Consider the following 72,089-nt stretch of genomic DNA (forward strand, 5'->3'; position numbering starts at 1 on the left):
GACACAGTCGAATGCCTTCTCCAGGTCCACAAAACACATGTGAACCGGTTGGGCAAACTCCCATGAACCCTCGAGCACCCTGTAGAGGGTATAGAGCTGGTCCAGTGTTCCACGGCTGGGACGAAAACCACACTGTTCCTCCTGAAGCCGAGGTTCGACTATCGGTCGGACTCTCCTCTCCAATACCCTGGCGTAGGCCTTACCAGGGAGGCTGAGGAGTGTGATCCCCCTGTAGTTGGAACACACCCTCCGGTCCCACTTCTTATAAAGGGGGACCACCACCCCAGTCTGCCAGTCCAGAGGCACTGTCCCCGACCGCCACGCAATGTTGAAGAGGCGTGTCAACCATGACAGCCCTGCAACATCCAGACACTTGAGGTACTCAGGGCGGATCTCATCCACCCCTGAAGCCTTGCCACCGCGGAGCTTTTTAACCACCTCGGTGACTTCAGCCTGGGTGATGAAAGAATCCAACCCCGAGTCCCCGGCCTCTGTTTCCACCACGGAATGCGTGATGGCAGGATTGAGGAGATCCTCGAAGTACTCCTTCCACCGCCCGATAATGTCCTCAGTCGAGGTCAGCAGTCTCCCGCCCCCATTATAAACAGTGTTGGCAAAGCACTGCTTCCCCCTCCTGAGGCGCCGGACGGTTTGCCAGAATCGCTTCGAGGCCAACTGGTAGTCCTTCTCCATGGCCTCACCGAACTCTTCCCAGGCCCGAGTTTTTGCCTCTGCCACAGCCCGGGCCGCAGCACGCTTGGCCTCACGGTACCCGTCAGCCGCCTCAGGAGTCCCACAAGCCAACCACAGCTGATAGGACTCCTTCTTCAGCTTAACAGCATCCCTTACTGCCGGTGTCCACCACCGGGTTCTGGAATTGCCGCCACGACAGGCACCGCAGACCTTACGGCCGCAGCTATGGGCAGCAGCATTGACAATAGATGCAGAGAACATGGTCCACTCGGACTCTATGTCTCCAACATCCCCCGGGATCTGGTCGAAGCTCTCCCGGAGGTGGGAGTTGAATACATCCCTGGCCGAGGGCTCCGCCAGGCGTTCCCAGCAGACCCTCACTATGCGCTTGGGCCTGCCGAGTCTGTCCGGCTTTCTCCCCCTCCAGCGGATCCAACTCACCACCAGGTGATGATCAGTGGACAGCTCAGCCCCTCTCTTCACCCGAGTGTCCAAAACATGTGGCCGAAGGTCTGATGATACGACAACAAAGTCGATCATCGACCTCCTGCCTAGGGTGTCCTGGTGCCAAGTGCACTGATGGACACCCTTATGTTTGAACATGTTGTTCGTTATGGACAATCCGTGACTAGCACAGAAGTCCAATAACAAAACACCACTCGGATTCAGATCGGGGAGGCCATTCCTCCCGATCACGCCTCTCCAGGTGTCACTGTCGTTCCCCACGTGGGCGTTGAAGTCCCCCAGCAGAATAATGGAGTCCCCGGGAGGGGCACTATCCAGCACCCCCGACAGGGACGCCAAGAAGGCAGGGTACTCTGTTAAATTTTCATCATTACATTATAGAAAATAATGAACTTTATCACAATATGCTAATTTTTTGAGAAGGACCTGTATATGGAATGTGTAATGTGTTGGCAACAAAAGGATGCAATATCGTTTGACAGAAACGTAAATGATCAACCCACAGAGGGTTTAATCTTGATGTCACCGGAAATTTTAAACTGAAAACTGAAGCGGCAGGCTATTTGCTGAAATGCAGCAGCTCAAAATGATACTCAGTAGTTTGTTTTGCCCTCACATGCTTGTATACATGCCTGACGACGTCGAGGCATGCTTCTTATGAGATGACACATGGTTTCTAGGGGCATCTCCTCCCAGATCCCGACCAGGGCATCACTGAGCTCCTGGACAGCATGAGGTGCAACCTGGTGGTGTTGGGTGGACGTCAACATGATGTCCCAGAAATGTTCTTTTGGATTGAGGTCAGGGGAGCGTGGAGGCCAATCATTGGTATCAATTCCTTCATCCTCCATGAACTTGCCGGGCATTTTAATGCACCAGGAGGAGCCCAGGTCCCATTGCACCAACAAACCGTCTAGCATAACCTAATGGCAGTCTGTGCCATGGATTATCCTGTACAGCTCTGGGGGTTCCTTCATTGATATGCCTCCTCAGACCAAAGCTGACCCACCACCAAACCAATTAGGCTGAAAAATTTTGCAGGCAGCATAGAGTTCACCGCAGTTTCTCCAGACCCTTTCACGTGAGCTCAGAGCGAACCTGCTCTTATCTATGAAAACAACAGGGTGCCAGTGCTGAACCTCCTAATTCCGGTTTTCTCTGGCAAGTGCTCCATGGTGCCGGGCAGTGAGCACAGGGCCTACTAGTGGAGGTTGTGCCCTCGGGCCACCTTCAGGAAGTCTGTTTCTAATGGTTTGGTCAAAGACATTCAGGCCAGTAGCCCACTGAAGATCACTTTGTAGGGTTATGGCAGTACTCATCCCGTCCCTCCTGGTACAGTGGAGCAGATACCGGTCCTGATGATGGGTTAAGGTCCTTCGACGGCCCTGTCCAGCTCTCCTAGAGTAACTGCCTGTCTTCTGGAATGTCTTCCATGCTCCTGAGACTGGAGACACAGCAAACCTTCAGGCAATGGCTTGTATTAATGTGCTTTCCTTGGAATAGTTGGGGTGCCCGTGCAACTTCTGTAGGGTCAAGGCATCGCCTCATGCTACTGGTGGTGGGGCTGACCCTGGTCAAATACAAAACTCCTGAAAAGCAGTTAACAAAGGAAAAAAAAAAAAAACTAGGAAAAAAAATGTCTGTGGGCTCCACCTGCAGAACCATTCCTGGTTTTGGGGTTGTCTCATTGTTGCACCTTTACAGAGCAGCTGTTGACTTAATTAACAGCAACACAGCTACTGAACTGACTAGGTCAATATTCCAGAGGTTTTACAGATTTGATATTATACTGATTAAAAAGTGTACCTTTACATTTTCTGGCAGTGTATATTGACGGAATCCATTCTAAGAACACTTCACCACAGCCATTTTTCCAATACATTCAAATGATAATGCCTCTATGAAGAGCCTTGTAGGCAACAATAGACAGTAGAGCTTTATCTAAAGCTTCCTTCCCACCATAGATGACATTGAGTATCTTTCTAACCTTGCAAAATCATTGGCGCCTTAGGAAAACAGTTTTGATCCCTGAGAAGTACATTTGGCAATCCCTCTTGTAACTGCTGCTTTGTGAGAATTTTACACAAAACTAAGACCTGAATTTAATTAACTTACCTGCCTCATGTTTTCACGTCTGTTGCTGGGCTTTCCTGACTTGAGTAGCAAGATAATCAATGTCTCTCCCATTGACTTGGGAAGACTCCCCCCTGTGACTTCAAAAAACATTTTTAAAATGACTTTTAAATTTGTTTATACAGATCAACTGGAAATACATCTGGTCCTTCCCTTTCCCAGACTTCATGTTATCAGTTGCCAAACCCAAATCTTCCTGTGTAAGCTCTACTTCTAGCTTTTGTCCATACTCAGCTGGGAAAGTTGGTATTCTCAATTTATTCAGAAACTCATTTTCATGTCATTGGTCAAGTATGTTCTTAGCATGTTCTGTAATGTGGAACTCCTATTCTTAAATACTTGCAATTCAAAATGTTTAATTCTGGATTCCAACAGATTCCTTTACCTACAAAGCTCTCTTGACTTGGATGAATTTGTGTCCCCTAAAGTAGGCGTTGAAGGCATTACAGTTGATAAAATATTTCTTCCTCTGTAAATTATTTACAGAAATAATTCTTGGTTGAATGACAATTTTAAGTCTAAATCTGCAAAAATATAAATTTCTAGGTTAATTGTCAATGTTTAAACAAGCATCCGATCATAGCTTTGCATTGTGATTTTAAAAATATAGCTTTAAGAAAATACACATTTTTTTGCCACATATTTTTATTTTTAACAAACCATTATGCATCTTAGAAGATATAGAAAACAACTCTGTTGTATCTGCCCAGAAAAAAATGCAAAAACAAAAAGACAGCTATCCACAACCTTGTCTTTTATTATTTATTATTTAAAAAAAAGAAGAAAGAACTGCAACTCCATTGTGGGCATACTGTGCCTGTTGTGTAGCTGTTGTGGTCCTAACCAAAATGGCTTTTATCAAAGAAATTCTAAACAGAACATTTGGAACTTGCTCCAAAAGAACAAATTCATAGTTGTTTTTTACATCATTTGTTTAAAGCAACAAGTATATCACCACATTTACTGACAGCAAACACAAAAAGATAAATGAAACGAAAAGGTACCCCGGTTTCGGGCCATTGTATCAATATGCTTTGTTTGGGCTGCTTTCAGACTGATGCAGATCCAATCTCTCACATTTAGCTGTTTACTTTGTTTTACTGGAAAAGGCATAAAGCTTCTGGCATCTAAGCCAGGTAAAAGTGTACTTAAAAAATGTACAATTCTTATTTCCTTCGTCACATGCCACAAGAAAGCTGGTTTCTGGCAGCAGAATTCATTATTTCCATCAGTTCCAATCCTGCTAAAACACACTGACTGATCTTTTTAAAAAATATAATACACATCAAAATGCCACATTGTACTACACAGATGACAATGTCCAAATACCCGGCTGTAGCATTTCAGTTTCTGCAGTGTTAGTGTTGGATTTGCTAAAACATCACCTGCAGCGATGGACTGAATGAATGGAAAACTGACAGGTACTTTTCAATCACAAGCTTACACAGACTGCTTCAGATTGTTTTACATTGTTACATGAAAGCAGGTTTTACTGCAGGACCTGGATTCTTCCAACATCATCTTCATACTGTTTATCTTTCAGTCTAGACTGAAAGATAAGTGAACTAGGGCAAGATGACTAAATCAATCACAGAACTGAAACTTGACTTGGTCTCTGTCAAACACAGTGAAGTAGCTGTTGTGAGAACTCCAAACAAGTTTTAAAAGGGCAAACAGAGGGAAGAAAAGACTAATCAAAATGGGAAACTATCAGATGTGTTAGAAATGATTGCTTGCTTTAAGAGTCACCGTTTTTCTTTAGATCTTCTGTTGTCCAGCATGTTGTTTGCTCTTCTTGTCCTTCTGATTTTAGTCCCTCTGTGTTGTTGGGATCCGGGCGAGTTAGGGGTGCAAGGTCACAGGGTGAGCTTGCAGTGGCACAGTTCTTTGTACATTTGCCTCCTTAGACGGGGCATATCCTGCTGCCCAAAGTTAAATGGCTGTCCTAGTGCCAAACACTTGCAGTACTATAGAATGGTGCAGGAAAAATGAGATATAAAGTTACTGAGTTGTACAGAGAATGACACTGTAACAATCATCAAGGTAAAAGCCAGCTACATAACAGCTCTGCTACAGTGATACAACCTTGACAGGCTGTAACAGAACAATGACTGGCTTTAAGATATCCACTGAAACAGACTAGGAAATAATAACTAGATATGACCAGAACATAGTGATGGTAATCATTTAGAAAATGCTTAACCTGTAGTTCTATGTACAGTTTCATTCATGTGCTGGAAAACTATGTGTCACAGTTTTACCCCTAATGGATCTGGAAAAAAGGAATCAAACCTGTAACACTGCTTTCATTACCAGGTCTTTTTATATTGTTATTTGCTTGAATGTATTTCCATAAAACACCTAAAGGTTATGCCTAATTTAAAATAAATGCAAGAGCTACCCCAAACTCAGCTGTTTTGGACAAATAGCTGATTATTCAGAACAGGCCATCTTTAACCAATTTGTTTTAGGCTTTAAAAGCTGCTGCAACAATGTCAACAAGGAGGCAACTTCGGTCCGCAATCAAAGAGTGGTCAAGAATCCATTTAAAGAGGGCGGGCCATTGTCTGCCTTAGAATAAACAGTTTTCTCATGTGTTATTTCAACTCTTCAGACATACTGACACACCAAAGCTGATTCTAGACTTCAGTTATGTTTCTATAAAATTTGTAGCTGCTGATCATTATGGTGTGGTAGGATCAGACTTTGCATGCAGGACATTTTGTTTTGTTCGTGTAACACTAGTACATTGTGACTGTAAAAATGCAAACGTTGACATATCTCCAACTGAGTCTAACAAGCAACTGTAGTTAAACAATCGATTCTGAAGTTTCACTAGCAACAAAAGTTGCCCTGTAAACGGTGGTCTGGATCCAAATGTATTAATGGGAAGTCTGGTTTGATACAAAATGTTAGTATGAACAGCAAACCAAACTAAACCAGGACCAAAACTGAGATCTGTTTGCCTTGGAGGTTGGAACTCAACGCACCTTACCTGTGCTCCAGTTGGAAGTGGAAACACCAGGGAGTTTTGTTCATTGCTGTGCTTAATTATTATTATTGTATTTATCTGCATCAAAGGTGTTTAAACATAGAGGGATCATGATCACAAATAAACTTTGTATAATGCTTTGTGACAGATTTGATTAACTAAAAGCCATCAGAAGGACAAATAACTTCTGCAACTAACACAACATTGTATAAGCAAGTCATGAGTCTGTTTTTAAGATCCATGTTTGGGAGGAAGCTAAAACATCCCAAGTTAGAATTTGCCCTTCATGGGTTCCTGCTGATTTATTCAATTTGGAAGTCTGTAATTCTGACTTCCGAGTAGAAATCGAATGTACCATTCTTTCTGCTTTTGGCTGGCTGATAACATTCACTAAGAAAACTTTACAGATTTATCACCAAACTCCAGCTATTAATAAACAGGAGCACTCCGACAGCAGTTAAATAACAGTCCAAGTTCCAGACTTGAAGCTGAAGGAAGAGTTGCCAATAATTTGGAAATGTAAGAACCACAACACGAGAAACGTACCTGCAGTACAAAAGCGCCACAGTCACTGTCATTGTTCTGACGACCCACGTTCTGTAACATAGGAAACACATTATTAATGTTAGCCAGTCACATCCCATTGAAACCAAACAAAATATGTCGCCACAACTGCTGATTGACCTCCATAGTAACACTCCTTAATGCATCACTCAGTATCACATCCCCTGCTTGGGCGTTCTGCTTTCAAACTGAGAATGATCAGTTTTATATATTTATTGCCAAGTGAAGCCTTCCTCAGGTCAGCTTCAGTGGTGGGTGTAAATACAGCATTCTAAATCAATGTCTAAACAGCACGAAAAACATTTCCTCAGTTTCTTTCCCAACACATCAATGGTTTTTTGGCGTGTATGCTCTGTCCTCCCAAACCCCCAATCGGTCAATGCAGATGGACCCCACATTGGGCCAGGTTCTGCTGGAGGCCTCTTCCTGCTAGAAGGGGAGTTTCCTCTATGCTTGTATCACATGCATGTTTAGTATGAAGGATTGCTGCTAAGATACTGATAACATGCAATCTACTGACCGCTGTGGCTACGTGCTCATTCAGGAGCTTGCTGGGAAGGGGCTCGATGCAACTCTACCAATTTGAATATTAACCTGAACAGCATTGTTTTATAACTAAGATTAAATTGGAATGCATGTATTTGACATTAAATCGGTCCGTATGATTGAACCAACTACATATTTCTGAGCATAAATTATATTTTGGTTTTTTGTAAAGTGCCTTGAGCGTTGTTGTGAAATGGCAACAACTGTAATCTATTAATATTTATATTGATAGATATTTATAAGAATACTTGAACTTAGTAGCAACAGTAAAAGTAATTACATGTCTCAGAACACCGCCACCCTTGGGCAAGACATTGATGAAGAATGTACAGAAAGAATGAAAACAAAAGCACATATTTACCATTTTAAAAAAGCCTTTCCAGTCTGTCAAAAAGTCTCGTTGGTCTTTTTTTATGGCCTCAGCCTGAAGATACTTGAAAATATGCTGGAATAATAAAAGGAGAGACACCAAGAAAAGGACAAGGGTTTATATTTAAAAACCCAACACATTCAACAACACTCTACCTGCAGCGTTTTATTGACCATGATGCCATCTGGCAATAAATCTTCATTTAAAACAGCTGTGTAACATCTGTGCTGTGATCCTGCAAATACCTCAGTCATAAAGTGCTCCTCGGTTTAGCATTGATGTTTCTCTTTAGGAAGGAACTAGAATGGCTTAACAGAGAAAATCCTGTATCCCAATTTTACAAAATCATAACTAATTTATTTTTTATGATTTGTTTATTTTTATCATTGGATATTTTACTCAGAAAATAAAATCTGGATAGGAAAAGGCAGAAGTTAGTTTTGAACAGAATAATGGACGCATTCTTCTGCATAACAAACAAGGAATTTCCAAGTTGAGATGCCCTAAAAGGCTCCTCTGAGTCATTTCTACACTGACCCTGGTTTCTGGGTCAGAACTGAAGCCAGAAGTGTAGCAAGATAAGCAATATATTAATACCTGGATAATAAGGTATTAAAACTAAATAACAGATTATTTCTAAAGGGAACACTTGATAGAAATGTCAGAAATTATTCAATTTTACGTCCTTAACCAGTTCTTTAGATTATTAGAAAAAACAAACTGATGTACAGCGAGGTACAAGAGATGTTTACACCACTGAAATCCTTTTCCAGCTGATAAAATGGTCATTTGTTAAACTTCCAATACTGATATCAGATTTATGTCATATTTATTAGTTTACAGTTTATAGCTATGGATTATGTCCCAGTAAAGAGGATCTGCAGACCTCATGTGGAGGGCTTGTCTTACCTTCGGGCAGCGCCTGTTGAGAGTCCGCTGGGAGTCAAAGTAGGTGATGGTACGGCGTGGAATGTCAACACTGACGAGTGACCAGTGGACCTCCAGGTGGATAGGAATCAACAACAGATCTTTCTGAAAGATGTCCACCTGACAAGAGAGGAAGGAACAAAGTAGCACCCAGAGAGCTGTTAAAAACAAAGAAAATGATGAAAGTGATTTGTAAGCCTAGGATTGACCATAACTGACTTAAGCAGCACTAATATGAACTGAACAGATAAGTTAGATCAGCAGGGGGCATGGAGCTGCCTTATTATGTGGAGAGCACAGCTGTGTTGGCTGTTGTCTGCCTGTGTCTCAATAAGCAGCTCAGTTTGTTGCTGTTCAAAGTACTAATAAAGTTTTCTAAATGAAACAAGCTTCGGTGCCATGATTTTTATATCCACAATTAAATGTGTTTGACAGACCCTCAAACAATAACAAAATAATTAGAAAGAGGAACAGCATCTACTTACATTTTTTGTCCACCGTTTAACTCCTTCATATCCTTTTGTCCTTAGTTTATCATAAAAGAAGCTGTTGAAAAAGTGGACCTGAGAACGACAAAACATTTGAAAGTATATAACAATGGACTCCTGCTGTTACCTTTCTAGTAGTGGAACAAACAACTTGTTCTACATAGTGCTTGTCAGTGTTTAATCACCTATATAGATTACAAAATTCTTTACATGTTCAAAAAGAGCTGACATTTTCTATTACTTTACTACTACTTGGCCTAGATGGTTTTAATGTATTGCCACTTTCAGAATCAGAATAAGAATCACTTTGTTGAGACAGTTAAAAAACAAAACAGAACCGGACCAGGGGCCTCATGTATGAAACGTACTCGTGCACGCACAAAAATGAACGTTTGGTGAAAGTGTGCGTAAATCCACGCAAACTTTTTTAAAACTCAGCTAAATCCACTGAAATATGACTTCATTCAGTTTTATGTAATTCATGACCCATCAAACCTGATGTTTCTTCATAAGTTTGAGCTTTCATGGTTTAAACCAGAGCGATGGAACTGAATCACCTTTAGCCTCTTACAGTAACGTAACACACCTCAGAAAATGATTGAACAACCTCAGTCAAATATAAACTGTCAAACTTCCTCTGTTTCTGTCACCTGTAGATGGAAATGTTCATCTTTCTGTGCGCTGAGGAGCATAAAATGCATGTGAATCATCTAAGGGTCACTTTCATTCTCACTGAAAAGGAAAACGGTGTCGGATCAGCAGATTAATTCCTAACAAGTCAGGTTCCATGATTCCTAAGGTGGACAGATGTAGACAATCACTCATGTCCATGAATAGCTGCATAAAGAGGTGCATTATTGTGGAACGATGGCAGATTTGGCTCAGCTGGAGGATGGAAGAAGTTGGAGGAAGCGTTTTGTTCAGAGATCTTACTGACCTGCTGGCACATGATGATGCAGGACTTATTAGCCGGTTTAGATTTCCCAGGGCAATTATTTTAGAGCTCTGCACGGAGCTGGCCTCAGTGTTACCGAGGGAAACCAGGAGGAACATTGCGTCGCCGGTGCCAGTTCTCACTACATTACAATCTTTTCAACAGGTGCTTTTCAGAGGGAGCTGACTGACAGGTCGGGTATTTAACAGTCATCCCTGAGCCGGGCCATGCCAGCCATATGGGTCGACCTCATCCGTATGTTGCTCTGATATATAAAGTTCCCCTAAACTGTGGCTCTCATTTGCAGTGAGGAGATGATTTCTGAATGTAATCAGAACTATGGACTGGACCCACATTGCTATAAGGGCACCAGCCCTTATAGTATAAAATGCTTTTATGAGTAGAAATTGAATTCATGTGCAACCTATTTGTGATGAGCAGTGGTACAATGGTCTCTTCAACTCATGATTCCTTTATACTATCAAAATAATTAGAATTCATTGAATAATAATAGTTGTGTTGGGAACAAACCTCCATGCACAATGGCTGCTTCTAGGTAATTTTCTATTTTTTTGTGTGACGTCCTGAATGGTTGTAAAGATTTAAAGGATTTCACATAGTGTGTGCGGTGCGGTCTTCCTAATAGAAATATAGGAGGCATATTCACGTCATTATGATGATCAGCATTGAGCTATGAATGACCTTAGTGCAGCAGCTAGTCAGCGCCGTTTGGTTCAGATAGACACATTGTAGAACTAAACAGGTTTGAGACGACAAATGTTTGATATTCAGTCAGGTTTGAGTCACTGATGTCATTCAAGTAGTAGTTGGTTTGCTTTAATTCACTACAAACATCCCTCATGGTTGGTAGACAGTCTCTCCGAGCATTTTTCTGCCAACAGGAAACGGTTCTTTTGACTGTCACAGCACCGTTGCCATGGTTATTTGGACCTGCGACAGGTAACTTCCAGCTATTTATACTACTTTGCATATGTATTTAGGGGCGGGGACCGGGCGGTCCAAATTTGCACCCAATTCACCGCAAATTTGGATATATGAAAGCTACGTGTGCAGGGACGAGTCCACGCACGGTTCCGTACATCGGATTTTTTTTCTGCGCAGAAAGCGTCAGAATTTCTCCCTACCGCAAATGTTTAGTATGAAAGCTGCGCACTCTGTCATACATGAGGCCCCTGAACATTAAACGCAGGAACACATGCGCTTTGTTTCTCACTGTGATTCCATGAATATTTTGTCTAGAAGCTCAACATTGTGTTTGCACACAGGTTGTTCAATCGTCAGCACAAAAGCTGCATGGTCTTTATCATATAAGAACCACTGATAGGAGAAGTTAGAACCTAGATATAATAGGGCAGGTTTTATATATACTGGATAAACCTACATCTTCAACGTGGTACATATTACATAAGGAAGACTAAATCTCTTAAACTACTGGTTCACCAGTTTAACTATGCAGCAACACCTGCACATTTCAAGTTGAATAAACAAAAAAAGATATGTTTGTAACACACAGTAACCCATTTGGTTGAACAGGCAGCCTGAATGATGCCAGGTGCATCCATGGTTCCTTTTTATCACCTACAGTTTTTCCACACTGTTAGGAATGGCACAGCAAAAACAAATCTGCACCACACCATCCATGTTTAAGGGTTATCTCTTGAATAAGGAACCCTAGATTACATGTTACAAAGTTTCACCAAGTCTAAATGGCCACAAAAATCCCTCAACAAAAGACACAAGATGTGGTGCTGATCTGGTCCCAGTTGTGCTGGCAACAAGTAAACAGCTGAATCTGAACAGATTCTTGGCTGAGGCAGAATATAAAGGAAAATGTCTTTATTTTCTTACCTTATCTGGAACAGAATCCATGACGAGGTCACCGTACATGTTCATAATCTATACAAAACACATCAAACATTCGTATCAAAGATGGAAAGATGCTCCATGGATGCAAACGGAATTTTAAAATCATCAGCTCTAACCAAAAATTTTAGAAGGGACAAATATTTTGGACATTTGGCTGCATCACTGTTTTTAGAACTGGTTTTATAGGGCTCGGAAGTGCATTAATGCACTGTAGAAAATGTTATTGTCTTGTAGCAACAAAACAAATTCCTCCCTCACTGTGCCCTGGCGCAAATCATTAGTCAAGTTCCTTTCAGTATAGTCAAACCATCAGCCCAGGTGAAGATCTGAAAGAGTCCAACTAAAATAACCATTCATCTAAATAACAGACTAACTGCTCCAAAACATGGATTCATGTGCTTGAAATCATTGCCCTATTGCATTAGGAATGGCTTCCCTCCCAGAAATGTCTGCAGCCTTCATTGACCTTCATCAAAATGGCTGCATGTGTGAAACCCCTTCAGTCCAGTAAATGTAACGGAAACTTTAGGATATCCACGAAGAAGCGAGATGGCCTCTTCCTAACGAGTGTGCTACAGAATTGTGTAGCCACCAGTGCAGCGCTAGCTCAACACAGGCAGCACATGAGTGTAGAAGTATTTCAATTCACAGGGAGTCAAAGAAAATGGGCTTTGCGATGAGAATACAAGAAAAAAGCCACTTCTGTCCAAGAAAAAAACTTAAAGTCTAGGGTTGTCAGAATATTCAATAGATCTATTTATTAAATAGGAAAAAAAAAAGGAATTCTTAAGACACTCATTTCAAAGTGAATACAAACAGCCATTTTAATGTTCCCAAGCAGAAGTTTCACCCAGCATAGCTGCAGAAACACAGAAACTCTGCCCCTCCCCTACCTGCAGGGGCTCAACTCAACAATCATAGAAATCAAACAGTAGACTTCTGCTGCTTGAAAGTTGAAACTTCTGGAAAATGGCAAGTAAGTCTTTTGGGACCCTCTTTAGTTGACGAGGCTAAAGGGGGTGTTGGTCAGGGGTATTTTGCATATGAGGCAGATGCACAGGAAAAGCGGAAGGATGAATCCCCGAAGCTAGCTATGCTAGCGTTACAACCGACACTCGAATGGGCGCCTGATCATGTTATAAAACAGAGGAGCAAAGTGGGGAAAATCAGAACAGAGTTTCTCCACCAACAACCATGACTTCACAGGCAAGCGAGAGAAAAAAAAGAACACAAGGTTCTTTATCCCCAGATAAAAAAAACCTCTAACATAAAACTTGTATCAGCATTTAATATATTCCTGGAGCAATTATGATTCTCAGTTAAATCAATGTCTTAACAGGATAGAGCGCTACATGCAGGTTATGGCGAGGGAGATCCTGAGTTCAATCTTCTGATTTTTCTTTTCAGAGAATGCTGTCTCACATACATGTTGACTTAATAAGTCCTAGTTAAAGACTGTATCGCCACATTTAGCTAGGAAGCTGTTACTAGGATGAAGTTCCTAAAAAAAGGGGATTCATTGGAACTGATGCAGACTGCATGACACTGATACGTTTCTCATTTGCTGCAGTATATTACACCAGCAGGCCTAGCCCACCCCTAAATGATAAAAATCTCTATAGATGTTCTGTTGTATTTTATCTGATTCACCCTGAATGAGAGAAGTCCAGTTTTGTCTTTCCCATGGCTGTCTGTCTGGACAGATCACCCTCAGATGAAGTACCTTTATTTCCAAATCAGATCGCAGCACACGGAGCGTCTTTGACTGAACCAAGGAGAACTGGACTAATACTGAGCAATTATTTAACTTACAGGTACATCTAAAAATAAATGTAAGTAAGGTGTAAAAGTTCAATTTTTCATTTCATTCACTTGCTTGCATTATTAATAAATGTCCTTGGAACATAGGAAATAAATGTTGAAGCAGCAAAACAGCCTTTAGTTTTACTGGCAACACATTTGGCCATTACTGCGATGGCAGAAAGTCGTTGTACTGTGTTGTGTAATGTGTAGTAGTGTTGTACCTGGTCATTGAGCCAGTTCTGTCCATACAGAGTGCCCAGGTCATCCATGGTCAAAACATGGCGCTTGTAGTTGACTCTGAATGTTTTAGCCACTGCAGACCCAGATGAACGTTGAAAGGATTGAATGAGATGCTGGACCACCCCTTTCCTTTAAAAGAACCATATGATATGGAAATCAGTGCTTATACAGGTACAGCTACAAAAATCAGAACATCGTGAAAACGTTCAAACAGAAGTTCAAACTCTCATATTATATAGATTCATTACACATAGACTGAAATATTTCAAGCCTTTATTTCTTGTAATTTGGATGATTATGATTTACAGATAATGAAAACCCAATAATCAGTCTCAGAAACTTAGAATATTATACAAGATCAATAAAAAACAAGATTTTAAATGTCAGGCTTCAAAATATTATGTTTTTCTATACATTTCATACTTGGTTGGGGCTCCTTTCACATGAATTACTGCATCAATGCAGCGTGACATAGAGACAAGCAGCCTGTGGTTCTGCTGAGATGTAATGGAAGCCCAGGTTTCTTTAATAGCTGCCTTCAGGTCACCTGCATCATTGGTTTTGGTGTCCCTCATCTTCCTCTTGACAGTTACCTTATAGATTCTCTATGGGATTCAGGTCAGACCAGTCTGCTGGCCAATCAGCCACAGTAACAACATGGTTATTGGACCAGCTTTTGGTATCTTTGGGAGTGTGGGTCAGTACCAGGTCCTGCTGGCAAGCTTTTCAGCAGATGGAAGCAGGAAGTGCTCTAAAAGTTCCTAGTAGATGGCGGCATTAAATGTGGACTTCATAGAACCCAGTAGACCAACACCAGTAGATGACATGGCACCCTAAATCATAACTGACTGTGGAAACATCTCACTGGACTTCAAGCCATGTGGATTCTGTGCCTCTAAACTCTCCCTTCAGACTCTGGGACCTTGATTTCCAAACTTTAATCTGAAAAGAGGACTTTGGACTTCTCCTTAGCCCAGGTAAGATGCTTGTAGCTCATGTGTAGGATTAATCTGTGCATAGTGGCTCTTTATGAACTGATTCCAGTCTCAGTCCACTCCTTGTGAAGCTCCTCTAAATTCTTGAACTGAATGTTGACAATCCTCTACTGGCTGTGGTTATCGCTGTTGCTGATTCACCTATTCCTACCCACTTTTCCCTCCCACTCAACTTTCTATAAATATACTTGGAATAAACTGTTAACAAACTTCTTCAACAATGACCCCCTGGAGGGTGTCAGTGACTGTCTTCTAGACATTTGTCCAGTCAGCAGTCTTCCCCATGGTTGTGTCTCCTATTGACCCAGACTGAGAGAACACTTAGAGGCTCAGAAGAACTTTGTAGATGTTTTGAGTTAATTGGCAGATTACGGTGGGACACCATGAGTTTCCAAGATTTAACCTTCATAGACACTAAATTTGGGGTTTTCATTATATGTAAGCCATAATCATCAAAATTAATAAAGGCTTGAAATATTTTACTATATGTGTAACAATTCTATATGTGTTTGACTTTCTGTAATGAGTGACAAATAATATAGAACTTATGATCTCAGTGCTGCATTTGATACAGTCGATCACAATATTCTCTTAGAAAGGCTGGAATATGCTGTAGGGATCAGGGGAACAGCACTAGGCTGGTTTAAATCTTATTTGTCTGACAGATTCCAGTTTGTTCATGTAAATGATAAATCATCTTTAAACTCCAGGGTTAATTGTGGAGTACCACATGGTTCAGTACTTGGGCCAATTCTCTTTACTATATACAGGTCCTTCTCAAAATATTAGCATATTGTGATAAAGTTCATTATTTTCCATAATGTCATGATGAAAATTTAACATTCATATATTTTAGATTCATTGCACACTAACTGAAATATTTCAGGTCTTTTATTGTCTTAATACGGATGATTTTGGCATACAGCTCATGAAAACCCAAAATTCCTATCTCACAAAATTAGCATATCATTAAAAGGGTTTCTAAACGAGCTATGAACCTAATCATCTGAATCAACGAGTTAACTCTAAACACCTGCAAAAGATTCCTGAGGCCTTTAAAACTCCCAGCCTGGTTCATCACTCAAAACCCCAATCATGGGTAAGACTGCCGACCTGACTGCTGTCCAGAAGGCCACTATTGACACCCTCAAGCAAGAGGGTAAGACACAGAAAGAAATTTCTGAACGAATAGGCTGTTCCCAGAGTGCTGTATCAAGGCACCTCAGTGGGAAGTCTGTGGGAAGGAAAAACTGTGGCAGAAAACGCTGCACAACGAGAAGAGGTGACCGGACCCTGAGGAAGATTGTGGAGAAGGGCCGATTCCAGACCTTGGGGGACCTGCGGAAGCAGTGGACTGAGTCTGGAGTAGAAACATCCAGAGCCACCGTGCACAGGCGTGTGCAGGAAATGGGCTACAGGTGCCGCATTCCCCAGACCTGGGCTACAGAGAAGCAGCACTGGACTGTTGCTCAGTGGTCCGAAGTACTTTTTTCGGATGAAAGCAAATTCTGCATGTCATTCGGAAATCAAGGTTCCAATAGGTCAAATTATTGGGCAGCATAGAATAAATTTTCACTGTTACGCTGATGATACTCAGCTTTACTTATCCATAAATCCTGATGAGCCCAACCAGTTAGATACACTACAGGTATGTCTTGGAAAATATAAAAACTTGGATGACTTTACATTTTCTGACAGAAGTTGCAGTCTTTGGACCGGAATCTTTGAAAAAAAAAAAAAAAAAAAAAAAAAAAAAGTGCTTAGGCAATCAATTAATGTGGATGGCATTAAATTGACCTCAGGTAATAAAGTAAAAAACCATGGTGTTATTTGTGACCAGGACATGTAATTTAAATCCCATATTAAACAAGTTTCTAGGATTTCCTTCTTTCACCTCATTGCCAACAACATTGGCACAACATTGCCAAAATTAGAAATATCCTGTCCAGGAGTGATGTTGAAAAACTGGTCCATGCATTTGTTACTTCAAGGCTGGACTATTGTAATTCGTTACTATCAGCATGTCCACAAAACGCAGTTAAAAGCCTTCAGGTGATCCAAAATGCTGCAGCAAGAGTTCAGATGAAAATGAAAGATTATATTTCTCCTAGGCTAGGTCAGGCTTTAAACTTTCCTTTTTGATAAAACTTATAGTTAGAGTGCCTTAGGTTATCCTGAGCTATCTCTGTAGTTATGCTGCTATAGGCTTAGGCTGCTGGATGACATAATGACCACTTTTACTCTCTCTGCTATATTCTCATACTACTCTCCAATTTTGGGTTATTTGCTGTTATTTCAGCTTTTAACTTTATGTTCTCTCTCTGTTTTTTCTCTTCCTAGAAGATACATCTGGCCTGGCTTTGTATTTAGCTGTGGCACCTTCATGGAGGGGGGCATCATCCCATATTATATCATACATCAGAGATCTGATTGTTCCATATGTTCCTAACAGAGCACTTTGTTCTCATACTGCAGTTTCACTGGTTGTTCTTAGAGTCTCTAGAAGTAGAATTGGAGGCAGATCCTTTAGTTATCAGGCTCCTCTCCTGTGGAACCAGCTCCCAGGTTTAGTCCGTGAGGCAGACACCCTGTCTACTTTTAAGGCTAGGCTTATAACTTTCCTTTTTGATAAAGCTTATAGTTAAAGTGTCTTGGTTTATCAGGAAGGGAGCCTTCCTCCCACCCTGTTGGTTGGAGTAAGGGGGAGTCAGGTTTAGCCTAAACCGGCTCAGTTATGGTTGAGGTACAAACACACCGTCCATTTCTGCTACCTGTACGACCCCTTCTATTTCGAATGGTTATAATCAGTCTGACAGAGAGAGGTATCCCAATCCTTGTGGTTTTTAGTATAACAATGACCATCAGTGGGACCCTTTGTGGGGTTCCTTGAGACGACATTGTTGTAAATAAGCGCCGTTTAACTAAATAATCTGAACTCAAACTATCTCTGTAGTTATGCTGCTATAGGCTTAGGCTGCTGGAGGACATAATGACCACTTTCACCCTCTTCGCTACATTCTCACACTACTCTCCAATTCTGCATTATTTGCTGTTATTTCAGCTTTTAACGTTGTTCTCTCTTTTCTCTTCCTAGAAGCTACACCTGGCCTGACTCTGTGTCTACCTGTGACACCTTTCTGGAGAGGGGAATCGTCCGAGCATCTGCTGGCAACAACTTAATGCTCACCCTCTACCGATGATCCATATGGCCCTGTCTTTTAGTGTTTAATCCTTTCTCTCTCCTAGACATGGCAATTGACTGAGCTTCTACTGTGACTAACTCTATGTGCTCTCTTTCAGACTCTAACCTTGAAAACTGGCTCAGAGTTTATCTGTTCTTTCTTTCTAGATGAAATGACTAAAGGAGCTACATCTATTAACATTTACTTTTCCTTCCCATAGAAAGTACTCCTGGATCAGTGCTTCTGTGTTCTTTTTGTGTCTCTGCTCTGTTCTCTCAAACCTCCAGTCGGTCGTGGCAGATGGCCGCTCACACTGAGCATGGTTCTGCTGGAGGTTTCTTCCTGTTAAAAGGGAGTTTTTCCTCTCCACTGTTGCTACATGCATGCTCAGTATGAAGGATTGCTGCAAAGTCAACGCCAGTTACTGTCCACTGTCTCTACATGCTCATCCAGGAGGAGTGAATGCTGCAAGTCACTGACTGGATGCAATCTGCTGGGTTTCCTTACATAGAAAAACGTTTTATCCAATTTGAATAAATAACTGAATCTGACTGCACTGTCCAATGATTAGGATTAATTGGAATGTATGGACCTGCTTTTGTGAAGTGCCTTGAGACAACGTGTTGTCTCGTGGCGCTATATAAATGAACTAAATTGAATTATATAGACACAAACACAAACAAGAGGTGAGCAGCATCTCTGACCTGTGTGGTTGTGAAAAGCTTTCATGGAAAACTTCCTGAAGCTTTCCCACAATGTCATCAACATGGATGGGAATCAAGCTGCCATACTGCTGTAGAGACTCTTCCAGAATGCCTAACAGAGAAGACAGCCAGGACATGAATCAAGCACAGGTTGACATCTCTAGGAGGTAGAAATGTTTTAAGATGTTGTAAGATCATTTTGTTGGCAGCTGACCTCACATTGAATTTAAATAGTTGAAAACTGCTAAAACAATGAGATATTTGAAAAAAGCACACTGCTAACATCCATACCAGTTACACATTTTGTGTGTTCTTCACTAAGAGCCACTTCCACTGGTCTGACACCCACTTCGCGTCTCATTTTGTCTCCTTGCTTGTCTGAAGAAGGGCCATTTAACTGCATATCTAGTACACAAAAGGAAATAAACTTTTAACAAACTCTTTCATTTCAAACCGTGACATGTAAATGTGTAACATTAGCACTTATAGAAAACCTGTAAGTCCTTTTTTCATTCAGTAGATATAATAATTTAGGGTTGCGCCAACTGATCGGCCAGCCGATCAATCAGTAATCAGTCATTACTTACATGTAAAACCCATCTTATTCACCGATCCTATTTACTTGTCTAACCTACTCTGCAAATTTTGTTTATTTTTAAAAATGTGAAAAATGCAAGACCAAAGGAACTGCAATACTGTAAATGTTTAATTTATATTTGAGAGCACTACCTCATGTGCAATTAAAACAAATTTGTATTGTTTCACGATTACTGTTCAATGTTTTTGAATAAAATAAGATTGGAACTTTTAAGTTGTATTGTGACCTTAAAACACCTGATGGTGCCAGGGAAATAATCTAGTGCAACAGCATGGCTATGTAGTAAAACTGCAGATGGCATTAAGGCCATTTTACATATTTAGACATAAGATGAGGGTCTCTGTTTTAAAGCTAGGTGAGTAAAATTTGGAATCCTCCTCTTTTTCTTTTGTGTGTCTTCCGTGAGATTTAAAAGTATTTTAACAAGTTCATACCAAACGAGAATGTATTACCTTGGAGTTTTCTTTCTATTTACTGGTCACAGGAAGCAGCTTAGGCTCTTGTATTGGGTTTTAATTTTAGTCCTGCAACGACCCCATCGGGTACTGTGATGCCACTAGGATTCCTGCTTCCACTGCTTCCCTGAGAATCACCTATTCTACAGCTTACTGTTGCTTCAATTAGCTGAGTAATTCAATCATTATGGTCTGATTATTCACTGACCTAAAATTTCAATAACACTGTTAATAAGACGCAATCTGGGGAAATACAGGTCCTTCTCAAAATATTAGCATATTGTGATAAAGTTCATTATTTTCCATAATGTCATGATGAAAATTTAACATTCATATATTTTAGATTCATTGCACACTAACTGAAATATTTCAGGTCTTTTATTGTCTTAATATGGATGATTTTGGCATACAGCTCATGAAAACCCAAAATTCCTATCTCACAAAATTAGCATATTTCATCCGACCAATAAAAGAAAAGTGTTTTTAATACAAAAAACGTCAACCTTCAAATAATCATGTACAGTTATGCACTCAATACTTGGTCGGGAATCCTTTTGCAGAAATGACTGCTTCAATGCGGCGTGGCATGGAGGCAATCAGCCTGTGGCACTGCTGAGGTCTTATGGAGGCCCAGGATGCTTCGATAGCGGCCTTTAGCTCATCCAGAGTGTTGGGTCTTGAGTCTCTCAACGTTCTCTTCACAATATCCCACAGATTCTCTATGGAGTTCAGGTCAGGAGAGTTGGCAGGCCAATTGAGCACAGTGATACCATGGTCAGTAAACCATTTACCAGTGGTTTTGGCACTGTGAGCAGGTGCCAGGTCGTGCTGAAAAATGAAATCTTCATCTCCATAAAGCTTTTCAGCAGATGGAAGCATGAAGTGCTCCAAAAGCAGAATTTGCTTTCATCCGAAAAAAGTACTTTGGACCACTGAGCAACAGTCCAGTGCTGCTTCTCTGTAGCCCAGGTCAGGCGCTTCTGCCGCTGTTTCTGGTTCAAAAGTGGCTTGACCTGGGGAATGCGGCACCTGTAGCCCATTTCCTGCACACGCCTGTACACGGTGGCTCTGGATGTTTCTACTCCAGACTCAGTCCACTGCTTCCGCTGGTCCCCCAAGGTCTGGAATCGGCCCTTCTCCAAAATCTTCCTCAGGGTCCGGTCACCTCTTCTCGTTGTGCAGCGTTTTCTGCCACACTTTTTCCTTCCCACAGACTTCCCACTAAGGTGCCTTGATACAGCACTCTGGGAACAGCCTATTCGTTCAGAAATGTCTTTCTGTGTTTTACCCTCTTGCTTGAGGGTGTCAATAGTGGCCTTCTGGACAGCAGTCAGGTCGGCAGTCTTACCCATGATTGGGGTTTTGAGTGATGAACCAGGCTGGGAGTTTTAAAGGCCTCAGGAATCTTTTGCAGGTGTTTAGAGTTAACTCGTTGATTCAGATGATTAGGTTCATAGCTCGTTTAGAGACCCTTTTAATAATATGCTAATTATGTGAGATAGGAATTTTGGGTTTTCATGAGCTGTATGCCAAAATCATCCGTATTAAGACAATAAAAGACCTGAAATATTTCAGTTAGTGTGCAATGAATCTAAAATATATGAATGTTCAATTTTTATCATGACATTATGGAAAATAAGAACTTTATCACAATATGCTAATATTTTGAGAAGGACCTGTATGTATTCACAAATTTCTGGCTAAACTTAACATAACAATTTGGCTGAAAAAAAAAAAAAAAAAAAAAAAAAACATAAATCTGAGGGTAGGTTTATTTCCAGAATTATATTTGACCATTTCCTGTGTGTGATGGTTTGTGGCATGCAAACTAGTTGGAATTAATGCTAGCTGTACGTTCGTGAGCAGTATTCATTAGCGACAGAAACAGGCTGCAATGATTATGAAGTAAATTCGGCATTTCAATATGGGTACCTGTTAAACGCTCCTCTTGGCTGTCATCCTCATCATTATTGTAAAATGGTGGAAAGTTTTTTGTCCTCCTTAGTCTGCCGTACATATTGTACGTTTGCCGTCTCCGACTCCACTGGTGCCCAGCTAAGGTGATCCATCGAGCCTTCTGGCGCCAGCTCTTCCAGTGCTGGGCGAGCTGAAATCCAAGAACTCCATAAGACCGCATGCGTCGCAAGCGTCTGAGCCTCTTCAGGGCCCGGTATCTGCTGAACTGGGACCCAAACAAGCCAGTGACTTCAGATGGGGAGACAATATTCTCTACAGATGGGTCACCAAGTTTTTCTTCCCTATGTCGTGGTCCATGATTTTGGTGGTGTTGCAATCGACTGTATGGGTTTGACTGGCAGGGAAAATCTGGGACTTCCCACTCCACCTTCTTCTGCTCTTCATTCTCTTCCACCTCATCCCCATCTTCCTCTTGTCCATTTTTTCCCCAGCCTTTGACTTGAAAATCCTCTATATCATCTTCATACAGATTATTTACTTCTTCCTCATCACCAATTGCTTCAATTCCACCAGGCCCATCCTCTTCCTCATCTTCGACATACTGTCCTGTCCACAGTTTTTCTTTCTGCCCGAGCCTGAGGTGCATGGAGCTGGATACACTGTGGCCTGACACTGGGACAATGAGGTGGTCTCCAGGAATCCCTCCTAAACAAAACAGGAGAAAAATCGGTTAGGTGGCAAAATGGTCAAAGCATTCAGCTTTCCATGCAAAAAAATCTATTTTTAAGCTGATTTAACATTAACTAAAAACAAATATGCAGGCTCAGACAACTCTGATCCCTCTAAAGGTTGCAGCAGATATAACCGATGTGCCCATTGCTCATTTTTTAAATTTTGGTCTCCAATTGACAAGACCTAAAACTGGGAAAGCTGCATGTGTTATGGCGATAGCTCTAAAATAAATAATTACTGTCCCAAATCTTTCAGTCCTGGTTAAGGGAGCGTTCACACTACTGGTCGGGTCCAGAGATTGGACCAGGGATCAGTAAAAGTGAAGAAATTCACACCTTCAGTTGTCCTGGTTTGCTATCACACAGTTTTTTTTTTTAGACCGGACCAAACAAAGTCATGCATTTGGATTACATTGTTTTGGGGCCAGTGTTGCGCTGATCAAGAAGAAGAAAGCACCAAGAAGGAAGTCTGTCTCATTGGGGTTTCTGTTGCTACTTTGGTTTTTAAATGTATTTATGTGTCTGCACCTCTTTACTAACACACATAGCCCCACAAGATATTTTCAAACTCTTACTCCTTTTTCTACTCAAAAGCGCTGCTCTTACATTACATCCTGTCTTTTGGTGGCCTGACACACATTTCACATATTCACATTGCAAGAAAACTGCTCGTGGGTCCAGACAAATTTGTATCAAGATTATATAATCGTCTACTCATCTGTTCCCTCTGCAGCACAGGTGATAAAACAAACTTCAAACTTTATTTCTCTCATTATAAAGAACTTAGACTATAAAGAAGGGTCTAAAAATAGTTTTAAACACCCAGAAAACAAAAATTATTCTTTTATCAAAAGCTTGCTTGCATTTTTACGTTTGACAATGTGATTGAAAAGGTGTCCTTCTATAATTATTAGGTAATGTGGATTGATGAAAAAGTTTAAAGTCCAATCTAGCTAAGAAACTCAACATGAAAATTGTTTGCCATTTTAGAAATAAGTCTTGTTTTTTTTGTTTGCAAAAAAAACCCAGTTAAAGCCATCTATCTATCCATGACTGATTACAGTAATGTGTTGTACATGCTGGAGGCCTCGTCCTGTTTCAGGAACCTTGATTCTGTGGATCATACTGTGATCATACTCATCCCTGTATTCTCTATGATTTAGCTGGTTGGACACCATCCATAGACAATAACATTAGTATGGTTTTATTAATAAGGCTTGGCTGGTAAACTCCCAGCGTACCTCAGTGAGCTACTCTCTTTCAGCTCTAGTAGCTGCCATTTGGTTCCTTTTGAATGTCCCCAGAGATTTGACAGACTTTGGGAAAACAGAATTTTCCTACCATGCACCACAGACATGTAACAATCTACAAAAAGTTCTAAAACCTTCAACCTTGTCTTCTTCTTTTGTTATAACACTGTATACATAGATATTTACTTAAACAAAATATCATCTCCATCTCAAGAAAATCACGGTATGTAGTAAATAATAAAACGTCTGACTGTGTTCACAAGTTATCAATTTACTGCGGCAGGAGAGGAACTGTATTGTTTCCAACTTGTGGTGGAGGAAAACACCGACTTAATTCTTGGTGTAAGTAACGCTGGGGAATATAATGTAAATACTAAAGTTAACTTTTTCACATTTATTCTTTAAATAATGCTGGAGATAGCAGAGAAGCGAGGAAAATGGAAATCAATCATGGTGGTTTATGTTCCTGTATGGAAGCCCGTATGGACCAAAACTTTGAATAAAGCGCATCTTTAGTTGAATAACAAAAAAAAAAAACAGAAAAAGTATAAATGAGCCCATCTTTACAGCTTCTACTTTCTCTGTCATTAACATGTTAAACATGCATCAGGAAAACATGAACCAATAAACTCCAACTGAATATCAGAAACTGTAGAGTCTCAATGTTCAGCCTTTGTCCTCTATTCACTTGCTGTGTTTCCTTATTCGGCTAATTATTTTTAACATCTGATTAACTATTAAACTATAACGAATGTGTTTTTACTGCAGAATGTTGCAGTTAATGCGCATTTTTTGGTTTGAATTGTTTGCAAACCAGTTGTGCTTACACTTTGTTCTTTTAGAAGTACTTTTAAAGGAAGTTCACGAAACAACATTTGAATTCACTACTGAATTTTACACAACATTGCAATTAATCCTGATTGAGAATTTGAATAGTAGCCCATCACTAATAGATACAGATAGATGAATAAAGCTAGACAGATATACAGAGATAAACACCTAGATGAGGACAGATGAAGAGAAAAAGGAAAATGTAAAATACATAGAGATATACAAGGACTGATACTGTGATGGAAATTCTTGCAGTAAGTGTTCCAAAGTGTATGACCTTTAGGTTATCTCTCTTCTTTGAACATCTGTGTTGTAAGCTGTAAAAGCCATTATTAGAGGTTTAATGGTTAAACCATTTAGGGCGATGTCTCAGGAAGAGCCGATGGTCTGTTCCTAGATAACATTGTTACCTCTGACCCGAGGAGGGTCTAGGGCCATAAAACACAGACTCTCTGAAGTTGAGATAACACTGTCATGTTTGGTATAAATACTGTAAGTACCGTATTTTCCGCACTATAAGGCGCACCGGATTATAAGGCGCACCTTCAATGAATGGCCTATTATAGAACGTTTTTCATATATAGGGCGCACCGTATTATAAGGCGCATAGAATAGAAGCTACTGCAGTCAAACGTTTGACTGGGGTTGCGTTATGCATCCACTAGATGGAGCTAAAGAGAATGTCAACAAAACAGTCAGATAAGTCAGTCAGTCAAACTTTATTAATACACTACAAACCAGCGTTCTGATAACTCCATTCACTCTCATGGTAAGGTCTCCTCTACATAGAATTCTATTGAATAGAGCCAACCGCACGTTAGGAATGCATTGGAGTCTATGAAGTTGAAGTTGAAATCAAACGTTAGTTAAAACGTGAAAGGGAACTTTTCCCTGATTCAGTAAACACGTAAAAGAAACAGTTTGATGCACTAAATCAAACGTTAGTACTGTTAACCTTTCCTGTTTCTGTCCCCTGACCGTAGTCTGATGACACAGGGGAGACGCTTTTCTCCAGGGCCGAAGTTACTAGTTTCCTCGGGGTTAACTCCCTCACTCATACGTTGCTAAGTTGAGCATGAAGAAACAGCATCAAAACACTGAGTTGTTGACGAGATTCAGGGATCTTTTTAATGACTTTGCAGCACGTAAAAACACAGGGCTTACAGACTCATACACCGCTGCTCCGGTCGCCGTCTCTACCCACCCCACACACACAATAATACCGACGTCACTCCTTCACTCTTGATTCTCAGCTACGGCAGCACACAGCGCCACCTCTGTCCGGAGGAGTAATGTCAACATCTTCCATACACACACACGAAACATACACCCCACACACTGAGCTTCTAATCACATATAGTTCAGGCAATTCCTGCAACAGTACATTCAAACGTTATACACACACAAGTGGTGTTGGACTAGGAGTAAGCACAGTACAGGTGTTTACCGCTATTACTTCGGCGACACCCCTGACTACGGTAGCCGTAATGCTGCAAGCGGTGCGGCTTTGTAGTTTACCAGTCGTAATGAAACATTTTGACAGAGCGCCGTGTACAACCAGTATGGATCAACCAATTAACCAATTGATCCATATATAAGGCGCTCCGGATTACAAGGCGCGCTGTCATTTTTGAAAAAATTAAAGGTTTTTAAGTGCGCCTTATAGTGCGGAAAAAACGGTAAATGGTGTTCGTGGCTCTGCTTAACTGACTTGCTCAGTGACAGTCATTCAAACACTGCAATGCCTTTGAATAAAACTTATAAAGACAAAGCCCGGTTTTGCTCTTTTAATGAGTAAAATTTCTCTCCCACTTTGATAAGGAAATTCCACTACAATACATAAATGAGTGTTTTTTTAAATAACTGTTAAATTCTGCTGTGTTTGTATTGTTTTTTCTGTTATACTAATTGATTGTTGCTATTAAAAGAAACATAAAAACTTTAAAGTTTTTGTGTTGGTACAGCCCCTGGTACATTAACACAACTGTGAAACATACACAATAACAAGAAATACTGAAAGCAATATTGCATAAATTAGAAGAATATTTTGATCCTTTAATAGTGGAGACCAACATTCTCTAAAGAGCTTACCTCCTCCAGTGCTGTCCTGCCCCACAGCAGTCAGGCCCAGGTCCCCCTGCCAGCGGTTCTGGGCCAGGCTACCGCCATTGTCTCGCATTGTCCACGGACAACCCACGACCTGCGCCAGCTCGTTACCTGCAAACACATACGGCATTAGTGCTGAAAGCAGACATTATTGCATGTTTGTGCAATCACTGAGCGGAGCAGAGTATCTAACTGCAGTCACAGTGAGATCGCAAGGTGTGTGTCTGTTTCGGAGACAATGTACTGCATTTTGAAGGTTAGCTGCTCAACACTGCTAACCTTTAAGTTGTTCAAATTCATTGAGCTATTGCAGAAAAAAAACTTACATTTAAATAGGAAAATGACTTAAACAGACAAAGAATATTTGTTTTTCTCCTCATTTCTGCTGCGGTCATTGCCAGAGCTTGGTGCTGAAACTGTGGTCTGACTAAACCATGGCTAATTAACGAAAAAGTCTGCTAGTTCATGTGCAATATCCATTAAAAAATAAGAAATTTGTATCTGAATTACAGAACTGAACTACAATGATTACTTTGAATGGAAAATGAATGCCTTTTTGTTAGAAGACAGAACTTTTTATGTTGCCGTCTTCAATGGTGAAAACTTCATATCCTACAGTAGACCATGGGCCTATGGCCAATTAACGAGACTAATATCAGTCTGGTAACTGACATTTATACTGGCTGTTAAAAGGATTGTTAGTTTGTTAAATGTATCCTGGGTAAATCTGGAAAATCAAACATGCATTTTTGTGATTATGGGAAACAGTTTCAATGTACAATGAGACATAAATTGCCCATTAACTTTAGCTTTTAAAACACTGTTTGTCGATCTACGCACAAGACCACAATAACCTTTCAGTTCTCTAGGAAAAAAATCGCCTGTATTGAAATGTACCTGTTTTGTAAAGTATACCAGCATACCTACTATTGCTTAAGTATAAAAAGTTGGCATTTCCACATCAGCATAACTTCAATATTTACAGCTGTAAGCAACTACGCACGCAGATGGAGGATTGAATCTTTACTGGTTGGTTATTCATTGGGAAGAGAATGGGCAGTGTTGATCTCAATGTGTAAACACTAACTAACATGTGGAACTCTTTCAGAACGGGGAGCGTTAACTGGCCAGCTGCGATCAGAGACTCCTATTCGCTGAATAAAGTTAGCACCAGAACCCAGGTGGAAAACATTGACCAACATTTCTGAAGTCCTTAATCGGGGAAACAGTGGTGTGGACAAACTGCTAAACGCCATAAACACTCAGTCAACTTCAAATCTATGCGGTGCGCGCAAAGAGCTAGCAGTGATAGCTTCCGAACGCAAGATCCCTCCCCCCCAAACCTGTCTGAAAAACGCGTTTTATCCGGAATCATAATAAGTCAATGTCATTTGCCTCACAAGAAGAAAACAACATGCATAAAACCCAATGCCAACAGTCACTTAATAATTTATTTGATCTCAGTGTAAACGTGTTAGCTGTTAGCAACGTTATCTTAGCTAGCTAAGCACTTAGCATGCTCCAAGAACTGCAGCAAAAAACCGGCGGGTGCATGCCTAAACCAGCTGAATACAGCGATGTTGTTCTTACCCCTTAGTCTCAGACTTTCTGACTGAATAGTGGACGTTTTATTCTAATATTTTGATTAGCAAAAAAATTAGCTCCTCCTTAGCCTCATTCAATTAAACCAGTATGGAACAGCCACAATTCGGCTCCTTCTTCGTTTTCTTCCTCTTTCTTTTTCTTAAAGAGGCAACCCCCATAATGATGAATTAGCGCCGCCTAGCGGTAAACAGCAAGTCAGAAAATACTACCCCCTTTTTGAATAAGTAGCGTATTTGATTCTTTTTGAGGGCCAAAAGTACCACAATATAAAACAAAAACAAGTCATTAAATACACATATAAATGTGACCATTTTTAAATGTTTAAATAAATAAATAAATGTGAATATAAGACATCAATCCATTATCAGGCAAAACCATTTATTTAACTATTTAATTAAATAATAATTAAAACAATTAATAGTTTATCTCCTAAAGTCTCTCCTACAATGAAATGTGCCATGTAGTATTTAGTATTTACATAAAGTGCAGCTTGTGCTGAAACAGTCTGAGATGGGCTGGTGGTTTGTTTGACTGTCAGCAGGGATGTTTAGTGTCTGCCTGCAGGGGGATGATTGTCTTCACTGCTTTGGGAAAGGAACTGCTTCTGAGTGCATTTGTTTTTGGTGTGATTTTCCTGAATTGTTTTCCTGATGGAAGTGGGACAAACAGTGCATTGCCCAGGTGGGTGGGGTCTGTAGCAAAGTGTCTGTCCCTTTTCTGGACTAGTGCAACATAAACCGTGTCCAGATCCAGTAGACAACATTCCACAATATCATGTGCTGTCCTCACCACCCGTGCTAAATCCTTTCTCTCCTGTGCCACGCAGCTCCCATACCACACCGTTACACTGAGGCACAGGATGCTTTCAGTTGTGGTCCTATAAACGTTAGTGAGCAGGTGAGTAAAGAGTCCAGTCCGTTTCAGCTTTCTTAGAAAGAAGAGCCTTTGTTGAGCCTACTTCACCAGGTGCGAGGTGTTATCAGTCCAGGAGAGGTCACAGGAAATGTGAGCTGGGAACACACCCCTGTGGCGTGCCATTGTTGAGGGTCAGAGGGGCAGATGTGAGTTTCCCTGTCCTCACCACCTGGGGACAGTTGGTGAGGATGTCACTGATCTAGGAACAGTTTATATTTATGACCATTTACATTGTACATAGATTCTCACTGAAGACTTCAAAACTGAATGAACACATATGGTATTAGGTAGCAAACAAAATATTGCAAAATTACTTTAAATATGTTTTATATTTTAGATTCCTTGAAGTAGCCGCTCTTTGGTGTGATGACTGAAATATTAACTTTTGGCCTCTATATAGCTTCATGTGTATTCATTCACAGGTTTTTATATGTTTTTATACAAGTTGGGTAAGAAAATTTTATTCCTGCTACTTACACAATCAGGAAAAAACTATAGTTTGCTTTTCTTCAAAAAAATAAAAACTATTTTTTCTACTTCCCTTTCAGTCAAAGAACGATGTATAATGCAGGGTCTCAGTTCTGAATGTATGTATTTTTTGTTTTGTTCATTTGAAATGATATTAGTTTATACATGCACTGGTTGATTATACAACAGTGTAGCTGATGATGCCATTTCAGGGTTCGACAGATCAAATATACAAGGGTTGGACAATGATACTGAAACACCTGGTTTTAGACCACAATAATTTATTAGTATGATGTAGAGCCTCCTTTTGTGGCCAATACAGCGTCAATTCGTCTTGGGAATGACATATACAAGTCCTGCACAGTGGTCAGAGGGATTTTAAGCCATTCTTCTTGCAGGATAGTAGCCAGGTCACTACGTGATACTGGTGGAGGAAAATGTTTCCTGACTCGCTCCTCCAAAACACCCCAAAGTGGCTCAATAATATTTAGATCTGGTGACTGCGCAGGCCATGGGAGATGTTCAACTTCACTTTCATGTTCATCAAACTAATCTTTCACCAGTCTTGCTGTGTGTATTGGTGCATTGTCATCCTGATACACGGCACCACCTTCAGGATCCACCCCCATGCTTCACTCTGGGCATGCAACAGTCTGGGTGGTACGCTTCTTTGGGGCTTCTCCACACCATAACTCTCCCGGATGTGGGGAAAACAGTAAAGGTGAACTCATCAGAGAACAATACATGTTTCACATTGTCCACAGCCCAAGATTTGCGCTCCTTGCACGATTGAAACCGATGTTTGGCATTGGCATGAGTGACCAAAGGTTTGGCTATAGCAGCCCGGCCGTGTATATTGACCCTGTGGAGCTCTTGACGGACAGTTCTGGTGGAAACAGGAGAGTTGAGGTGCACATTTAATTCTGCCGTGATTTGGGCAGCCGTGGTTTTATGTTTTTTGGATACAATCCAGGTTAGCACCCGAACATTCCTTTCAGACAGCTTCCTCTTGCGTCCACAGTTAATCCTGTTGGATGTGGTTCGTCCTTCTTGGTGGTATGCTGACATTACCCTGGATACCGTGGCTCTTGATACATCACAAAGACTTGCTGTCTTGGTCACAGATGCGCCAGCAAGACATGCAACAACAATTTGTCCTCTTTTCAACTCTGGTATGTCATCCATAATGTTGTGTGCATTTCAATATTTTGAGCAAAACTGTGCTCTTACTCTTCTAATTGAACCTTCACACTCGGCTCTTACTGGTGCAATGTGCAATCAATGAAGACTGGCTACCAGGCTGGTCCAATTTAGCCATGACACCTCCCACATTAAAATGACAGGTGTTTCAGTTTCATTGTACAACCCCATATGTTGATTGGGTTGTTTGTGAGTCTGCTCTTACAGTTAAATTCCTGTTGGTGGCAGTGGAGACCATTTAGATGTTCCCTTCTAAAATACAGGGAGTCATATTGTTAAATTTAATGATATTTTTAAAGATAATGAGGTAATTCTATTTTATTTCTTATTTATTTTATGTCTGACTGGAGAGCCGGTTAACTTTTGTATTCAACTTTCATTTGATTCTCATTTCCGATTTCTGATTTTTAATTTTTTGAAATCAATATTTAAAAAGAAAAGTGGAAAATTAGAACAGATATAGTAACATATAGATAGATATCACACATGCAGAAAAACTAAAATTAATATATTGAGATTTAAAAGTCATGCTTTTTGTGAGATTTTTTTATTTCTATTTTACCAGCAGTAGGTCTCTTTTTCCATACCTCTCTTTTTGGCAAACATTAAGATTAGAAAATTCTCAGGAATAATGTTTTTTATACTGTGCTTGACACTTGTGCCCTTTTAAAACAGCCTTATTTATTGGTAGGGAATTCTGCTGACTTTCTTTATGCCCTATGGGATTTCTTCGTGGGCCCAGAATGAGTTGGGGGGTATAATTTGGACTTTTAGCACCTGCTGATTGACTTACGGTCACTTTTGTGTGAGTAGCAGGGGGGCCTTGTTTCCCATGGCATTTTGAGGGGAGTACTCCTGGAACACTGGGTGCTGGATTCACTTCTATTACTTATCTAGTCTATCTTCAGAATGAAGGCTGTGTCAACATTCTCATCATAAAGTCAACCTTATTCTCATTTTCCTCAGGGCTGCTACTTGTCACCGATCTTTTTTGTGGTGTTCAAGAACAGAATTTCAATATAGTCATGGAGAGAAGAGTGTCGGCTTTTGGGTGCTTAGGGTCTCATCTTTGCTTTTTGAAGATGATGTGGTTCTATTGGTTTTTTCAAGGCATGCCCTTTGATGTGCATTGGAGCAGTTTACAGCTAAGTGTGAAGGAGGGTCTGCTCACTTAAGGTCATGGGATGTGGAGTGAATGACTGAAAGAATGCCCTCCCGGAGGCTGAGCTGAGCTTTCTCCATGGCCTGGCCTCACTGCCTTCAAGATAGAATGGGGAACTCCTTCTTCCAGGGAGAATTCAGAGTCAAGCTTCTCTGTCCTGAGAAGTCAGATGGCTATACCGTCTTTACCCTTCCTTTAAACAATTATTGCTCCCACTAACTGTGTTCTTTCTTTATTTCTTGCACAGAAAGTACACCTGGTCATGTGCTTATGTTTGTCAATGTGTCTCTCTCCAGTCTTGTCAGCACCTAGTTGGTAAAGGTAGATAGTTGCTTATCATGAACCAGAATCTGCTAAAGGTTTCTTCCAGGTGAATGGGAGTTGTTTCTCTCCACTGCTGTGCTATCATTGCTCAGGATAACGGAGTAATACAAAACCAGCATTCAGTTGGTCGGAATGCCCTAGATGGACGACTCTGAACTATTTGGCATTGTTTCAGACTCTGCAGTATTGAAGAGTTTGGATTTGAAAGTGAATCTGACTGTGCTGTGTGTGTGATTGTATTAGATTAAATAAGACTGAATCGCTTCAATTTTGACTGAATTAGATTGTATATAATCATCAGCTCATATACATTAATATTTAAAAGAATATGAATTATTAATAATTGGCAATATAAAACAATCTACACATAACCCAAAATAACCAATTCAAAGCAATGCAGAGGTAATGATAGCCTTCACAGGAACAACAGCTTGACTTAAGCAGTGTTATTTTTTATTTATCTCTTCCCCTAAAACATTTGTATTACAAACAATATTTTTACTTTTTGAGTTTATAGGAATATGCTATATTATTTGCTGCTCCTTTTTGACTTAAAACTAAATTTCCATAAAATTAAGCTGCTGTATCCTTCAACTAACACAAGGGGGGGTGCTACAGGTCCAGCTGTCCCTGCTTCTGCAAGAATGCTTTTAGCCATCCATAATCATGTCAAAGAGAATTTTAGAAAAAATAAGTCAAACTTCACTAGACATTAACTGCCATATATCAGGTTACCTTGGGCCCTGAACTAGTCCCCAAATATTGTAAAGTACAAATAAAACATATCTATAGATATAAAATATCTTTAATGCCTTAAATGAGTGTTTGAATGTGAACTGGATGAGATGGTTTGGAGTGCCCCAGACAGGTTAACCCCTTTTTTTCTTCAGGGCCCCCAATATAACTACCTCAAAACATGTTAACTCTCCCTACTTTTTAATCTCGCTCTTAGGTGGCCCTACTTCACTTTTTGTAATGAAGGTACCCTTTGCCCATCCCCCAGCTGTCCAACACACATATACCGTCTTGTTACCCACTCCACCCCCTGTTGGGTGCTGGATCGTAGAGTAGGGTGGGTGGATTATGTGAGTGTGAGACTCGCAAAAGGCCTGCCATGGTCTTTCTCTGTGTGACGGATGGCTAGGAGGTTGAACAGGCCTGTTTTGCATGAAAAGAGAAGGCAGCAGGGGGAAGAATAGAGGTTTATTGAATGAGGCCTGTCACCCAAAACCACCCTCCTGCTCCAAACCCTTACATCAACCCTTCATCCATTCCTTCATCATTTCAACCCTCCTCCTCCCTTGTTCTCCCTCCACATTGCCTTCCCATTCTCCTTTATTTGGGGGTTTTGTTGGACCATATTCACTGGCCTTTTCTCACCCTTGAATCTACTCCCCACCCCCATTTTGCTGCCATCCTTACTTCTCCTTATTTTATCCTACTTAATTTCTGTTCATTCAGATTTCCCCTTCTTTCCATCAAGCTGTTTTCACCTTTCGTAAGGTTCCAACACATTTGAATCCTCCCATTATTTTGTGGGTATGCTGAATAGGAATCCATTATGATAATCCAATAGTCAGAGTTCTTTAACACTAAAAGAAGGCATGTGACTTGATGCTGTCGTGAAGAGTAAATCTACATTTTGAGTCAACGGGAGATATTATGGCATCATTAAAATGTTAAAGATTTCTACCTAACTTTTAGCAGGAACCTACTGAACAAGACAGATAGTCAGCTTAAAGACACAACATTTCTTAGGGCATAACTTCCAATGAAGTTAGGACATTGTGTAAAATGTAAACAAAACAGAATACAATGTTTACCACTGTGTTACATCACCTTTCGTTTAACAACACTCACAAACTTTTTGGGAACTGAGGACACTAATTGTTGAAGCTTTGTTGGTGGAATTCTTTCCTATTCTTGCTTGATGCACATGTTGCTCAACAGTCCGCGGTTACCGTTGTATTTTGTGCTTCATAGTGCAGCACAAATTTTCAACGGGAGTCAGGTCTGGACTACGGGCAGGCCAGTCTACTATCTTCACTCTTTTACTACGAAGCCACGCTGTTGTAACACATGCAGAACGTGGCTTGGTGTTGTCTTGCGGAAATAAACCGGGATTTCCCAAAAAACAACTTTGCTTGGATGGCAGCATATGTTGCTCCAAAACCTGTATTCACCTTTCATCATTAATGGTGCCTTCACAGATGTGCAAGTTACCCATTCCATGGGCAATAACACCCCCAAACCCTCACAGATGCTGGCTTTTGAATTTTGCCCTGATAACATTCCGGATAGTCCCTTTCCTCTTTGCCCCGCCGTACACGATATCCATGATTTCCAAAACCAATTTGAAATGTCGACTCATTAGATGACAGAACATTTTTCCACTTTGTGTCAGTCTATCTCAGATGAGCTTGGTCCCAGAGAAACCAGCTGCATTTCAGGGTGTTGTTAATATATGGCTTTAGCATAGAGTAGAAAACTTGCACTTGTAGATGTAGCCACGGTCTGTGTTAACTGACAATGGTTTTCTGAAGTGTTCCAGAGTCCACATGGTAATATCTGTTTGGAATTATGTTGGTTTTTAATGCAGTACCTCCTGAAGGATTGAAGGTCACAGACATTGAATGTTTGTTTTGGGCCTTGCTGCTTACGTGCAGAGATTTCTCCGGAATGATGGTATGGCTTCACTTTGGTGAGGGGCTGTCCGGCCGGCTTGGTGCAGCATTTGCGGCCTTCTTCCGCTGCTTCCTCCTGCGGCTCTTGCCCCTGGCCTAGCGCCGGGCTGTGGTCAGGTGGGTGAGGCGGTGGAGTGTGCCTTGTGCCTGTGCTGGGGCGGTTGGTCGGCTGGCATGGGCAAATGTTTATTTTCTTTATTTATTAATTTTTTGTTGTTTCTCTCTCATTGATGGTTGGGCTGTGGCTGCTGGAGTTGGGTGGGTGGTTCAGCATGCTTCACTAACCGTCGTGTACGAGGGATTGGGTGTCAGTGTGGCAAGTTGGGGGGGTGCCACGTGGGGGTCACCCGCATTTGGATTGGGTTGGACAGACACAGGCTAGGCATGACACACGGTCAAGATACCAAGAGCTAGGTCTGCTGGTTTGATTACCACTCTGGACTAGTAAACAATCTGACACCTCCTTCCAGGTTCCAGCTGCTTATGAACGCTGTTATCGATTAATCCTAATGGAAAGCATCTGTGCAGTTGCTCCTGCCTGTTGCACCCTGTAGCTGAGAGAGAGAGAAAGGGAAGACACACCAGCAAACCACACAAACATGTGCTGAGCTCTGTGACATGACAGTTCCTGTTTTTCTGTCAGATTGGGTCTTGGGCGGTCCCCTTGTCTGGATCTTCTTAGGCCCTCCATCAAATGTGGGGCCTGCCTACTCCCCATCACACTACCTGCTGGTGGCTTCTGTCTGTGCCAGCCGGTGCAATGGTGGTTCTCGGTGACCAGGGCTGGGTGCTCTGGTGTGTGCCAGCCCACTTCCGGTGGCCTCTTGGCAGAGCTTCAATTCAATTTAGTTTCAATTCAGTTTATTTATATAGCGCCAATTCACAACACATGTTGTCTCAAGGCACTTCACAAAAGTCAGGTACATACATTCCAATGAATCCTAACCATTGAACAGTGCAGTCAGATTCAATTATTTATTCAAATTGGATAAAACATTTTTCTATATATAGCATGGGCCCCCTGGCTCTGTCAGGCCTCTGATGGAAGTGCTGTGACCTCGAGTCTCGGGCCTCTGCGCCCATGGCTGGATCTGCTGCGGCATAGGCCACTGCCAGCAGGGGCGCTTCCCCCCGGGGCTCTCCTCTGCTCTTCTCTGGTGGGGCCATTGGATGTCTGTAGCTCCAATCTCCTCTGTGTTTGCCCCAGGTCCTGGGAGGCAGGTCTGTGGCTCTTCATGCCCGCTATTGTATATTCTTATGGAGAAACCTTAAAAACACAAGCACACTCACACCTACTTCCCCAAGTGTTGACAGAAACACAGATACACTTTATACTGAGCTGCGGTTGCCACTAAATACATCTTGCATTAATAAGTCCCTTGTACTTCTCAGTAACATTTTGTTGTTATATATGCATTTGTTGTCTGTTCCTGTGGGGTTTTTTTTCTGCTTCTGCTTCTATATCTTATTTTGTGATCTGATGAGACCAAAATTAACTTATTTGGTTCAGATAGCGTCAAGCATGTGTGGCGGCAACCGGATGAGGAGTACAAAAACAATTGTGTCTTGCCAACAAGCATATAACTCTAACCCTAACCTTCAAGCATGGCGGTGGATGTGTCATGGTTTATGGCTGCCTGATGCTGCCAGCTGTAGGGAGCTACAGTTTATAAAGGTAATCATAAATATCAAAATGTACTAAGACATTCTGAAGCAGAGCATAAACCCCTTCTTTCAGAAGCTGGGCAGCAGGGCAGTATTCCAACTTGATAACGACCCCAAACACCTCTAAGACGACCAATGCCTTGCTAAAGAAACTGAGGGTAAAAGTGCTGGACTGACCAAACATGCCTCCAGACCTAAACCCTATTGAGGGGGTCATCCTCAAACTGAAGATGAAGGAGTGCAAGTTCTCCAATATCCATCAGCTCCATAATGTCATCATGCTGGACTGGATGAAGTCCAGCATTGGCAACCTATGAAGCTCTAGTGAACTCCATGCCCAAGAAAGTAAGGCAGTGCTGGAAAATAATGGTGGCTGCAAACAATATTGATATTTAGGGCTCAGTTTGGATATTTTCAACTAGGGATATACCCTCTTTTGTTGCACTTTGAGACATTGTATACCACGCCAAAGCTGTTCTAGTTAAAGATGTTTTGAAATGAAAAGTCACCACATTTTTATTCATTCATTTTTCATTTGAACCTCTAGCTTTTTCGGAAAGGAAAAAAATTCTCCCTGGGCATTTTAGCTTTGTTGTCTCCATCCGTCTTCATCTTGATAATAGTACTCCATTTGGAAAACAATTATCTGTATGTTTACACATACAGAAATTTTATATATGACATATACATTCCTTCCACCGCCCGATAATGTCCCCAGTTGAGGTCAGCAGCTCCCCACCCCCACCATAAACAGTGTTGGCAAAGCACTGCTTCCCTCTCCTGGGGTGCCAGACGGTGTGCCAGAATTGCCTCGAGGCCAACCGGTAATCCTTCTCCATGGCCTCACTGAACTCCTCCCAGGCCAGCGTTTTTGCCTCTGCCACAGCCCAGGCTGCGGCACGCTTGGCCTCATGTTACCCGACAGCCGCCTCAGGAATCCCACAAGCCAACCACAGCCGATAGGACTCCTTCTTCTGTTTGACAGCATCCCTTACTGCCGGTGTCCACCCCTGGGTTCGGGGATTGCAGCCATGACTGGCACCGCAGACCTTACGGCCAAAGTGGAGCAGGAGTTTAGTCCTCATTGCCGGCACTAAGTAAGATCTGTTCCAGGTACATGTTGGATTCCGGCAGGGCTGCCCTCTGTCACCGATCCTGTTCATAACTTTTATGGACAGGATTTCTAGGCACTGCCAAGGGCCGTAGGGGGTCTGGTTAGGGGACCTGTGGATATCGTCTCTTCTTTTTGCAGATAACGTGGTCCTGGTGGCCTCCTCTAGACAAGACCTACAGCATGTACTGGGGCGGTTTGCAACCGTGTGTGAAGTGGCCTTGCTTGCACTTTGGTCCTGCAATAACCTCACTCCACATGACAAAAGGAACCAGTCATCAGAGCTAAGCAGGACAATGTTTGGTGGACAATGATAAACTTTTAATATTGGGTAAAAGTTACTGTGCCATGGTGGCCCAGCCAGACAGGCCCTGGGAGGGTCTGGCAGCGGTGAGCTACCAGGAAACAGACAGGGACTATCAGAAAATATGGGTAGAAGTTCCAGGTGGTCTGGCTGGCGCCTCTTATTCTTCCTTGGAGGGTCACACTGAAACATCCCTCCCTGTTCCAGAGGCTCTTGTCAGTGTCTTTCTCCTTTCCCCGGTGTTGCTTCTTGCTTCCAGCTACCAAGCAAGCTCCACATCACAGGCCCCACCAGCTACACCATCATCATCCTCACCACATCTCCAGAGTGATGCAGAGAAGCCCACTTCATGTCTTCAGTGTACTACTGATAGGTCAGCCTCAACCTCCTCTGCACGCCATAGATGCCATTGTAAAATGTCAGCTCTTTCCCCTGACGGTCAGCTCAACGCTTCAGCTCCCGATACCGAGGGTCAACCCAACACTTCATTAACTGCCACTGAGGGGCAGCTTGATGCTTCAGGCCCCTTCCACTGAGGGTCAGCGCAGCACTTCAGGACCCTCCTCTGAGGGTCAGTGTGACATCTAAACCTCTTCTGACCAGCCATCATCATCGTCACCTTCACAACTACTGATCTACAGGGTTTCGAGAATAAATTGTTTCCTGACCCCCACATCGAGGGCGTCAAGGGGGACCCGCCTCGTGTTCCTGACCTCCTCAACAAAGGTGCCTCCTTCTGAAGATCCTCAACCACACCGATCTCCAGAGTCTCGTTGAGGGTTCAACCGGCTCTTACGCCGATCTCCAGAGCCTCGTCGAGGGTTCCAGTGGTTCCTGCATCGCTCTTCAGGGTCTTGCCAAGGGTTCCAGTGGTTCCTGCACTGCTATTTAGGTCCTTGCTGAGGATCCTCCCTTAAGCTCCACTGTGGTTTCAAGTCTCCCGAGCTCCTCCGTGTGTTTAAGTTCCCCGAGCTCCACCATGGTTCCAAGTCTGCATAGCCCCTCCATGGTTCCAAGTCTGCAGAGCTCCTCCATGGTTCCAAGTCTGCAGAGCCCCTCCGTGGTTCCAAGTCTGCAGAGCCCCTCCGTGGTTCCAAGTCTGCAGAGCTCCTCCGTGGTTCCAAGTCTGCAGAATTCCACCGTGGTTCCAAGTCTGCAAAGCTCTTGGTCGACCTCCGGAAAGGGTTCTCCAGTGGTCCTCTACGCATCTCGGTTGACCTCCTCAAAGGGTTCTGCCTCTCGGTTGGTCTCCAAACCATCAGCGTTGCCAACCACCAAGGCTCCCTCTCCTTCGTCCCTGTCCTCCTCTGTGCCTCCTTGGGATGACCTCACAACTCTGTGCCTGCTCAGGACTACTTTACGGCCATCCTCCTGAACTCTGTGCTTGATCGGGACGACATCCCGACTTTGTTTTGTGTTTTGGTTCTTGCCCTCCTTTGGAGGCCCACTTTCTTGGATTCCTGTGTTAGATGTTTTATTTTGTATTCCCTTGTAGACCTGTTTCCTCCCTGTTTATGTTCTTTAGGTAGTCCCATTGTTTACTTATTTCTGTCATTGTCCTCCACTGGTTCCTTCTGGAAACTACCCTCGAAACTACCTTGGCTACTACCTGCCTGCTCCATGTCCTTAGACCTGCCTATGTTTTTCTTGCCCTGCCCGCACCTGTAAGTTCACCTGCTTCCTCGCTCTTGCCTGCACTTTGGTCCTGCAACAACCTCACTTCACATGACACCACCTGAGTGTAGGATTGGACATTGTTTGAATTTAAACAATTCTGGTTCTGATTCCAATTCCTCGTTTGATTCTGGTCCTAGCAATTCTCAGTTCTGATTCTTTTAAAAGGCAGGGTTAAAAGTTATTTTTGGATTAAATTGTCTGAACTTCTCTATGAACTTTATTTCTATGAAATTCTATTTTTACTTTTTATGAACCTCACTATGAAATTCTGTTGTAGTTTGTCTTTGAAATAAATAAACAGCTGACATTAGCTGGGTATTTGCACTTAAGTTGACCCAGTGTTTTAAGTTGAGTATAACTTCTTAACTGTCTCAATGTTAGTGTAAGACACAAAGTATTTTATTGTTTTACTTACTATTATGACTGCAGTGCGGTGCCAGGCTGAGTGTCTGAGGCAGAGATACAGGCAGCAGAGGCAGAAGCAGCAGAGGAAGGCTGGTGCAGTGCATCAAAAACGGGGCACTCTGTATCTTCTAGACCATAAATTCAAAGGTGTTTAATCATGTTGGTGTTGCACCCTTCTGTGCATGATATAATCTTACTGCAAGTGTTGCACTGTGCCGACTGGTCATTTCTTTTATTAAAGTTAAGTCACACTTTGGATTGCCACCACCCGCTGTCCATGGTTCCAACTTCTTCGTTGGTGTTCGGCAGCTTCTTCTTCTGGTTGATGGACAGGTATTGAAAGTAAGGATCGAAATTTTAAAATTTAAATGATTCTAATTTATAATAAAGAATCTGTGGTGAAAGAGGTCAATCTAGAGTATCTAGAGCAGCGATAGCCAGCACTCAGATCTGGACTGAAAGTCCGGTCAATCTAGACCTGCGCAAAGCTTTATTCTTAGAGCATGTTAAGCTGGGGCTCAAACACAGTGCAATAAGCTATTATAACTAATAATGAAACATAAAAAAGTGCTAAGTTTATGAAGATGAACAACTATTTGTTTAAGCTTTGGCTGCACAGCAAAGAAACCTCAGATATATTGAGTCATATAATGGGTCCTAGTCCATGAAAACAGGAAGCTCTGAGAAAAATCCTCAGCAGAACAATATGTGTGTTTTGCTAAAGGTTTAGGTGTAAGTAAATTGTAACTTTTTGAAAAAAAAAGGAACTTCTAGGTATAGTTTTTCAACCTCATAATTTTTAGTTTTACTTGAATGCTTTAACAATACTAATACTCTTGATTGAATACAATTTCTGGCTACTTTACTCTTTTACTTTGCTCAGTGGAGAAACCAAACCAAAAATGAACCAGACACAGACACAGTTTATTTTAAAGTGAGACTTCTCTTTTTTTCCTTCTAATTTTATCTTATATCTGCTGAGCCTGTTGTGCTTTTGGAGGTCAACAGAAGATACCTACATAAAATGTCATGTTCAATAAATCTGAATATTACTGAAAAGTTTATTTATTTCACTAAATAAATTCACCAATTAAAACACTGTATACAGACTATTTGCACACAGACTGATTTAAAGACTGTATTTCTGTTAATTATGATAACTTTCCACTTACAGCTAATAAAAACAAGATATTTAAAATTAGAATATAACATCAGACCAATAGCAAAAACGTTTTAATGCAGAAATGTGGGCCTAATAAAAAAGTATGTTAAATACCTGCTTAAAGGTGTTATTTTAGAAAGGTAATTGTAATCTGATAAATGAGCCTCATTAGAAACTATATTCTTATTTATTGAATATAACTCTATATATTGTCACTGGAAGTACTTTGAACTCTTCATATACATTATATATACATTACATTCATATACATTACATATATACATTATCTACTGTGAGTGTTGATTTTGTGTTGAATGTTGTGAATAAAACAGATTTGAAAATGTTTGTTACTTTTGTTTGAATTTATTTTGCAATGATTTTATTTATTTTTATTCATTTTATGATTCAAAATGCCTGCATTTGCAAATAACTTTATATTTCTGTCTGTCTGATTCCATCATTTTCACAAACCTAATTATATATTATGATCACAGAGTTACTTGTTCACCCTATTTACTAAACACTGCATGATTACTTTTTGCCTCTATTGAGTACAAAGATGATGAAGTAATGTTACTCTTAATTAAGAACACATTTTCTCTACCCACCTCTGGGGCCAAGTCAGTTTTCCTTTAGAAATATATGATAAAGATATCCTTCATATTAGAGTTAGAAAATAGCTAGAAAGTTGGTTAAAATAGTTAGAAAATAGTTAAAATAGTTAGAAAGAGCATAGAGAGGGATAGATAAGATGAACATCAATTGACTTTTAGTCTGCAGAACTCTATGTAGGCTTAACTATGGATCAAGTCTTTCTCTTAATTGATGCCACCTATGTATATTTATCATCTTGATATTAGTTATAGTGAACAGTGAGTAAAACTCAGTACAGAAGCAACCTGTGTTCATCCAGGCAACATGTCACCACCACTATCAGCATACAAAGGCAAGTAAATATTAATGAACAACATATAACAATCTGGGATTTTTATTTTAGATATAAAGAGAGCAGAACTATTGTTGAGTGTCTATATGTTTTTCCTCTGTTGTTTTTTCAGGTTATGGTGTGTTTTTTCACTTAAAGTACAGAATTAACTGTGTGAAAAGAAATCTGTTTTATTTAAGGTATAAAAAGCAATTATTTTAAAGAAGCTCATGTTAAAACTAAAATTTGGCCTTATCTAAAAATCAGATTTGGACTTTTAAACATAAACGTTGTGAATCCCTGCTCTTGAAGGGAGAGATTATAATAGCGGGGTTGGCACACTCCAGAAAGTATGACTATTAAACAAAAAAATGATAGCTTAAGTGATTTGTTTTGGAGATGATAAAGTGAAATAAAGAGATTTGTGTCTTGTTTTTTATTGTGTCATTCAGCACTGAGGAGGAACAATTCAGACAGACATCTTCTGCAAGTTACACTCACCCCCCTCCTCCGACCCCCCATTATACTAGAATCGGCCCTGCTCTGTGGAGCAGCCGTGAGACGCTCCTTTCCCAACTCAGTCATCAACAAGTGTCTCTACAGCGTCGGAAGCTATTCACATTCAAATAGCCCTCTGGAGTGTTCCGCTTTCCCATTGGTTCCTGCTCATGTGCAGGAACACGGAGTTGTTCTGTTTGAGCTCAGGAACAGATGAGTTGGTTCAGTGTGTGATGTTGGGGCCGTTTGACAGAGGCACTCACAGCTGCTGGACGTGGAGTTTATTTTGGTTACATTAAGACATAAGGTGTAACGCTTAAGTAGAGAAGTAACGACAGCCCCAACCGCCTCACACGCAAAATAGAAAGGTGTATATCTCGTTGATCTTGTTTGTTTCCCGGGTGTGACGTTGGTAATTAGCAACTTAATTGAAATCACCCGGCGCTCCCGGTTTAACCTGCTGGGAAGCAAAGCTTAAGGTCACCAGGTGCACCGCTGTATTTCACTGACTGTAAGTCATCTTTAACACATCTGACCAACATGTATAGCTTGATGGAACACGAGCTGAAACCAAATGGTCAGCCTCAGACCACGGGGATGTCACCGATCACCGGGAACCTCACCGGGAATATTGGGACCAATGGGAACTCTCTCCCGAAAACGGCGTGTGCGCCTGGAGGAGACCCTATGGATAAAGTAAAGAGGCCCATGAATGCTTTTATGGTCTGGTCAAGAGGACAGAGGCGAAAGATGGCTCAAGAGAACCCCAAAATGCACAACTCCGAGATCAGTAAGCGGCTGGGAGCTGAGTGGAAACTTCTGACCGACGCTGAGAAGCGACCGTTTATCGATGAAGCCAAAAGACTCCGGGCTGTCCACATGAAGGAGTACCCAGATTACAAATACAAGCCCCGCCGCAAAACCAAGCCGCTGCTGAAGAAGGACGCTCAGGTGGGCAAGTATCCGCTGTCAGCCGGGAACCTACTGACGGCAGCAGTCCAGAACCAAGGCGGCAGTCCCAGGATGGAGGGCTACGGCTGGGCTCCTACGGGAGGCTACACCGGCATGCAGAACGAGGCGCTAAGCTACACGCAGCAGCTGCACCGGTACGACCTGTCAGCCCTCCAGTATCCACCCGCGATGACGGCGGCACAGACGTACATGAGCGGAGCCAACTCCTACAGGTGGGTGCTCTTCAGGCTCGGCGTGGAAAATCAGGGGCTTTCAAAGAGAAATGGCCTTTTTCCATTCCCCTCTTGTAGGAATGACTTCTTTTAAGAGCAGGCAGTCAAAACAGTAAAGTTATTAACTTCCTACAGCCTTCAGTAAGACACTCCCAAAAAGGAAACATTTTCTATGTAGGTCAATAAAATCACTGATTGCACACACAAAGGAGTGTGTTATTGATTAGTCAATACTAGCAAGTAGTCGTTTTTAATTAATCAGTAACCTTAAAAAAAAAAAACTCTCCAGAAACTCTGAAGTATTTTTCAGAACAAAAAGGCCAAATGGGCCCGTCAGGTTGTGCTGCATGAGCATCAATCTAAAGAGGATTTTCAGCTCAGTCTTTATTAATAAACTCGTTCATCTCCTCATAGTCTTCTAGGGCTTAAGGTTTAAATTGTCATAGAGCAGAGTATAATAATTCCACATGTCTGCACTTTTCCTTTCAGTGCAAATGTGACTTTAATGTATTAGACGAATCCACTAATTTCATTGTAGATCTTTGTTTCTTTTCAAGTGTTTGAATTGGATGCCAAATACCATGTTAAAGCATTAATAAACCATTTGTACCTGATTCAGCTGAATGTTAATGGATTTAAAAGATGGCCCAGTCATGTTATTATAACTCAGTTCCCAGAAGAGGCCAAGTGTTTGGAACATGGAACAGAGTTTGGTCTGTTGCCTGCTTGTTATGCCAGTAGCTCTGATTTTGGGCTGGGTCCTGCTTGGAATGTTGATCAAGTGGACTTGATGACGGGCAGGGCTGCTCTGTGTGTGGCCACCCACAATTTCTCTGAAGCCATTGTCCCAAGAAATCAGGTTTTTTTTGTTTTGTCCTCTATCTCAAAACTTATTTAAACTACAGACTGGGCACATGGAAAAGTATAAATTTTAAGCCAACATTTCAGTGGTACTCCATTTTTAAAATTCAAATTTTGAATGTCTTTGTTTTTCAGCTAATGAATCACTGACTTTCACAGATCTGTATTTTGATGTCCTATTTAGTTTCCCCTGAATATTTTGCTGCTTGTTGATATATACTAATTCCTGATGTCTGTTTTTTTTTTTTTTTCATAAATTCCTCAAGTGTGGACCAAAGTACACGCGTTTAGTCAAGACCACTTGTTTGCTTGTTCAGAAAAGTAAAAGATTTGTATTTTTTCTTCTAGAGCTATGTGTATAATATAAAGTATCAGTATCTTGCCTACAGAAAATGGCAGTTGGCTTTGAGGAAAAAATATTTTTTTGTATTTGAGAACCATATAGGGACCTGTTGCATAATCCATATTTAAACTGATTTTACACAGACACACACCATTCTTTGGTGCAATCAACAACCTTACGTAAAGGGGACAGAGTCTATGAACACACAGCAAGGCGCTCACTGCAATTGTTAAAATGTTTTTGAGGTACAGAATATTCTGGTGATCTGTGACCATTTATTAAACAGCCTTTTCCATAAGAGAATACTTGGAAGAAATATATTGCCAAGTGTTTGAAAAACCCAAGATGACTTAAATTCTGAAATTAGGTGGTTATTGGCAGATGTCTCAAGGGACAATTGTCAGACGAGTCGCTGCATTTCCTACACAGCTCAGATATGCATCCATGACCTCCTTTTTTTTTTTTGCTGTTTATGGTCCCATTAAATGGAGAAAAATTCTGTTTTATTTCAAATCTATAGTAGGTGGTACATGATGCTGTTCTTTGAAATCTTGTACAGAAACATAAACTTGTTGCCATATGAGTGGCTGAGTATGTTTAATGTCTTGTGGGAAAAACCTGTTAAGAGAGACTTAAGGAATGAAGGTGTGCAGTTTGTTGGGTGTGCTAGAAATTATGCATAATCCCTGCTTTGCCTTGACATGCAGACCCTAGTTACAGCTGATGCACTATTTTCTAAAAGGATGGTCTAAGATAACTTGTTTTTGGCTTGTATGGTTCTATTCCATAATCTGAACTGGAATTTCCTTTTCAGCTTTTGCTCTGTTCTACTAGTAAAAATATAAATTTCCTCAAGTTATGCAAATGTAATATTGCCAGTGATACCATGGAAGATATAAACCTACAGATTTGTGAAAAAGGATGGATAGATAAATGGATAGATATAGATGGCATGCATGCATGCGCATTTTGTGATTTGCACCAATCACTGCTGCCACATGATGTATTATGATGTTCCCAGCCCACAGTGGACCAGGTGTGGAGTATCTCAAACCTGGCTTTTCTAATTTTGATCTCTCTAGTACTAGAAAATGTTTGTGGGTTTAATTTGTACTGTTTTCTTTATCCCACAGTCCCATGTCATACAGCAGCAGCCCACAGCAGCTGAGCCCTGTCAACATGCCCATGGTGAAGGCAGAACCAGTGTCCCATTCACCCTCAACAGGAACACCAAACCACCACCGAGGGGCCTTGCAAGGTGATCTCAGGGACATGATCAGCATGTACATTCCTGCACCTGGAGCGGATTCTTCGGATCCTGGAACTGCACAGAGGGGCTACACCAGTGTCCAGCAACACTACCTCAGTGGAACGGTCCCACTTACGCACATCTAGGACACAAGTGGGAATCCTGGGGTGGGATTAGGAATAAGAAAAAGAACCGATGCACAGGGGCTTGATCAGAAGAATGAGGTGAGGAGTACTACATGCATGAGCGAGAAAATTGTAGCTGGTGCATTGTTTAACCACAAAGTCCTTGGTTTTGTTTTGATTTTTTTAAGAAACAGACCTTTTTGACTCTTGGCTCATACAGTCCCTTACTGAATTCTCCCAATTTCCTGCTGCAGTTTCATGTGGGTTCCCTGTTGAGGAGTGCATGGTCTACTTTATTCCAGCCTTTCAGATCTGTATGGCTCTTTGTGGAAGGAACTTTTGGGCTGCAGTTCATTTGTAAAACCCATCATAATAACTGTACTTGACCACTGTTTGTTCACAGTCATTCCCCAAAAAAAAGCATAAATGAAGGCAAACTTGGGAAAAAATCCCTCCTCAGTTGATGTCCAGTAAATTCCTTTCTTTTTTCCTTTAGCTATTACTGGGTGGATGATTTTGATTCAGAGGCAGATACAAAGAAGAAAATGTACAGCTTTTGAACCCTTTTTGTTTGTTCACTGGATTTGGCATTTTACTTTTTCTCCCATAGATTTTTCCCATTTGAAATCCTGTGTGCCGACACACAAACCACCTGTTGGACAATCAGCATTTCATCTACAGGACACAGAAGGAACACTCTGGGTTCCATCTGCGTTTTGCTCAGAATTTAGTTCAAACATGGAGCAGATTCTTGCTCACATCTAATCACTGGATTCCAGTTTTGGTTTTGACAAGATGTTACATTATTTTCTGCTTTTGAATTTTGTTTGCTGTTATTAGGTTTTAGATTTAATCTTTGCATGTAAATATCCAACTGCATTGTTTTGCCAGTGTGTTATCACTTTACTCTGGGCTGGAGTTAAAACCTTTGGAGCTGCCTTGTTTGTTAGGACAAACGGCCAGACATACCCCAATTAATCAGTATCTTCTTTTCCAAACTTATTTTTTTTTCATAAAGTCAAGGTTGTTTCTGGCAGTACTGATTTCTGTTTGTTTAGCCTGCAGCTTGCAGTCACAGGATGGTGAATGTGATTAAAACACTTCCACTGGAAACGGATACCAAAAGTGTTGGGGAAATCACTTTTGTTGGACTAATATGTGAATGTTTACATTACTACCCAAGTATATAAAAAAAGTAACTTTTGTACTGGATATTTTGTAGAGTAAGTGTATGCAAATGCTGCCATTTAGAGTCACAGGGAAATACTGTTAATGTAAATATTGTCCATATTTTTAGGTTCTAAAGCAGAGTCTTGATTGCATTTGATTAAAACTCCTTTATGGCACACTTGTCAAAGTTGCTCATTTTTTTCAGAATTGAAATGATTCTAAAAGTAATCTTACAGAAGTTTCAACAAACACATTCCATCTTTAACCTTATGAACAATAATAGGCCATTTGGACTAATTCAGAAATGAGTTCAAGCAGTTTTCAGCAAGATATTTCTAACTTGTCTGTTGAATTTTCTCAAGAGGACAGAAAATTTGCATATTACCATAAGCTGAGCAAAGTGTGAACTTGGATGTTAGATTTCACATTCACTTTATTATGGTTCTAAACTAAAATGGAAGTTTTTGAAAAAGTCCACAGCAGAATTTATGGGAAGACTTGAATTATTCACCTGTTTAAAACTTTATCTTTAGCCTATGAGGAAATCAGAACGTACCCAGGTTGTTTAGCAATGGCCCAGTCTGAAGACGGTTTGCTACCCATGCAGACCAGTGATGGAAGCATCTAGTGGTGGTATCACAAGTGCAGTTATGTTCTATATGCAGTTACCGAAGCTTCCTATTGTCAGTTAAAAAAAACTGAGTGTCATGTTAAACCAAGTGCTTATACTATGTCCCTGTATTACGAATGTACAGATGTGATGATGGGCTGGTGTTGGAACCAGTGGTTATAGTCACCCACATTGTCGTTGCATGGAGACTGTTGTAAAGAGTGCATCTCAACCCCTCAGTGACAAATTATCTGTATCTAGTGTTGCGTTCATTTGCAGTCCTTACTGTTGGATTTAATTCAAACGATCAAAAAAGGGAAATTAGATGTGGGAGCTCTTGTACAACCTTCTTCAGAGTTTTTATGAATGGTAATAGTTGTGGGCAGGAAGGATTTTTTTTTTTTTTTTTGTAGTGCTCTGATGAATCTGAGAAGCCTCTGACTGAAGACTGTTGTTGAATTGCAGTCTTGTAATGAAGGAGGGTCAGGTTTGTGCATTTTCTGAAGCATTTTTTGTACAGTCAGCTTCAGAGCAGTCTCCAGACCAAGTAAGACTTAATCAGCTTGTTTAGGTTCTTTTCATTCCTCGGCTCTGATACTGCCACCCCAACGGATGATGCAAAAGAGATTGCCTTCTCCACAACAGACCTATAGAGGATAAGCAACAGTCTGCTCTCTCTTCTTGGAAACGGCATCACTGTTGCATTTTCAGTCCTGTCTGTTGTCCAGATTAACACTATGTATTTATACTCCTTCACTTCCTCCTTTGATGGTAATAATGTATGTGACTCTAAAATGTCAATTAGCTGCTCCTGCTTGTAAACAACTCTCTGGTTGGTAGAGTTACAAATAACAGGTGTAAGGTGATAGTCAGAGCAGAACGGAACCTAAACCAGAACAAATATATTTTCAAGTATAAAAAGAAAACAGGAAATAAGCTCAACAACATAGAAACTGTAATATTAGAGCAACTGTAACAAGTTGCCATTCACCACTTTTCTAGAACAAAAGATAATTGATGGTCCGGCAACTACCTCATAACATTTCTTTATTTGTGATTGCACCATTTATGCTCTCTAGTGCCTGTACTACACTTTCAGGGTATTTGTAACTGCTCCTAGTTATGTGTATCACAATATGTCCATATGTGACTGGTAAGGGTTTTTTTTCCCAGGAAGTACAGTTTAGACATGGCCTTATAACCCATTGCATATTGATGAAAAACAAAAGTAATGGCTGTTGTTTTTTTTAAAATCGGAGTTAACACATTTGAATGAACTGTAAAGTTTCCGAACTTCAGCTTTTATAAGGCTTCTAATTCTCTTACCAAAATGCTTCTTACCATACTGTGGAAGCAGTAGGGAAGCACAAAGTTTCCCCTTACATGCTACTTGCACATTTGGTTTGTTTTGTTATATTAATAGTGAAGTATTTTATTGTTCTCACTTGAGAACGGGCGAGCGCCAGATGGATTTTGTTACAGTAACAGTAAACATGACTTAGTCAAGGTTTCTAACAGAATTAGCACAGTATTGGTGGGAAATCACCGGAAATTGGCACCATACTAGAACAAAGCAGACCTAGGCCTTGTACACACGTAGCAGAGTATATAAAAAAAAACGAATATCTACCCTACTTCGTTTTTAAAAATAATATCACACACGTGAGGTATATCAGAAAGGTTTTCATCGAAACCAACCCGCAGAAATACGCCACTGAGCGTTGTTTTAAACACTCCAGACCTATAGGGGGCAATGTATTGCAAAAAATGAAACCTGTCAGCCAATCAGAATCTTTGAAAACAAGACTTCCTGTTGGGTATAAAATATGGCGCCTGGAGGTTCGTTTGTGCGGGCAGAAAAAGTTGATGTTTTTTTAAACACAGTTTTAGAGTATAAAGTGGATAAAACACAAGACAGTGTCGATTGGGAATCTTTCATTATTCATTTTTACTCCACTGTAAGACCGAGTCTATAAACAATAGTCGCACATTTGACGTCAGCATCGCAATATTTTTGTCGCAGACAGTGTTGCGCCGAACCGTAAAAGTCCGTTTGATCATGGGCACAAGCAGGCTCAAAAACAGAGTTTTTATAAATTTCCTCTTTGGCCGGACTTTTCAGTCATTTGTTTTAGTGATGTAAAACGGAGTTCATGTGTGAATGAAAGGCCAAAACCCATAAAAAGTTATTCGTTTCCCCAGATATCTAAAAACTGTCAGTGTAGCCTTGTTAAAATACCCGGCGAAATAAGTATAAACATTTTTAGAGTGGGCTAATTTTGGGATGTAGCTTCAGTAATTTCCTGACTCTAAGGTTGCACTAGACCGAAGTGAAAAAGCTGGTAACACAGGTTAGACTGGCTAACTTTCATTCATTTTGCCTTCAGCTCTCATGGGTCTTCCCAAGCAAAACCGAAATTTCTTTAAGACGAGAACACGGGTGAGGAGACTGGAGATCTGAGGGGGGTCTTATACTGTCTCCAATGATTATTTACTTTCTTATCTTTAACCTGTTTTAAAATTCACTTTCCTCTTTGCCCTCCCTTTCCCTTTCAACAGCCATCCTCCTCCACCGGGACTCTCCTTAGAAAACTGGCCGTAATTGGCCGTTTCGGAGGCGCATTGTCTGTGGCTTTTCAGGCCGCAGGTGCATATAGTAAAGCCGGAGTCTCCGCTCCTCCCCTGGGCGTCTTTGTTCCCTCTCCCCGCTTCCCTCACTCTCCCACCGAGCAGAAAATTAGGGCTGCTTTCTGGGGGGCTGCGTCCTCAGGCTTAACCCTTTCACCGACTGTCGCCTTTCTTATGGAAATAGGAGAGAACCCCACACCGGCTAATCGGTCACCGAGGGGAGGGGAGAGGAGAAAAACGGAGGGCATTGGGATCAGCAGCAGGGAGGGAGAATGAGTCGAGAACAGATGCTGAGGACACGGAGAGACCCAGTGTTCCTCAGAGAACCTATCGCCACTTTGTCTTTGCTGCTGTCAAAGCTCATCCTTTAGCTGCACCATTTCTCATACCAATACCGATGAAGACGGTTTGGGGTTCGAACTAATACCAAAGGTCACACTAAATTGGGAGGATTAAACTATTGATCATTATAGCAGTAAACTCCAAGCTTAGAAGTCAAGCATATAGTAAAATTAAGTAAAACTTCAGAGCAAACCAAGTGGAAAATTTGCATGTTCAGATGATCCTAAGGCCACTTAGATCGAATGCCAAATGTGTTTGTCCAAATATCTGCTCGCCAAATAAAATACACCAAAGTTAGACATATCTTTCAATTAAGTTGTGTTTATGGTTCATGTAAGTTATTTGTCAGAATCAGAAGGGGTGGTGGGGTTGATGCCCAAAACGTACAATACTCCAGTTTCAATTTGAAAAAACAGCAGGATTTGTGGTGTTTTACTTTTAAACTTGAAAGCAGGAATTCCCAAGTTTCCAGCAGGACAAAAACAGAGGAACAGCCCCTGATTTAGGGGTTACCACTTTGAATGTTGTAGACATCACTATCTATTAGGCATTAAACAAATTTTCAACACTGAGTCTAGTCGCAGTCTATTTATTCCCAAATGTCTCCAGGTATATTAAGACAATTTTAGCTCAAGCAGTTTAGTGTAAGCGTCTTAATATTAAATATACAACACAAACAAAAATATGAAAGATGCTCAGATTATTTCGGAAAAACATTCTGAACTCTCAAAAAACACAAAGATGGTGGAATAAAGAAAAATAAAGAACTTGGCTCAGTGTGTGTGGCCATCTGCCATGACTGACTGGGGAGTTGAAGAGAACAGCATTCATACAAAAAGAACACAGAAGCACTCATCCTGGAGTACTTTCAATGTGTAAGAAAAGTAAAACGTTAAAGGCAGTAACTCCTTTAGTGGCTTCATCTAGGAGAAAAACATCTAAGTAGATAAGCTTTAAGACAGTTTTCAAGTCTAGAGTATGAAAGAGAGCACAAATAGTTAGTCATAGTAAAGGCTCAGCTAATAGCTATGTCTAGGAAAGAGACAGGCTTCAACACTGAAAGACAAGACCAAGTGTATCATCTGTAGAAGGAGAACATAAGTTAAAGGTAGCAGTGGCTAACCCTTCCCAGCTGTTGCCCCCCTCCAGGAAAGTGTCACAGCTAAACACAGAGCCAGGTGAGGTGTAGCTTCTAGGAAGAGAAAAAATAAAGACAACATAGAGTTAAAAGCTGAAATAACAGCAAAAAACAATGTTGGAGAGTAGTGTGAGAATGTAGCAGAGAGAGTGAAAGTGGTCATTATGTCCTCCAGCAGCCTAAGCCTATAGCAGCATAACTGCAGAGATAGCTCAGGATAACCTATGCCACTCTAACCATAAGCTTTATCAAAAAGGAAAGTTTTAAGCCTAGCCTTAAAAGTAGACAGGGTGTCTGCCTCACGGACTAAAACTGGGAGCTGGTTCCACAGGAGAGGAGCCTGATAACTAAAGGATCTGCCTCCCATTCTACTTCTAGACACTCTAGGAACCACCAGTAAACCTGCAGTCCATGACATTACAAGGGTGTGGAATGCATATTGTTTAAATAAAGAAAAATATGTTGCATACAAAAAACAAAAAAACAAAAAAAAAAAAAATATATATATATATATATATTTTTATATCATTTTTACTGTCGGTGGTGCTGAGGCACGACAACACAAGGGAAATCCAAAAATATGTATTTTTTGCTGAGTGTTCCACTGAAGTAGAGCACAAACTTTGGTTGTTTTGACAGTGGTCAGTGGTAGGGCAGGGATGAGGCAGGGAGAACGGTGAGTGCAGAACGAGGCGGAGAGCGTGTCAATGGAGGGATTTTCTGCTCCAGTACATCGCATTGCCCAGCAACAAGCAGTGAAGCTTCAACAAGTGGTTGCCATGGATCTGCTGAGAGTGACTTAGGAGTACACAAAGAGTGGTGGTCATTCTCAGTGTTTTTGAGAGTTTTGTGTGTAGGAAAGGGTAGTAGTCACCAACAGGATTTTAAAGAGTGAACTGAAGACACAATCCAGTCATAACCTGTTTGAAGTAAATGGTTTTGAATGTAAGCTTTTGTCCTTCAAAGTTAATTTATTCTCCAAGCTCAAACTTTTATTCATGAGCAGTTCTTGTTTTCTTTCTTAAATGAACACTCCATGTCCGCATGCAGGAGGAGAGGAGGAATTATATATAGCTGAGATGGGAATATCAAGAGTAGTTATGCCACTAAGAAAGCTGTCACAAAACAATCCGTCAGGATTTTCTATATAGATTTCATACTTTTGCAGCTCAGACTTTCAATGAAAGAAGACAGAATGCACTCAAAATTAGCTAGATATGTTATGATTCAAACAACAGGAAAGGAAGAGAAGTAGATGCAAAACCACCGGACAAGAAATTTCGGACAAAAAAAAAATGTTAGCAAAACATCACATAGAAAAAAGTTTGGTACAAAGAAAAAACAAAGTTAAGCCGTAATAATTTCAAATAATGCATTTAACAAGAGCAGAAAGAGTAAAGCCAGCAGGGTGAAGAAAATTGTCCTCAAGCAATCTAACTAAAGGGACAGGTGAAAGAAACCCAAATCAGACAAGAAAATAAAAAGTTTGAAAAAAAAAAAAGGATTCAAGATTTGTGGTTAAAGTGTAGAGTCTGACTTTAGAAACCAGTCAGGAACTGGTTCTATAATAGTCTGAACACCTCAGGCTATGTCTAAAATGCTGTCTTTTAAAACCCTGTTCATTTTATTTATATAGAGACGATTCACAACAAAAGTAATTTACCATTGTCAATGTTTTTATTTTGCTCATAATAATTGTTTATTAGGGATTATTGTTGGTTCCTAGGTTAAACATAATTACAATCACACTTTATAAAATATTATATATATATATATATAAAATAATTTAATAATTATAATATATTGCCAATTCTGCTGTTATTACTTTGTACAGGGCCTTTGGAAGGGATGTAGGCCCATAGCTTCACAGATCCTCTAATGTACTTAACATGGGGTATACAATGCTTTTCCATATATTGATCCTCGTTTCACACCAGACCCACGTAGTGTTTGTATATTATATGTTAGAGCTGAACAGTATTCAAAGCATAATCATAGCAGATTTAGTGTGTGCAATATCTCATTTGCCAAGGACACAATATTTGGTTGACTATGTCAATAGTATTTTCGCTGCCCTTTAAGTCCATTCCTGGAAATAGATCTTTAGGACCAAGATATTTTCTTGGAGGAGCTATTGGAGTACTGTCTATAGCACCCCCTAGCGCTTGCCTTAAGCTACCACTTTTCAAAGGTGGCCTTGCTAGTCATTGTCCTGCTGCAGAACCAAACTGTGATAAGGTTTAAGGTTCTGTAGTGATGGCTGGGTGTTCGCCTGCAGGGAGACAAACACAAATACAAACCTTCCTAAAAGTTTCACTTTTGTCTCAACAGTCCGCATAATATTTTTCCAAAAGTCTAGAGGACTGCGATAGGCTGGCGACCTGTCCAGGGTGTACCCCACCTTTCTCCCATAAACTGTTGTAGATAGGCACCAGCTCCCCTGTGACCCTGTATGGAAGAAGCGGGTATAGAAAATAGATGGATGGAAGTCTAGATGTTTTTAGGTAAATGTAAAATAGGCCTTTATGCTCTCTTTGGTCAGCTGTGGTTCTGGCCGTGGAACTCTTGCATGGAGGCCATTTTGCTTAGTTCCTTTTTCTTATTATTGAATCATGAACTTTGACCTTAACTAAGTGGAGTCTGCAGAGCCTTAGATGTTGTTCTGGGTTGTTTTGTGACCTCCTCTTTAAACCGTTGATAAGCACTAGGTGTAATTTAGGCTGACCAGCCTCTCCTGGGAAAGGTTCACCACTGCATGTTTTCTCCATTTGGGGATTATAGTTCGCACTTTGATTCGTTCTGTCCGAGCTACCGCACCATGTTGGCGGTCAGATACCTCGGAGGTCCTCCGGTCCTTGGTCCCCAGAAGCAATCACACACTCTACCTAAAGACTATTAAACGAACGACTCTCAAACAGTTTCTAACTTTCAGCTCTTTTAATCTAAATTAAGGCAGAAGAATGATTACAGAGATCAGCGCTGAGGCTCCCATCTCGGACCGTCTGTGAAAGGATGATGAAGAGCCTCCATAGAAGGTCCCATGTAGTTTTATATCTGGCACTCCAATGCAATGGATGTTCCCTCCCTCAGTGATTATCAGTAGACTATGTGTCATCATTGTGGTGTCTATCTGTTAGGTTGTGTAGTAGTGGGTGTCCATCCTTAATCTAAGTGTACTGTAGCTTTCTAATCAAACCAGTTATACCAGCTGCTCCACTATCAAACCCAGTGCCCCAGCCTCAGGTCATTTATGACAACCCTTGGGCCATTTATCCTCGTAATGTGTGTCGATGAGCTTCTTATCCTATTCTAACAAAAGGGAAACATTAGAACTTATACTTTATATCACCAATGTATAAATTGGAAAAACAGCTATGAGTCTTATTAATAAAGGTTATGCCTAAGAGTTCCAAAGTCTTAGAAATTGGTTTTTAACCCTTTCAATAATGATGAATGTCAATGACTTTGTTTTTCTACTGTTTTTGAATTTTTTTTAGATGATGTGTTGTTTTTGAGCTCTTTCTGAGAGGTTCTATTTATTTATTATATCTGCAAGTCAGGTAATAATCAGGCCTGGGTGTGGCATGTGAAATTTAACTCAGCTTTCTAAAAAAATTGAGTTTAATCACATTCATGATTCATAAATGAGGGTGTTGGGGTCTAGCCATGAGAGGAACAAAATGATTGAACTACAGAGAACAAAAGAGACTGGTTAAAAACCCTGAATCACAGAATGCACAGCATTAATCCAACTTCCTGAACAGCTTCCAGGAAGGAGGAGTTGGAATCCCCATCTACAAAACTCTGGCATGCAACAGAGCCCTTCCTCTTTACATCTCACTGGCTGAGTAAAAGATTGCATCTTTGGATCCAACATTATGTACAATCGGCTGTATAATAGAGTGCGCAGCTTTCATACTAAAAAACCATGCGTGCACATGTCACTGCACACCTTTTCTTAATACAACCCACTTTGCATGGAATTGGGCACAGCTGGACGAACATCTGCTGGTCTGTCCAGTCCCCGCCCATAAATACATATGCAAATTTGTATAAATACCTGGAAAGCACCCACCATGTGTCAAAAATAACCATGGCAATGGTGCTGTGGCAGTCACAGAGAGACTATTTGTAGTGAATTACAGCAAACCAACAACTTTTTCAATGACATCAGTGACTCAAACCTGACAGAGAATAAATGTTGCTGGCCCTTTAGTTCTACAATGATTGTATCAAATCCAAATGGTGCTATCTAGCTGTAGAAATGAGCACAATCATAGCTTAATGCTGATCTTTACCAAATCATTGTAATAACGTGAATATGCCTCCCATACTTCTATTAGGAAGACTGTCACCATACATACATGTTGAAGTACTTTAAATCTTTTAAATGATTCAGGAAGTCACATGAAATAAGTAAGAAGTTAAAGGTTTAGATGAAGCTGATATTTTTGATAACTCAAGAAGCTGAACTGGATCAAAACCCTAATCAGTTTTAAAGTGACCTCAAATGCTGTCTCACTGAGGATGAAGTAATCATTTTTTGTGGGGTTCCAATTATTTTATTTTTATCAGAATCACTTTTGTTTGGGAAAAAAATGAATAAAGTCAGAAGTGCTGAAAGCTAAGGGAATGGATGGCTCAACAGAGCTATGATCGTTTTTATTAGTTTAGCAACTGTACTAAAAGGAAACCTAGGAATATTCTTATTATCTTCTATTAATGATGAGAAATAAACTTTGTGAAGAGTCTTTATGTACAACAAAAGACGTTCTACCCAGATTAGGTAGAACTCCTCTTGGTGTATAGAGCAGCATTTTCTCTCCAATTTTCTAATATTTTGCTTTAAAGTGCGCAGCTCTGAATTAACTTGGCAGTGACTTGGCAATTTTAATCTAAATTACTAACTTTGTTAATATATGTGCTTTGCACTTTTTGTTATGCATGTAGCCAAACTAAACCTACTGTTGCACAACAGGGCCAATAAGTTCTCCCTTAGATAGCTTACTTCCCTTAATGCAGTGGTTGTCAATTATTTTCGAGTTTTTGATGAAAGAAGTCCAATAACCTACTGGTATAACTGGGGTGTAAAGTCTCCAGGTGCCGCCTTATTTGTTTGGTTCCATGCTATCTGCTGTCAGAGCTTTTAGACACAAAACACAAACGGGTCTTCATTTCCGACCGTATTAAAGGTGAATCCAGGGGCAAGGTAGGCTTTGTCATATTTTCTGATTTTATGTTTACCGCCATTTCTTGCCACTGACAAATCCTCCGTTTTTCTTTTCAGTCCGATGACAAACTTCTTCAGCTCTGTTTTCACCAGTGCTGTGCACTTTTCCACTGGTGCAGGCAGTCTGTTGATTTGTTTGAGCACTGCTGCCATCTAGTGACTGGAGGCTTGTTTATCGTTCACGGATGAGTAAAGACGGTTCAATCCACCTTGCCTCTCGCACCCCGCTGACTCCCAGCATGACAGTTAGTGCCCCTCAACCTTTAGAGGGAGCTGAAAGTCCGTATTGTCCAGCAACAGCCCTGCAACCTGAAGGATCTGGAGAAGATCTGTTGGGAGGAGTGGTCCAAAATGCCTGCTGCAGTGTGTGCAAACCTCGTCAAGAACTTCAGGAAACATCTGATATCTGGAATTGCAAACAAAGGTTTCTGTACCAAATATTAAGTTTTGTTTTTCTGATGTATCAAATACTTATTTCACGCAATACAATTTAATTACTTAAAAATCACAGTAAGTGATCTTCTGGATTTTTGTTTTAGATTCCATCACTCACAGTTGAATAGTAGCTATGATAAAAATTAAAGACTTCTACATGCATTGCAAGTGGGAAACCTGCAAAATCGGCAATGTATCAAATACTTGTTCTCACCACTGAAGGTTTCTTTTTTATTCTTTTTGTAACGTAGAAAGTTCTTCCGGAAGAATACTATTGTTTTTCTTCTTTATTTCAAGTCTAACATTTCCTCTCAACCCACAGCCAGCTGCTGCAGATGGGCACTCATACTGAGCAGAATTCTGCTGGATATTTCTTTCTGTTAGGATAAACTGAGCTGGATTATGTTGTATTATAACTATGATAGAACTGGAAGGCATGTGCTTAAACTGAATCGGTTCACAAGATTACTTTACTTGGTTATACAGGTCCTTCTCAAAAAATTAGCATATTGTGATAAAGTTCATTATTTTCTATAATGTAATGATGAAAATTTAACATTCATATAACTGAAATATTTCAGGTCTTTTATTGTCTTAATATGGATGATTTTGGCATACAGCTCATGAAAACCCAAAATTCCTATCTCACAAAATTAGCATATCATTAAAAGGGTCTCTAAACGAGCTATGAACCTAATCATCTGAATCAACGAGTTAACTCTAAACACCTGCAAAAGATTCCTGAGGCCTTTAAAACTCCCAGCCTGGTTCATCACTCAAAACCCCAATCATGGGTAAGACTGCCGACCTGACTGCTGTCCAGAAGGCCACTATTGACACCCTCAAGCAAGAGGGTAAGACACAGAAAGAAATTTCTGAACGAATAGGCTGTTCCCAGAGTGCTGTATCAAGGCACCTCAGTGGGAAGTCTGTGGGAAGGAAAAAGTGTGGCAGAAAACGCTGCACAACGAGAAGAGGTGACCGGACCCTGAGGAAGATTGTGGAGAAGGGCCGATTCCAGACCTTGGGGGACCTGCGGAACCAGTGGACTGAGTCTGGAGTAGAAACATCCAGAGCCACCGTGCACAGGCGTGTGCAGGAAATGGGCTACAGGTGCCGCATTACCCAGACCTGGGCTACAGAGAAGCAGCACTGGACTGTGGCTCAGTGGTCCAAAGTACTTTTCAGATGAAAGCAAATTCCACATGTCATTCGGAAATCAAGGTGCCAGAGTCTGGAGGAAGACTGGGGAGAAGGAAATGCCAAAATGCCAGAAGTCCAGTGTCAAGTACCCACAGTCAGTGATGGTCTGGGGTGCCGTGTCAGCTGCTGGTGTTGGTCCACTGTGTTTTATCAAGGGCAGGGTCAATCCAGCTAGCTATCAGGAGATTTTGGAGCACTTCATGCTTCCATCTGCTGAAAAGCTTTATGGAGATGAAGATTTCATTTTTCAGCACGACTTGGCACCTGCTCACAGTGCCAAAACCACTGGTAAATGGTTTACTGACCATGGTATCACTGTGCTCAATTGGCCTGCCAACTCTCCTGACCTGAACCCCATAGAGAATCTGTGGGATGTTGTGAAGAGAACGTTGAGAGACTCAAGACCCAACACTCTGGATGAGCTAAAGGCCGCTATCGAAGCATCCTGGGCCTCCATAAGACCTCAGCAGTGCCACAGGCTGATTACCTCCATGCCACGCCGCATTGAAGCAGTCATTTCTGCAAAAGGATTCCTGACCAAGTATTGAGTGCATAACTGTACATGATTATTTGAAGGTTGACTGTTTTTTGTATTAAAAACACTTTTCTTTTATTGGTCGGATGAAATATGCTAATTTTGTGAGATAGGAATTTTGGGTTTTCATGAGCTGTATGCCAAAATCATCCGTATTAAGAAAATAAAAGACCTGAAATATTTCAGTTAGTGTGCAATGAATCTAAAATATATGAATGTTAAATTTTCATCATGACATTATGGAAAATAATGAACTTTATCACAATATGCTAATATTTTGAGAAGGACCTGTATATTTGTGGAGCTGTTTTGTATAGTGCCTCAAAGGAACAGGTACTATCTTGAAAAACCATCTGAGTCTGACTGATCCAGTTGAAAACCTGGGAAATACATCTGTAAGCTAAACATTTGCTTTGCTTAGTCTTTGCTGTTTCCATATAAATGAGGCCTGGTTGGATTTAACTGCATAAAGAAAAAAAACAATCCCAACTTTAAAGCCAAGTACAACATTTTCAAACGATCCAACCATCTGTTTCAATGTTCATGTAGACCAACACCACCATGATTTGTATTTATTGAAATTGTATATAAATCTTCCAGTTTATAGACACCACAGCAAAAAGTGTAGAAAATATATCCTGCATCATGAAAAATACAGTGACATGCTCCTAGGAATGTGTGACAAACGTTTTATTTATTCATTCCAGTTCAGGGAGCATGGTAAAAAATAAATAAGAACAAACAATGAAGGCTTTCAATCAGATAGCGCAACTTTACAAATAATTTCAGCTTGTTCCAACTGCAAAACATAAACTGATTCGAAAAAAAGGGAAAGCTAATACTCATTTACTTTCAGTACAGTAAATACAGGCTAACACAGGCCTTTGGTGCTTTTCAAGTGTGTTGACTTGAAAAGCACCAAGCTTTTGTTTCGCTTGTCTTCCAAGCCGTCAATCAGCCTGTTCACATGCAGGATTCTCTGCCAGATTATCCTGGTAAGCGTAGTGTGTGGAAAGGTACATGCTTGGTTTTGTTTACAGAAATGGTCCAGTTCAACTTGATTGCTTTTAAAGCTTTTTACATCAAATTTAGAATAAAAAAAGGACTGGAACTGCTGTGCCGTAGCTTTAGTTATGGCTCTGAAAAGCTTTGAAAATGGAATATTCATACTTGTTCTTCTTAAGGAACTCTTAAAGATAAAATGTTGGTTTTCACCATATAATCAGACTTTAATCATTAATGACAAAATAACCATAATTAGAAAAATATTTAAGGGCCAGGAACAGATCTTAAACAGAACCTTTACATTTATTAATCCTAATCATCAGAACAGTTCCACTGGAATGTGATTACTGAGTGATGATTGTGCCTCACGGGAAAGGAGAATCTGGACCCCACCAACAATACCAGCTTTCAACCATGAAGCCAGAGAAGCAGCACACAATCACTTTGGTCCAGAAAATTCATCTCTTTCTTCAACGGGACATTAAGTGCTACTCCGCTCATTGTCTGTTAGTTCCTCAGGTTTTGAAGAGGAGAAGTTCTAAACCAGGATAAGTACATTTAAACAATGCTCTAAAAATGACATTTAAAGATTTTTTATTTATTCACTCTTCTTTTTCTTCTTATGTTCAGGGCTGCTGTTCCAGTAGTAAAGAACCTGCAGGGCAATGATGCAGTTGCACGTAGAAGATATGACGTATGTAAGGGCCATCAGTGAATCCCCAGTTTCCTGTGAGAACACAACATAGCTCTAAAAATGTAGTCATGTCAAAAATAGGCTCTGAATTGTCTAAACTGGCTGTTGTTTAATATCAATTTAAATACATAACTCTAGATAACATGCCCCTGCTCCACCTTCAGTAGAGGAATAAGGACCATTGGATGAAGAAGTGTTCAAGACAAAAATGAAGAGCCTGTTCTTGCCTGCAGGGAGGTGAAGATCCGAGCGAGGGATCCAGCAAACAACAGGAAAACAGAGATAGCAGAGAGCTGGCCGGTGTGCCCATTGCGGAAGTTAGTTGCAGCCTGGATCAGCTGGAAAAATCAAACACATTTAGTTGGACAGCTGCAGTGTGTCTGCAGATGATGCAGCAGTTTAGTTTCCTGTTCCCGTCAAATATTGGTCATTCCTAATAATTAAGCTATTCTGCATTGAATACTTGTTACCACTGTATGTACCACTGACACAGTGTTACTATCAGAGATGATTTGAAGAATAAACTCAGATCATTAAGACTAGTGACAGGTGACATGTAAAGCCTTGCCATAATAACACCTGACCTAAGCATGTTAGAAACCGGACAGTAAGTGGAATCTGTGTCCTCGATGCTGGAGAAAAATTATGAAAAGTGTTCTGATTTCCACTGTGGGTTTGCCTACCCTGCCAATGATGATGGCTGGCATGTTGGAAGCCTGCATGGTGGTAACCACTGACATGGGAGTGACTGGAGACAAAAGGACCCCCAGCAGGCTAAAATATATCACCAGAAAGGAGAGACCTGGAAGAGTGGAGATGCAACAATATTTAGATTAATGTCTAATAGATTAGGATTTATCTCACTGCAGCTTTACTGAACTTTAACAAGATTTATTTGAGTTAACAACTTTAAGCTAAAATTGTTTTTATGTGCACACTGTTTGGGTCGTGGTGCTGCAGCTGTAAAAGCCACTTGAACTGAAGCAAACCCATTTAAGACAGTAAGGGAATATTTTAATTTTAGCCTTGCTATTTTGTACTAAGTTTTTCCTCCACATACCAGTACTGGTCACTTACTGTAACACTATCTGTTCTTACCTATGCTGGTTCGTCTTCCATAATGCTGGATGAGGAAGCCAATGGTCACAGTCTGCAACATGAGGAACAGAGCCTCACCCCAGGCACTGAGGTAATATTCAGCATTTTATTTCAATTATCAAACCAAAGCTGGACATAAGCAATAGAGTGTAATGGTAGATGTTAGGGGGCTGCATGGCTGCTCTGAGAGACCAGAGTTGACCCGCATATGGTACAAACCTAAAGGGGAACTTGTTGGACATGCTGTACACCATTGTTCCAGTGATGGCTAACAGTTCCAGGAGCACCGAATTGAAGCTCAGCCCCTCAGCACTCTTTGCTCCCATCAGCTTTATAATCTGAGGTAATTTCACTGTGAACCAAGAGTAAAAGCATTGATATTATAGATATACACAAGAGTACATTTATCTAAGGTATTCCATCCATTCAAGCATATTTCTGTCTAAAAGTGTGAAAGAGCTCTAAAATTAAGCAACACCAAGAAGAAACACATCATTAAAAATAAATCTTGTTCACATGCTGACCAGTGAAATAAATGATCTGGTTTAAAGGACAGAGCATATAAAGAAGAGTGCTAGTCAAACAGTGATGGGAGGTCTGCAGAAACACACAGTTAAGCCCAGAATGATTCATATTTCTGGTAGATTTAGGTTTAAAGTAATCTTTTAATCGGTGGAGGAAGCTAAAGATTAGGGTGATGGCAGGGAGGCCTTCCAATCTCAACTTGAAGCTCATCATCAAAGACAAATCTTTAAAAAACAAATCCATGGAAATATGCTTAAAGCTTCTTAACAGTTATAAGAAGGATTTGATTCCAGTAATGCCAATAAAAATGTTTCCATCGATTATTGAGAAGGGTATGAATAATTTTGACATGCCATTTAGACAGTATTACCAACACTACAAAGTTCTGCAGGTTTGCATGATTAAAAAAGCTGCTGGAATCCAGCTCTGGCTGCTGGAGGCCTTTTAATGTCAAAATGAAGTTCTTCTCTTCGCTGCTGCCCACCGTTCTGTGAACGCGTAGAACAGCAGAACTGAAGTTCCATGAAGATCAGATGCATTGTTTGTTTCTTAGCAAAACTAATTTCTTCTTTCCAAAAAAAACCACTGAATTGATTTTAAAGCTGAAATTTATTAAGTAGAGCCAAAATGATCCTAAAAGGTGACTGGTTATTTCTATCATAAAGAACGCTTTATCTCAGTTTCAACTCAAACTGTAATTTATTTTACTGGGAATAAAATCAATGACTCCTTTATATTTTAATATTTTTTTAAGATATCTTAAACAAAAGCCGTATAAGCTCAATTTAGATAATTATGATTTAGTCAGATGCTAAGTTAAGTCAGATATAAAAAGAATAAGAAGATAAATGATTTACCCAACACAGATCCCAGGATGATGCCGATACCCAGGGCCTTGCTCACTACAATCTTCAGACATGGTACTAATACAAAAAAAGAGGAATAAAACACTTGAACACAGCAGATAGAGTGGAGACATTTATCCTATTGATTGGACCCAGAATATTTTAAGTTAATGGACTGCAATGGAATGAATTGGATTAAAGGGAAAACGGACCTGGAATAGATCTTTATTTGGGTTGGAGCTGAGCCAGTTTGCTTATGTACCAATATGACCTTATTTAGAATGTGCACAACTGAATCTAAAATGAAGTGAAAATCTAGATGAACCCAGGTTGTCCCAGAACAACATTAATCACAACATCACACTAGGCTTGCAGGCCTGGCTTCTTCCCATCATGCATCCAAGTAGGTAGGATTCCTGCTTGCTAGGAAAGTAGGTACAGACCAACATCACCCTCTACTGGCTCTGCTGGTTAAAAGGGGAGAGGGATCCTGTATGGAAAACTTCAACTGGAATTTTACAAAGATGAAAGTTAAGAACTGACAACATCCAAGCTTTACATCATTGTTCAGCTGATGTTTGACCCATACAGTAAGGAAAAGTATGTACTTCTATATTTGAAGAAAGCTTTTAAAATTCCCCCCTCTCATTATTCTGGAATTAAGCATGTTTAAATAGTTTTGGAAATCCCAACTGATGTAAAACAGGGAAAGTTTGTTCTCATTTAATGAGGGGAAAAAGTCTTTCACCACAGCGTATGTAAAAATCTGCTTTCAACTCTATTTCCATTATCCATACAAAATGTTTCACGATTTTAGTTCCCATTCATTAAAAAATGTACCTGTTTTTCTGGTTGTGCAGCTTTACCATAATGTTTCCGCCACTGTCAGGTACTGATCTGGATATGGTGTTTTAACAAATACATGAACAACCAACCAATAAATCCCGGAAGCCTTCAGACCTGAACTAATGTAGCCATCATCACGAGACACCCGGCGTTACCCTTAGACTGAATAAAATGACGAAACAACCACTCACCGTCCAGAAAGTCAAAATCCAGAAAAAACGTATCGTAGCAAGATTCTGGCATGAAATATGCTACTAAAACCCCTTTTAAAGGATCCATAATAGATGATCCCCTCGGATAATCTGACGTATCTGCCATTTTCGATTACGTTTCTTACCGTGCTACGGTATTAAGGTCCCGGCAGTTTGAGCGACATACAAAGGTTCCGCCATAAGCAGAATATTTCCTCTATTGCAACTGAGAGGTAAAAAGTGGGGTGCAGATGGACGTGATGAAGACACTGTATATAGCACCTGTGAGATCAGTTCTGGATTATAGTGACTGGTGTATCAATCAGCTGCAGTCCCCCTTCTTAAACAAATTGGATATAATTCATAAATAAGCAATGAGAGTGTGTTGTGTTGCAGCTAAGTCTACACCAGTTGCTACACTACAAGTTGAGTTGGGAGAGATGCTGCTACACTCTAGAAGGGAACAGTTGGCACTGGTGAATTGGACCAATTTAGTGGCATCAGTAGAGTTGCCAACCGTCCCTTGAAAAACGGAATCGTCCCATATTTAGAATAAAAAGTACGCGTCCCGTATTGAGCTGTAACGGGACCCACGTAGTCCCGTATTATTAGGTGGATCAAAAATCTTTACTAAAATGTCAATAGAATCAATAAATGATGGGGTGCTTTATATTTAACATTACGGTAAATTCATTACCAGCCATATCTTGCTCTGTGACCAATGAGCTAACAGAATATTTTGGCTCATCTCATTGGCCAGCAGGTACCGTTGCTAAGGTTAGATACAGGTGTTACGTCGATTCGCGTTTCGCCATCAGATACGGTTTCCCCAGCGTCTCCTCGCCGCTTACGCGACAAAAAAGGCCCGTGTTTATTCAGCGCTCGTAACCAGCGCGCCGTAGTTCCGCCGCTCAAACAACGTGTTTCGGCGAAGTTGTCCCACTTTTTTGCAACTGTGCTCTCATCATAGATAGATAGATAATAAGTGGACTGATGTGAGGAACAAATGTTCTACAGAATTAATGAAAAGTGAGCGAATTGTCAGTCTAATTAATGAAATGTCCTGCTCAGAGTTTTACTCAGTAGTTCTGAAAAGCAAACAACTCCTTGCAGCAACAAGAGCTCAAATGAACTATAAATGGAAAAAATAGGTTGTTTCTACATAATTCAGCACTGCGGTTTTTAGTTCACTAGTTCAATATTTTTTTCACTACACCTGTACAGTTATGGCCTTTAAGGCACAAGTGTTTATGTTTACAACTTTTCTACAGACTTTTTGTTTGCACTAAATGCACTATTACGAAAATGTTTTGCATTATACTGTTATGCTTTTTTTATATTGTTTTAAGTTAAGCAGGACGGAGGTCTTTTCAATAGTGGTTTATTTATTTTAAAAGGATATTTGTTTTAGTCTAGTAATTTTATTTTGCAAAAAGAATAAATTATTTTATAAATTGCTGAATAATTGTTTTTCCATGGATATTTGTATCAGTCAAAAACATGCATCGAATTAAACTTGGGTTCGAGTCCAATGTTTCCAAAGTCATTTCACACAAAGAAAAAGGGTGAAAAAAATCACCAGGCCGGTAGAGGTGCAGACAGTGGGTTTGGATAGCCCTAACAGGAGGTGTCCCTTATTTATTTATCAAGGAGTTGGCAACCCTAGGCATCAGGATGTCCACCCTACAAAGAAAGTATTGCCGCCAAGCCAAGAGAAAGAAAATAACACTTCCAAATATTTGTATAGACAATGTCAGCATTAGCAAACATGTTTAGAGTTTATCAATTAGTTGTAAGCCCTGGGGTGGCCTTTTCTACTGTGCCACCCCGGTTCATGGAGGAAGTAGTCATTGATACTTGCCTTCTACAAATAAGATGAAGATATCTAAATATGATGTTATAAGTCATTTAGAGTCTAGCTATTTAGAGTATATAAAGATTTACACTGATATGTCAAAAAATGTTCATAGGGCAGGTCTGCATTTATTGTACATAAAACAGGTTATATGTCAAATTATAGAATTAGTGACAATGTATCTGTACTGTAAAGGGACATTTTTTATTCTTTCCAAAAAACAGTGTCCAGAGTCCACTCCAGAGTCGTGCTTAGCCCCGCCCCCTTTGTGCTCCACATCCGCCCTTCGGCGAAGCCCGCTTCTAAGTGGACTTCGCCGCTTAGATGCCTGGCTAGCCGCTTGTCTGAGAGTAGGAGGTAAAATGCCTTGTTGAAAGGCATCATTGTACATCTTAAGTAATAGGGTGCGAATTTTAAAGAAAACTTTTTGTAAAACCCGACCGGGAAACCATCAGATCCTGACGATTTTCCGTTGTTCATTGACTTGATCGCCTTGTATACTTCATTCAGATTTAAAGGCGCATCTAGGCCTTCCTTCTCCTCATCTGACAACCTGGGCATTTCTATATCGGAAAAAAATAGTTGGCTTGGTAGGTCCTCCGAAGGAGCTTCTTACTTGTACAATTGTGAAAAAAAAAAGCCATAAAAACATAATTTATTTGTCGAGGGTCAGATACCATCCGTCCCGCTGGGCTTCTGATTTGGGCAATCATCTGTACAGTCCTCCTACCCTTCAAATAGTTTGCTAGTAAACGACCTGCCTTCTCGCCGTGTTCATATAGGGTACCTCTAGCTTTAAGTAACATTCGCTCTGCCTCCGTCATAGTTTTTTGAATGGCGCTTTTTGGGATGCATGCGATGCCATCAGGTCAGTTGTTGCTAAGCTACAGACACAAAACCCCAATGCTTTTGTGGCAATTTCTAGTGATTTTAACCATGCTTCACTCTCTGCTACACTTCCAACGTTTCAACAGTTTGTCAGCTGGTCTACCAGAGAAAACAAAACATTGGATTTGTTTTATGCAATTGTCAAGGACTCATACATCTCTACAGCAAGACATCCTCTAGGCAAATCATATCACAATCTTGTTTTTCTCTGCTCGAAATATAAGCCCCTTGTTCAGAGGCAACCCGTAATAAAGAGGACTGTGAGAAAATGGTCACAGGAAGCTGAAGAAGCTCTGCAAGGTTGCTTTGAGGCTACAGACTGGGACGCACTGTGCCAACCACATGGAGAGGACATCAATGCCATAACTGAGTGTGTAACCGACTATATAAACTTCTGTGTGGATAACATCATCCCCACCAGAACCGTGAGATGCTTCCCCAATAACAAACCTTGGATCACCAGTGACCTGAAGGACCTGCTTAACAAGAAAAAAAGAGCCTTCAGAGAGGGAGACAGAGAATTATTGAGGAGTTTACAGAAGCAACTTAAAGTCAAGATAAGAGACAAGTAGGTGTACAAGAAGAAGCTGGAGAGCAAGCTCCAGCAGAACAATATCAGAGATGTGTGGACAGGGATGAAGAAGATCACAGGCTTCAAGCAGAAGGATGATCAGACCAATGAAGGTCTGGACAGAGCCAATGAACTGAACACATTCTTCAATAGGTTCAGTTCAGAAACAAGCTTCGCATTCTCCTCTTCTGCTCACAGCCAAACAGACATTCCACCCTCATTTGACCCACAGGACCCACAGCTGTCCAGTAACACCTCACATTTTTATCTTCCACCTCAGCCCTAGACCCTTCTGCTTCTACATGTTTGCCTTCAACCATATCAGAAGGTGCTGATGCTTCCTTTGCTTTCCCCTTCCACCTGTGTGTCTCAAGAAGTCAAGTGAAGATGCAACTGGAGAGACTGAATCGGAATAAGGCTGCAGGTCCAGATCATGTCAGCCCTAGAGTCCTGAAGAGCTGTGCAGAGCAGCTCTGTGGGATTCTGCAGCACCTCTTACAATACAATCCAACCTGGTTTGCTTTGTCAGAAACTCCAGAAGACTCAGGTGGAGGCCTCAACAATCTCCTGGATCATAGACTACCTGACAAACAGACCACAGTTTGTGAGACTGAAGGGTTGTGTTTCTAAGCATGTAGTCAGCAGCACAGGAGCACCACAGGGGACTGTACTCTCACCATTCCTTTTCACTCTGTACACCTCAGACTTCCAGTACTAGACAGACTCCTGTCATCTGCAGAAATATTCGGATGATTCTGCAGTCGTGGGGTGGATCAGAGATGGACAAGAAGCTGAGTACAGGAAGATGGTGGACTGCTTTGTGGCATGGTGTGGAAACAATCATCTCATTTTGAACGTGAATATAACAAAGGAGATGATTGTAGATTTTAAGAGAAACAGGAATAGGTCAAACACTATTTCTATCATGGGAGAAGAAGTGGAGGTGGTGGAGGAGTATAAATACCTTGGTGTTCACCTGGACAACAGACTAGAGTGGAGATGCAACTGTGAAGCCATCTACAAGAAGGGACAGAGCAGACTGCACTTCTTGAGGAAGCTTAGGTCCTTTGGTGTTTGCAGCAAGATGCTGCATATCTTCTATAAGTCTGTTGTGGAAAGTGTGATCTCTTCTGCCATCATCTGCTGGGGAAGCAGCATCAGAGCCAGGGACTTAAAAAAGCTCAACAAGCTGATAAAAAAGGCTGGCTCTGTTCTGGGGATTCCTCTGGAACCTCTGGAGATCATTGTGGAAAGATGGATTCTTCATAAAATGAAGAACATTATGAAGAACCCTGAGCATCCTCTTCATGAGACTGTCCTACAACAACAGAGTGTGTTCAGATCTGCTGTAAGACGGAGCGCTACAGGAGATCCTTCTTGCCCACAGCCATCAGCATCTACAACGGCTCTTTGAAGAAACCTTCATAATGAGCTACAACAACATTTAATTTCCCTTTGGGATTAATAAAGTACTTTTGAATTAAATGGAATATATGTACTGATGCGTCGAAAAATAAAGCAAAGAGGATAGGAATAGCTTTCATTGTACCACAATGTAATATTAAAGTAGGAAAAAGGGTAATTGATGGAGTATCGGTTTATACAGAAGAAATGCTTACTTTACTTTTAGCAGTTCAATGAGTGGAAGAGGTTAGACCATTAAAATCAATCATTTGCTCAGACTCTAGTTCATCATTGGACATTTTGCAACATAGCCAGTCACATTGCTATGAATCAGAAAAAGGCGGACCCAAGATTCAGCCAAACACAGTAATGAGAGTTTAAAAGGTTTATTAAGCCACAGGAAAACGTCACACAGGTATCACTCCTCACAGCTTCCAGGAATCACTGCTTTTGTCTTGAGTGGAACTTGAAACCCAGAGGGGAAACCTCAGTGGGCGGCAGGCGGTGATCTCCACAGCACAGGTAAGAAGTGACTCCAGGCTGAATAATCTGAGGGCTTGGCTGGCTCAATAATCCAAGGACAGAAACAGGGTCAACGATCGGAACAAGAGGCGTCAGGCAAGGGGCAGGCAGAGGCATAAACCAGATGCAGGAAACAAGGTCGACAACCAAAATCCAAATAGTCCGACAGGGAGCAGGCAGAGGCATAAATCCAAAAGGCAAGGCAAGGTCAAGAACAATGATCAGACAGGAAGGAACGCTGGATATCTACTCACACAATGGCTTTCAAAAATCTGGCACCGTCTGCTTGTCAGAGTCAGTATATATCAGGGAAGACACAGGTGCTTGGCATTCCACAGATTGCACTACACTGCAGCAGCCACCAGGTGCATCTAATCTGCTGATTGCAGCCAGGGAGACAGGGTAGAGCAGACGTGCCAGAATCATAACACACATAGTAGATCAGATACATTAATTGAAGTACAAAAATCACTTTATATAATCAATATGATGGAGCTTACAGTTAATTTTATATGGCTTCCAGCACATCACAGGGTTAAGGAGAATGGAATGGCAGATAGTATGGCTAAGGAGAGCGCCAATCGGTTAATGTTTGGTTTAGAGTAAAATAAATAAAGGGTATAATAAAACAAAAAATGGAAGAGAGGTGGCAAAAGTCATGGGAGGAAGAAAGGAAAGAACGTTGGTTTTATAAAATAAAAAAGAAAACTGGAGAAATGAGAAGAACAGAAAGAAACAAGAGAAGAGAAAATTATATCACATCTTAGAATTGGACATATTGGATTGAATAGAACTTTATTTATAATAGGAAAACATCAGACAGGGAAATGTGAGTGTGGGGAAGATGAGACAATAGAACATGTTATGCATTGTAGGAATTATCGGGTACAGAGAAATAAGTTGGTTAACAATCTTGGTAATATGTAAATGAAATTAGACATTGATGATCTATTACAGAAAGATTCAGGAAGCAGAGGATATCAGGTTATACTTTATTTATTTTTTTATTTTTTATAAAACAGTGTAAAGTATAGTATAATAACGTATAATAGGATTTATATATATATATATATATATATATATATATATATAGTACAGACCAAAAGTTTGGACACACCTCATTCAAAGAGTTTTCTTTATTTTCATGACTATGAATATTGTAGCTTCACACTGAAGGCATCAAAACTATGAATTAACACGTGGAATTATATACTGAACAAAAAAGTGTGAAACAACTGAAAATATGTCTTATATTCTAGGTTGTTCAAAGTAGACACCTTTTGCTTTGATTATTGCTCCACACACTCTTGGCATTCTGTTGATGAGCTTCAAGAGGTAGTCACCTGAAATGGTTTCCACTTCACAGGTGTGCCCTGTCAGGTTTAATAAGTGGGATTTCAAGCCTTATAAATGGGGTTGGGACCATCAGTTGTGTTGTGCAGGAGGTGGATACAGTACATAGCTGATAGTCCTACTGAATAGACTGTTAGAATTTGTATTATGGCAAGAAAAAAGCAGCTAAGTAAAGAAAAACGAGTGGTCATCATTACTTTAAGAAATAAAAGGTCAGTCAGTCCAAACAACTGTGAAAACTTTGAAAGTGTCCCCAAGTGCAGTCGTCAAAACCATCAAGCGCTACGAAGAAACTGGCTCACACGAGGACCACCCCAGGAAAG

General features: G+C 40.7%; 3 protein-coding genes across 4 annotated transcripts; 1 reads left to right on the forward strand and 2 right to left on the reverse strand.

Moving 5' to 3' along the window:
- Positions 1–4,039: 4,039 nt before the first annotated feature.
- On the reverse strand, positions 4,040–28,557 carry LOC124881244 (sentrin-specific protease 5-like). Of its 2 annotated transcripts, XM_047386787.1 has the most exons (13): positions 28,402–28,557; positions 26,797–26,922; positions 21,909–22,598; positions 19,215–19,328; positions 18,924–19,035; positions 16,724–16,759; positions 14,024–14,171; positions 11,982–12,029; positions 9,176–9,253; positions 8,673–8,810; positions 7,755–7,838; positions 6,830–6,880; positions 4,040–5,258 (listed from the first exon to the last, which is right to left on the reverse strand). In XM_047386787.1, exons 2-13 carry the CDS (start codon positions 26,882–26,884, stop codon positions 5,148–5,150), a joined length of 1,698 nt encoding a protein of 565 aa, XP_047242743.1. In that variant the 5' UTR covers positions 26,885–26,922; positions 28,402–28,557; the 3' UTR covers positions 4,040–5,147. The 2 variants fall into 2 exon arrangements, with proteins under 2 accessions (XP_047242743.1, XP_047242744.1); XM_047386788.1 differs by lacking the exon at positions 16,724–16,759 and having other exon boundaries at positions 28,402–28,555.
- Positions 28,558–43,034: 14,477 nt separating this feature from the next.
- sox19b (SRY-box transcription factor 19b) lies at positions 43,035–48,024 on the forward strand. The gene is made up of 2 exons (XM_047386906.1): positions 43,035–44,100; positions 46,438–48,024. Exons 1-2 carry the CDS (start codon positions 43,457–43,459, stop codon positions 46,697–46,699), a joined length of 906 nt encoding a protein of 301 aa, XP_047242862.1. The 5' UTR covers positions 43,035–43,456; the 3' UTR covers positions 46,700–48,024.
- Positions 48,025–60,501: 12,477 nt separating this feature from the next.
- mpdu1b (mannose-P-dolichol utilization defect 1b) lies at positions 60,502–65,355 on the reverse strand. Its single transcript, XM_047385068.1, has 7 exons — positions 65,174–65,355; positions 64,149–64,214; positions 62,986–63,118; positions 62,767–62,852; positions 62,352–62,470; positions 61,896–62,006; positions 60,502–61,701 (listed from the first exon to the last, which is right to left on the reverse strand). Exons 1-7 carry the CDS (start codon positions 65,298–65,300, stop codon positions 61,573–61,575), a joined length of 771 nt encoding a protein of 256 aa, XP_047241024.1. The 5' UTR covers positions 65,301–65,355; the 3' UTR covers positions 60,502–61,572.
- Positions 65,356–72,089: the final 6,734 nt, after the last annotated feature.

Source organism: Girardinichthys multiradiatus, chromosome 14 (genome assembly GCF_021462225.1).
Source record: "Girardinichthys multiradiatus isolate DD_20200921_A chromosome 14, DD_fGirMul_XY1, whole genome shotgun sequence".
Classification (NCBI taxonomy): domain Eukaryota; kingdom Metazoa; phylum Chordata; class Actinopteri; order Cyprinodontiformes; family Goodeidae; genus Girardinichthys; species Girardinichthys multiradiatus.

Bases quoted from the DNA above. Each gene is read 5' to 3' on its own strand.
- mpdu1b (XM_047385068.1), bottom strand. From the start codon at position 65,300: ATGGCAGATACGTCAGATTATCCGAGGGGATCATCTATTATGGATCCT. The intron at 63,119-64,148 runs GTAAATCATTTA...CTTGGTTCACAG, and splicing joins CATCCTGGGATCTGTGTTGG to TGAAATTACCTCAGATTATA. The intron at 62,007-62,351 runs GTAGGCAAACCC...TGATTTTTCCAG, and splicing joins CAGCCATCATCATTGGCAGG to CTGATCCAGGCTGCAACTAA.
- LOC124881244 (XM_047386787.1), bottom strand. From the start codon at position 26,884: ATGCGAGACAATGGCGGTAGCCTGGCCCAGAACCGCTGGCAGGGGGAC. The intron at 22,599-26,796 runs GTAAGCTCTTTA...TGTTTTGTTTAG, and splicing joins GCAGGACAGCACTGGAGGAG to GAGGGATTCCTGGAGACCAC. The intron at 12,030-14,023 runs GTACAACACTAC...TGTTTTGTATAG, and splicing joins AGAACTGGCTCAATGACCAG to ATTATGAACATGTACGGTGA.
- sox19b (XM_047386906.1), top strand. From the start codon at position 43,457: ATGTATAGCTTGATGGAACACGAGCTGAAACCAAATGGTCAGCCTCAG. The intron at 44,101-46,437 runs GTGGGTGCTCTT...TTTATCCCACAG, and splicing joins AGCGGAGCCAACTCCTACAG to TCCCATGTCATACAGCAGCA.